The sequence below is a fragment of the Xenopus tropicalis genome, chromosome 3, assembly GCF_000004195.4.
Source record: "Xenopus tropicalis strain Nigerian chromosome 3, UCB_Xtro_10.0, whole genome shotgun sequence".
NCBI classification, from domain to species: Eukaryota; Metazoa; Chordata; class Amphibia; order Anura; family Pipidae; genus Xenopus; species Xenopus tropicalis.
Window position 1 is genome coordinate 102174077 of NC_030679.2, and position 72089 is coordinate 102246165.

The 72089-nt window shown below is 39.2% G+C and overlaps 1 protein-coding gene and 1 long non-coding RNA gene across 2 annotated transcripts; one reads left to right on the plus strand and one right to left on the minus strand.

Annotated features, from left to right (window-relative positions):
• Positions 1–3135: 3135 nt before the first annotated feature.
• Positions 3136–16633, minus strand: mapk6 (mitogen-activated protein kinase 6). Its single transcript, XM_002936339.5, has 6 exons — positions 16501–16633; positions 10634–11850; positions 8317–8461; positions 7056–7220; positions 6724–6925; positions 3136–5383 (listed from the first exon to the last, which is right to left on the minus strand). The coding sequence occupies exons 2-6, from the start codon at positions 11186–11188 to the stop codon at positions 4288–4290; spliced, it is 2163 nt and encodes a 720-aa protein (XP_002936385.1). The 5' UTR covers positions 11189–11850; positions 16501–16633; the 3' UTR covers positions 3136–4287.
• Positions 16634–16720: 87 nt separating this feature from the next.
• On the plus strand, positions 16721–20846 carry LOC116409769. The gene is made up of 2 exons (XR_004222038.1): positions 16721–16794; positions 20257–20846. It is a non-coding gene; the product is annotated as an uncharacterized LOC116409769 (long non-coding RNA).
• The last annotated feature ends 51243 nt before the right edge of the window (positions 20847–72089 follow it).

Genomic DNA, 72089 nt, shown 5'->3' on the forward strand with positions numbered 1-72089 from the left:
CACTTTCTGATGGAAAGCATTATAAAGACATGAATTTCTCTCTACAGTATATAGTGATACACTCCAATCTCTAAAGAATCAACCAATAAAATTTACCACAAAATAATACCTTTTTTATAGGGATGAATGTTAACAACAAAAACTAACATTAATTGCATTTGAAAATGACATAAGATGTTTGGGTGTTATTTATTAAAAGGACATGTAACCTACCCACCAAAAATTTCATCAGTAAACAGCCTCTTTGAAATCTTTAAAAATATGCTACAAAGGTTAATAGTAAGGCTGCCACATCCGCTTAATAATTTAGGAATCCTTTTCCTAAATTACTAAAGCCCCTTCCCTTGGGAATTTACTTTGGCTGTTGGCTACTGGGCATGCTCACTTCCAAGATAAGGCAGTAATGGGCTTATCTAATAAAAACACTGTTTGCCCAGGAGCAGTAGCCCATAGCAACCAATCAACAGGTATTTTCTGTCCACTTGTATTAAAACAAACATCTTATCAGTTGCTATGGGTTACTGCTCCTGGGAAAACTTAGTGCCTTTTATTACATATGGGGGTAAACCTTTTTAGTTTGGATTACTAAACACACCCTTTCCACTCTAGCCACCAATTAAGAGATGGCATTGCTGGTTCCCATAGATAGTCTGCTCTAGCTCTGATGTGTCAGAGATAAAATGGACACTGGGTGAAAGCTGCTATTTGTTTTAGAAGAATGTGACGATGCTGGCAAACGGAGGGGATATATGCAGTAAATATTACGCCATTTGGGTGGTGGAAATGTGCCCAACTTATATATGTGGTAAGAAAATGTAGCATGTACATGTTCTTTAGGGTGTGACACATGGGGAGATTAGTCGTTTCCTCTCAAGGCAACTTCAGCAACTTTGACAAATTGCAGTGCCGCGTATGCCATCCCACCGGCAATTTACATTCTAGTCTGCGGGATGGCATTTTGGGGAGATTAGTCGCCAGCGACAAGGAAGATTTGTTTCGCGCCGACTAATCTCCCTGTGTGTCAAGCAGATTGTAATTTGTATTAATTTGATTTAGTTGAGAGATTAAGTGTCACGCGGTAGGAGACACAGTAGGGAGGTCCCTGCACCATAGAGTCTGCATCCTTAGTGGGACAACGTTAAGCAAATTCTTGATAAAGTACAACCTAATGGAAATTGTACATAATAACCTTAGCTGTAGCAAGCAGTGCCACTCAGTATCAGGTGATATCATCAAGTTATTTTATATTTAAATAAGGTATTCTTTCCCTTTTACACAGCACTGGTAAGGCTTCATTCTAGAATATTCAGGGCAATTAAGGTCCCCAGTTCCCGAAGAGATATTACTGAAATCATTAAAAAAGTCAGAGAATAGCAGCAAGCTGATAAGGGCTTGGGAGGTCTTAGTTATGCAGAAAGGCTGGCGAAGTGTGGACTGTGTTCAACAGAGAAGATATGATCACTGTGTGCAACTATATAAGGCACTGATCCCCAACCACAGGCTTATGAGCAACACTGCAACAGGGGTTTATTTTTTAATTTCTGGCAGGAAGTTTTCAAAGCTTAAAGATACAAGTACTCAGCCTAACAGAGCTTCTTGCATTGTGACAGTACATACTCAGCTAGCAAATAACCAATTGCAATCTTTATGTAGCAACCCCTTGTGAGGTTCCCCAACACTTTATTTTGTAAGAAAAAAAGGCAAGGACGTGCAAAGCCGACAGAGCCATATCCACTTAGACTTAAACCTAGAATTTAGGGTATATATGTATGCAATCAGTTTCACTGTAATCCATTGAATCACTTTGCAAAATTCTGGTTTCCCACAAAGTAGTATTTGTTGACCATTGCAAAAAAAAAAAAAAAAAAATGTAAATTCACTGTAATTTCAAGTTCTTTGGACAATAAAACAAAAACATGGGTTAATTTTTTTAAGCACTATTTATGACTACTCCTAAAACACCCAGCTGACACCCGCCAACAAATGCAAGATTTTGCATTTGTTGGTGAATATTGGCGGTGTGTGCAGGCAGATTGGTAAAAGGTAGGCAATTTAAGTCACTTGGGGGTGCCTAACATTTTGGCACCCCCAAGTGACTTTACTTTTCTCCTTTAACTGCAGCCGTTATGAGATGTTTGTTATCGTTCAATGCTATACAAAACTGCTGACATTAGAGGGCGCCCTCTCCAGCAAGCCATATAGTACCATAGTCATTATGGTAATGATACAGCCATGTGAGAAGAGCTGGCAGCCTTACAGCTTGTTAAGTAAAGTCTACAGCCAAGGCCTTCTGAGTATGTGTGGGTCAAAACTTTATAACCGGTGATGAGAATAAATATTTTGCATCACTTTCATGGTCTGATTCTTGCTAAAATTGAGTAACCTGCATTTATGCTCTTCTGTCAAGGCCCTTTGCACAGAGTACACTTTTCCACCATTTCACTCGGATACTGAACCTAACTGCTGGGCAAAGGCGGATGAAATGGATGGTGATAATATTTTGTCTCAAGTAGAAGTCCAGGTTTCAAAAATGGAATTGAAAAAGGGAAGTTAAGTGAATGTTATACAGGTATGGGACCTGTTAACCAGAATGCTTGGGACCTGGGTTCTTTCCATAATTGAGATCCCCATACCGTGTCAACTTAAAAATAAATAAATACATTTAAAACATTAAATCGATCCAATAGGATTAGTTTGTCCCAAATATGAATTCATTAAATTTTAGTTGGGATCAAGTACAAGGTACAGTTTAATTATTACAGAGAAAAAGGACGTTTTGTAAAATGCAATTTCCTTAAAATGGAGTCTATAGGAGATAGTCTTCCTGTAATTCAGAGCTTTCTGGATACAGTGTTTCTGTATAATGGATCTCATACATGTATGTAAATACTTTTAGGACACCAGTGCATACTGCCATCTGTTGCATTACACCTGAAGACCATGTAAGTTTTGGGAAAAACAGACGGCAAATGGTCCTTTTGTCTTGGACATTTTTTTTTGCGGGGGGGAGGGGTAAATGCAAACTGTATAGTAGCAATTTACAGTTATAGAGAACTAGGTTTACAATATATATTTAAAGTCTAGAAAGTTTGTATAATTACAAACAAAAATAGAAGCCTGTAAATAACACAAATATTTCTTGCTGGCCATATTTTATTTATTTTTTTTTTAAATAAGGGGAACCAATAGTACATAAATAGTATGCAAAATTCAGAGGCAAAGCAAGTTTCTGGAGAAATGAGATACCACTACATGCTATATTCTTTTCATGCAGGTTTCAAACAAAATAAGTTCAGTAAAAACATATACAGTAAAATCCAAAATGGGAAAACATACACAAATCTTAATTTACAGTTCTGTTGTACCATAATTATTTCCATGCATGCGGTTTGTTTTTGCATTACAAAATTTGAAAAAAATTATAGTTTTTAGGAGTTTAATATTAAAGATGTTCCTATATTTTGCAGAAGTCAATCAAGCTTTTTGAAAATACGAATTCCTATACACAGTGAGCGCCTTCCTTGAAATGAAAACATAAAGGGTGGAGGGGGGGAAGCAAGCAGGAGGCAAAGTCTTAAATTTGCAACAACGTAGACAGTAAACCATAATTCTAAACAATTAGCTGTAAATGTGTTTCAGAAAATGATTTTAAATACAGGACATCTCTATGTGATCAAATAAATAAAATACTGCATATTAAACACTTCACTACATAGGATGCATCCCAGAACATTTATAAATATTTTGAAGTTCTCAGTTAATGAATATCTACTACAATAATGCTGGCTTAACAAAGGTGCATGATGAATAGCACTACTGGTGGCTACGGATTGGCCACATACTGCTGTTACCTTGAGGTAGATAACACATGCGTACCAATATATGCATTCTTCAGTTGCTGCTGGTATCATGTGCTTTAGAAATGGATATAAAAACTGAGTGTGCAAGCAGAAAATGGGGGGTAAGACACTGACATTTTCATGCAATAATGTAAAGTCTCACTGTGTTATCATCAAGGCAAGATCTTTTATTTCCAAAACATAGCAACTGATTTTGATATACTTCATTTAGTGCATTATTTCTGTTTCCACCTGCATTGCATTATTTTGAATCTTTATATTGTGTGCAAATGCCATGCCAGTTTAAAATTAATGTGAGAAAGTAAGACAAAGGTAAACAAAACTACATCCCTAAACACATACTAAAATTACAATTCAAGTAAAAAAAAATATAGAAAACTAAAGTAAAAAATAAAAAAGGATACAAAAAGAAAAAGGACTGAGTGTTTTAGTTCAGATGTTTCAGAATGCTGCTGTAGGTTTTGTGAGGAATTTGAGGGGAGGATTTCATGGTAGAGGGAGCCAACGTGGCTTGTATAGATTTTAGTGGGGAGCCAACAGGATTATGAAACTGAGGAATACCTATGCAATCCAGTTGCTTGTTAAGGATGAGGTCTCCATTAAAACTCAACAGGCCATCATCATAATCTTTAACACCGACCTTTCCATCTCCTGATATCTCTGTTTCTGTCACCTCTGTCTCTTCTTTTTTGCTAAAAAAATCATCTAAGTAACTTGTATAGCTGGTTTCCTTCTCAACATGATCATCTTTCCTTACATCACAACAAAACTGGTCTTTCAGAAAGCAGTCTTCCCCACTTACAATCTGGCTGTCCCAAGAATTCTGATTTCTGGCACCCAACTGTGCTAAGTTGGCCATTCCTTTCTCTTGTTTCTCCATGCTAACTGACTTTGAGATCAAATTCTTCAATTCAAGTTGTGTCACTGAGCTATTTAAGTCATTGAGTTTGTCTACACAAGAGGAATCATGCTGCAAACTAAGCTCAATAGTACCTGCAATAAATGAATCAAAGTCAAATTCTTTGTGCTTTTCCCTTTCCTTCTCAACCAGTTGCTGTGAAGCTTCTGCTAGCGCTAACTGAGCTTTTACTAAACCATTCCTTTCACATTTGGATTTCCCCTTCTTATCTGCCTTCTCCTTATTTTGTTCCTTCCAGTTAGAAAGATCAATGATAAGTTTTGGCTCATAATAATGGTTAACTTCACTCTCCTTCCATACTAAGTTATCTAAATAAGAGGAAGACCTCATTTTATAATTACATGTATGGCTACATTCCAGATCACAATATTTATTTTCATGGTGATCTAGATATTGCCAGCAAGGCTCAGTAGAAAAGTGGGGATCGAATGCAGGATCTTCAAGATACTTTTCCCGGTCTCCATCAAGGTATTTGCGGGGGTCCACTTGTACTTCTTCATCATCACTACCATCAGACAGTGCCCTAGGGTCACGCTGAACTTCATCAACTTCAAAATTATTATGTATAGGCCAATCATGGTCTGAAAAATCGCTTTCATGGTATCTGAAAATACAAGTGAATGATTGAGCACATATATATCTCCATACATTAGAGGACATCCATTTCATCAGCTAGTGTTAAATGTTAAAGCCCTCCTTTTTCTTTGGGTCCCCAGATGTTCCTGGATTACAGGTACCTGGACTCTTAACTCTAGAATAATTCTGAGAGTTGTAGTCCAGAAACATCTGATGATCTATGGTTCAGAAACAGGATGTTAAATGACACTGTCAAATGTCAAAAACATATGGATTTAGAAAACATGTTTTTGCTTATCTTTACAAGTACACTCCCAATTCAGTCCACAATAATCCAAGTAAATTTAAAGAGAAAAACTTTCTAAAAGATTGGTCTATAAAATCCTCACCTCATTCCCCATACTCTCTCTTCAGGTTTCCTGATCCCACTACCACTTTTTTTGCTCTGCTTTTCTCACTTTCTTTTCAGCACTTGCCGATCCCATTCCTACACTTTTATCCTCTAATCTTCCTCTTCTGCTAATTCTATATTCCGCTCTCTTGCACCTATTCACACTTATTTCCTCTCTTCTACCCGTAACATGTCCAGCATTTTCCTGCCTGCCCCTTGTAATTCAGTTATTCACTCAAGTTTGCTTGACCCTTCCTTTCCCACCTTTATCAACAACTTTAATTCCCGTTACAATCCCCCTGCCCCATAAAACCAAATGTCGGTGTGTAAAATTGTTCATGGTCCAGATAAAAGGCAAAAATTTAGGGTGAGCCTGAAGGACATACATTTTTCTTCATAGCGACACAAGTCCCAGTTACCTCATCCCACCACCCAGTGATGCTTGCTTTTCTTTCTCTGCTAAGATACATGAAGTCACAAGGATGCATTCTAGATTAAAACTTTGATGCATGCCCAATATACACCTTTGTTTCTGGCTCATTTCCTGCCTCCTTTGTTCTGTTGCAAGAGAGATTTTCTCTCACTTTACATGCAGACAGGAGATTCATCTTTGATATTCCTGCCCTCTTAGACCAATCAGAGCACTACAGTAATCCTACATGTACCTATACATGTTCCCTTGCTGAAAGGATAGTAGTGTTCCCTTAAATTACAATTCCACACGTGCTATGGCCATGTGTGCCACTTAGATGAAGTGTAATGGGATAGCAATTACTAATGAAGGAGACATGAAGTGCATTATAAATGTTCTGAGACAACAGTCAGAAGGGTATTGAGAGAGAGATGCACTGTGGGCTGGAGGGGTTAAACTTGAAGTTTTTTTTCTTTTCTTCTCCCCAAATTCATTATGTAAAACAACAGTGATTTCTCTGTAAAAGCAGGAACTTGCCCTTAATATAAGAGGTATTGTTAATTACCTTTCCCAGTTATACACTTGGCTGTGGCTGTCATCCATCAATAATATATCATCTACCTCATCCTCAATGTGAAAAGGATGGCTTGAAATTGGCTCATCCATTGGGAAAGAGTAAATGCTCATGTATGGGTGAGACAAAGCTTCTTCTGCTGTTAGTCTGTCCATGGGACTGAATGTTAATATTTGTTCCAGAAAATCCAGCGCTGTTCAGGGAGAAAAAAAGAGTAAATTAATCAGTTCGATATCAAATACTGTTCTCAAACACGTATAGAAAATAGTTCTGCAAGAAATTACTGAATAATTTTAAATGTATTAATTCAGGTATAGATTTACCCTCTGAGCTGATGCCTGGAAGCAGTTGTGTTAAAGGCTTATGCGGCTCTGACATATCATTTTTGATATACACTGGGATTACATTGAGGAGCTCTTGGCGGTCTTCTTCATGCACAACAGGTATTGATTCCAGGATCAGCTGCATCTGTTCAAGCTCATGTGCACCTTAAAGAATAAAATAATGAATTTTTAATTATGGTTTTTATTTTTATTGAAAGTTTACAGGGAGATGAAAAATCAAGAGATATTTGCACTATCAATGCACATTGCAATGAACATGTATTTTAACTGAGTTTGATTTTTTTTGGGGGGGGGGAATACAGATTTCTAAGTAGGCTCATCAAGATGGACTTTTGAGCTGTCAAGGATTCTTGCAATAAGCATTCATTATTTCTTAGTTGGGATCAAGTACAAGGTACTGTTTTATTATATTAGTTATTAACATAAAAATGGAAATAAGTTTTAAAAATTAGAATTAGTTGCTTATAATGGAGTCTATGGTAGATGCCCTTCCTGTAATTTAGAACTTTCTGGATAATGAGTTTCCGGATTACGGATCTCATACTAGCTCATACTGGCTGTTTAGGGAGCTTGACCAGAGCAAGCAGAAAAAAAGGAAGATGAAAACTCACACTTCAGGCACAAAGGGTTGTCTGAAGATATGGACAAACTAAATGCAATCCAGTCATACACTACTTTTCTTGATGCTCCCATACTATGTTAATGCAGCAAAACTAAACACTGCACAATTCAGTAGCATTTGTTCTGCAATATTCACAACGTGTCACATAGTTCTATCAAAGGAAACTACAACTAAAAAGACAGTCTTTCAGTTCTAGTATGGAAATATCTTGCAAGTCTCAAAAATATTATACTGTAAAATGTTTCAGTTACTATAAAGTAGGATTGCTGTCAGGGTTTCTGCAGCAGAAGAGATAAGATCTGTGCTCAAAATGGTGTATATCTTTACTATTCACTATCTAGATATCACTGGGAAGCATGTCTGGATATTTCTATAGCAACCAACTCTTTACAACATGAGACTCTTTTCAACATTTAACTGCTAAATCAAACCGAAATTACAGAAAGGCTTCTCAAATGGCAGCCCTTATATTGCTGGAAAACCTTTCCTGTTTAAATATCTGGTACCACACTGTATTTGCTTTGCCTTTAAGTAATTTTTTTAAATGCTTTACAACCAGAGAACTACAGTAAATGCTCAAATACACACAAAATAAATGTGTTATTAAATCATACTAACCTGCAAAAAGCGTTTTTCCAGTTAACATTTCTGCAAAGATGCATCCAGCAGCCCACATGTCAATTGCTTTAGTGTAATTGTTGGGAGAGAGAAGAAGTCGGGGAGATCTGTACCATTTTGTTACAAGTCCTTCAGATAGATGTCCCTAAAAAAAACAAAACAAAAAAAACAAAACATGTATTTGTCTATTTAATTTTCAAAACAATTTTGAAACCAATAGGAGGAACTTGTTTTTTAGGGGTTTTGGAATGGAGCCTTACAAATTAGAATCACTTTAACACATGGTCGCATATTTATAAAGGTAAAGGTTTTGAAAAGGTTAGGGAGAAAGCCCTTTCTTAAAACCTATCCTGCCTAACGACAGTTCAAGACCTATTTAAAATGAAATTCCATTCCATTTACAAGCAGAAATTTCACTATACAGGTATGGGATCCCTTATCCAGAAACCTGATATCCAGAAAGCTCCGAATTACGGAAAGCATGTCTCCCATAGACTCCATTATAAGCAAATAATTCAGATTTTAAAAACTGATTTCCTTTTTCTCTGTAAAAATAAAACAGTACCTGTACTTGATCCCAATTAAGATATAATTAATCCTTACTGGATGCAAAATAATCTTATTGAGTTTAATTAATGTTTTACTGATTTTTTAATAGACTTAAGGTATGGAGATCCAAATTACGGAAAGACCCCTTGTCCGGAATACCCCTGGTCCCGAGCATTCTGGATAACGGGTCCTATACCTGTATAATGAATTATATATTGTTTGTTACCCTAGTGGTTATAAAAAAATGTTGCTTTTGCTACTGTCTAACTGAAAATGTGTCAGTAAAGGCATGCAACATGGCTAGGGACATATACTAGAAAAAATGCAAATCTGCAGAAAAAGTAATGCTTTGTTCACAATACATAATGCCACTTCCTATTGAGGATACAAATAAAAGAAACAAATCACTGCCAAACCACCACACTATTACAAATGGTTAAAGTCAAGACATCTTACATATCTTGATTAACTGCAGATCAATATTTTTTTGTATCAATTTTCTTGCATTTTGTTCCCACTGTTTTCTCACCTAAATAACTCAGAAGCTCAATCCAATGGAACATTCCATTATTTCCTTTATGGAAGAATTCTATCAGTGGACTTACTCGAGAACTCTCGAGTTGGGTTAGTAAATCCATTCGATAGAAGGCTATGGGAATGTCACGTAACTTTAAAATTCACCTGAGAGAACGGATGTGAGAAATAGTAAAAGTGAGGAATTAGTGCTCAATGAAACAGCTAAAAAATACTGAGAGAAACAGTACTCAAGATTTGCATGCAAGATGAACAAAGGAAAAAAAAAAAAAAAAACAAGGTTCATCTTCCCCGAGATGTGCTTACTGCGGCGGTGCTCCAGAGTACTGTAAAACATGAACCACTATTTCCCACTGGCAGCCACTATCCAGTCATATGAATGTATTACAGCCCAGAAAAATTAAATGGTTTTGCAAAACTGACTATCCAGAGTAAAATTCTTATAGGGGGCTTTATTTCATTAAGTATGAAGACTGTCTTATTGTCTGTGTAACAAGGTTTTTAATGACAGTAAGGATATAGAACTTGCACAGACGCGGCATTTGGCGTATATTTTCGGCAAGTCAAAAATCGCTTGCCGAAAATAGTGCCATACGCCTCCTACCTGTGCCTGCACCCGAATGAATTCGCTCTGGTGCAGGCACACGTAGCTGATTGTAATAATCTTACCAGATATCCTGGGCTGGTGCTCCTGTTATCAAAAAACTGCCCCAACCCAGGGTATTTCTGCATAAGTTATTTGGCGGGATGTGTTCCCCTTCTCTTTTTGTCAGGCACGGGCATACACACTAGAGTGAAAAAGACGGTTCAGCTTTTACTCTACTGCGAGTGCACCAGCCCAAACCAGAACAAAAAGACCACAGAGGCATACAAAGAAGATGGCGAGGAGGATTTTCTGCAGAAATACCCAGAGCCAGTTCAGGTTTTAGCAAACAGGAGAACTTATCCAGGGTATCAGGTAAGCAATTTTAATTACTGGGAGGTGCTTAACATTTTGGTACCCCCCCAGTTATTTAACTTTAGTTCTCCTTTAAATTTTCATAGAGATAGTCTTCCAGCTAATGCTTAAGAAAACAAAAAAAACAGATAGTCAATAACCACCACTGGCCAATTTGGATTGGGCCAGTAAAGATGGGTGTGCAGTTCAATAGTGATCTTACTGTCAGTAGAATTACACAATATGATTAAAAATTAAAAGTTATTCAAACCACTGTTCATGGTAGATATTTCTCACCTTATGAGAATAATGGGGATCCATAATACGCGCAAGACCAAAATCTCCAATTTTTACCACTAGATCTTCTGTGTTTATGAAAAGGTTTGCTGGTTTAAGATCTCTGTGCAGCACATTAGCAGAATGGATATACTTAAGCCCACGTAGCAGCTGGTACATGAAGAGCCTTGCATGCTCTTCTCTTAAGGGGCCCTGCTCTAGCAGCTTCGCAAGATCAGTTTCCATGTAGTCTTGGACAATGTAAACGCAGTTCAACTCTGTTAAAGAGCTCACATCATCTGTTAACTGTCTTCCATTAGGACCGAGGATTTCAAAAACTTTCACAATGTTATCATGGTCAAGTCTCCGGATAATTTTGATCTCTCGCAGAGCATGTTTGACACTCTGAGGATCGGTCAGAACGATTTTCTTCACAGCCACCCGCTTATCACAGTCATTATCAACAGCAGAAAAAACTAAGCCATTCCCACCATAGCCAAGAGGTTTTAAGTCCATATATCTGGATCCCAAATCAAATCCATGAATGTTCATGAGGCTTTCAAACTTTTCTGCCATTTTGGTGACCACTCTTTCTTTGCTCTCAAGTTTAGTTTACACTAAATATTTGAGAATAAATCACTGCTGGTATCTTAATAAATTTAGACAGAATTGGGAAAAATACATTAAAGATCCCACAAAAATTAAAAAAACAAAACAAAAAAAAAAAAACACTCCTTATAGATGGATTCCACCAAATTTCATTGCATATCAGCCTTCCAGGCCTGGAATATTCCAAAAAAGACCCTAAAGCTCTGCAACTTTGAATGTAAAAAAATGCTAGTATTCATAGTTCATAAGAGATGCAGCATCCCAAAAGACAGCAAGGAAAACACTCAGAGGAACTAACGCGGAATGAAATGACATACTACGCATGTGGCTCTAGTGTGCAAAAAATTGACATTTAACAAAAGAGTAAATAAATATGAACGTAAAAGACTTTTTCAAACATCCTCCTCACAGTGCAGATACATTCAGTGTTAAACTGGTCCTGAGCAGCTTCATTCTATAATGCTAGTAAGCACTATAAATTATTTTATTTCGGTATTGGTATACAGTGCATTTGAAGAGGAAACCGTGGCAGAACTTAAATTACAGAAGAAGGCGTCTGTTAATGATCAGGTGGCTCCAGCTCACCACAATCACAATCAAAGCTGCCATCCATTTTATTTCCAGATAACCTAAAAGAAAGACACAAAGTTAGCAACAAACAGACAAAGTAACATTGTCATTTATTTGTAAACAAACAATTGAACTGGTTATTTTCTATAGAAATTGTATTTTCTGCCAAATTATTTTGTAATCTTGACACACACATCCTTTTCTCCATCAATGGAAAAACACATGAACCTGCCATCCCTTATTGTCCATAATGGAAATCCTTTTAATACCATGGGTACTGGCACATTTGTGCCCAAAAACTGTTTAAATGCAATTTTCAGCCCAAAATAAATCTTTACCAATGATGTCAGGAGGATTTTCATTACAGGCAGCAAACCTTGGTTTGGCTTTTTTTCTTCCAGTGGAACACCAGGTGCCATGGGCCTTAACATTACCACAAATAAATGAAGTCAATCAATGAACAGCATTGCAAACTTTACAAAAATCTACATAGTGGTGTTAGGCTGATGGCACCCTAGATGGGATTTCTTCTTCTGTGCATCCCAGTAAATAGATAAGCATTCTAAAATCTCCTGTTTGTTTGTTTGTATGTATGTATGTATGTATGTTTGTATGGATTAACAACTCCTGACAGCTCCATTACCGACTCTTTTTAGCAGAATCACCCACTTAAGCATGTTTGTACTGGCACTTTTAAGTGTAAAGATGCTCTAGTAAGCATTTTCAGGCTAAAAAGTATCTGCACTGTTTGTGTCAAGTGTTCCCTATGCAAGTGAAGGGGAAGCAGAAGGGTTGAATTTTGTAGGCTTTGGCACCAGCTAATGGTGAAAAAACAGCCTTAGCCTTGTGACATATATAACACTGACATGAAGGGTTATTTTATTTTAAAGCTTCCACCCAAAACGTTATAGCACAGATAATACAAAATTGTGACCTTGCTAGCACAGCAAAAGTTGATCAGGACACGAGTGTATATGCAGACAAATGCAGAACGCACTTGCACAGGTGTTCAGAAGAAAAATCCCTAAGCCAAGCATTACATTCCTGAACAAATTAAAGCAATATATGCACTTTAGGAATGCATTTAAAGACCTTTGGTTTGACAACATTAATACACACAGTACAGAGATTAAATCTCTAACACTAAAATACTAATGAAAAGGAAAGCTTAACATGCAGCTGTTAAAGAATCATGCAGTACGAAAATTACAAGAATTCCCCATCTCAAAAAAGTCACAAGAGACAAAATATTTTATGTAATAAAAGCATGGTTTTCCCATACTGCACATTAACAGCAAATGTTTTACATGGTTAATTTAGTTTCATAACAAATGTGTTTAAAGGGTTCTTGAAAAGAGGCTTCCTGCAGAAGCAGTGAGCACATGTAGCCCATGTAGCCAGGAAAAGCTGTTAGTAACCCTATGATCTGAGTAAAGCCTAAGTACAACACCAATTGTAGTTCCATAGAACCCCTTGTGAACAAAATAAAGCATCTACTTTTAACCAACTTTCTAATACTCATACTTAAGCATTTTTGATTACTTCATAAAGTGAAATTGCTTTTAAAACCAGTATCTGCCTGACCCTTGCTATTTGCTGCACTGCCAGTCCTGAATGCCCACTGAGTCAGCTCTTCTCTACTGAAGCCCAATTCCTAAAATGCCTACCAAACTTCTGCGATCTTTCTACTTCACAGACTTAGAGGGACAGACCAACTTTTAATATCACCCAAATGTATGGCCCCTGATTTAAATTTGGTTAAAAGATAATTACCTTTAAAAGTTACATTTGTAGCTCCCCATATATCCTCTATGGTCTGTATCTGTGTTAAAAATGTGTGATGGGAGTGTCCTAATGCTCAGCCCCCATAAGCACAGTAGGATGTGATTAGTCAACGAGAGCTTGGCCTTCATGCAGAAACATATATCCTGCAGCTCCCTGTCAGGTCCAACTGTCAACTAGCCAGAGATGTGTATTGTGTGGCACCCTACAATGCTAGTGCCAATAGAGATTACATTTAATAACAGCTTTAAACTATTGAAAAGCATTTAATTTATGTACATAGGAAAGTTGGTCAGAATTACTTTCGCTTTCATTACACACAAAAAAAAAAAAACTTATTTGGGTTGAGTTTCAATTTAAATTACAGCAATCCAATCCTTCAGGGAGAAAAAAGGGATTATGTATGTAGTTTAAGTAAATTGCTAGTTTAAAGTTGTCCAACTTATTCTGTGTTAAGTGCCACTTAGCCCAAGACACAACATGATCCAAGTTAATGTCCTACAACTTAGTCAATGAAACCAAAACAGCTTTCCAACATACTGGAAAAGCTCATGATGCCAGCCATGGATATGATCATAAAACAAGTCCTTTTCTAACAAATTTCCACACACCTATTCTTAATACAATGAATGTGCTGTGTTAGGATGATTAATGAAGAAAAAAATACTGCAGTACTGAAAGAATACTCTCCTCTATATGCTACTGGAGAAAATCAACACACTTGGCACATAATCTGACTTCAAAGGAACAGTAACACGTACAGTAGTTTATAGAAATGAAGCTGCTGTGTAGCCAAGGGGGCAGCCATTCATACTGAAAAAAGGAGAAAAGGCACAGGTTACACAGCAGATAACAGATAAGTTGCATAGATTCCTATTATATTCTACAGAGTTTCTGTTATCTGCTATGTAACTTGTGCCTTTTCTCCTTTTTTCCATCTTGAATGGCTGCCCCTGTGGCTAAATGGCAGCTTTGTTCCCATAAATTACAGCAGCGTTTCTGAAGCAAAACACACAACTTTAACAGAGCAGGGCAACAGTACATTATAGGTTACAACATTTTTATTTATAAGTGTTACTGTTCCTTTAATTTTTCTCATTTCAACACAGTTGCCACGGCTGCCTTTAACATCTCCGGTGGTGATGTAAGTTCTGTTTCAGAGAATCAGTGAGGAATTCCCTTAATACAGCACATGATTTCCCACTAAACAAATCTCTCCTTATTAACCCCTCAGTCTCCAGAGAATACCCAGCTCAGTCTCTAATACAGCTTGGGCTTTAATTCTAGACGCAGAACACATCTCCCTTATGCATCTAGCATTCTGAACACACCAATTCTAAAGCCCTCAAACCTAATCATCATTGCTCTGCTGCCTGTAACCCAACTGACCTCCATCATTAAAGGCTCCTAAATGTAATTCTAAATAAAAAGAAAAAAAGTATTTTATTCCTTTCTGTTCCTTGACTCTAGAAACCTAACAAGCAACTTCTTAAGTCTGTTAATTAGCTGGCTGCTGCTACTACATTTCTTTCGGGAGTCAGAACCAGCAGTGGAGAGATTATGAGCAGCTGGGCAGATACTGCTTTAATAGCGATTACATTAAAACAAAACCTTTAAAACTGTTTGAAGTTTGTACATAATGGATTGTGGCAACGTAAATAAAGTGCTACGGAACAGTCAGTGGGGGGTTATCTTGCGGCCCTCCAGCTGCTGAAATGCAAGTGTCCCTTGACAATTTACGGTTGAAGACAGCTGTTCAACTAGAACTCCCAGGATCCCCAAGGAATCAGCAGCTGCCACTGCTATGGGAAAATCAGCTGTGAGTCACACGGCAGCAGCCACACAAGCGGAAAGGAGATCCACACACACAACCCCACACACCGGCCACGTTGCAGCTGTGGACAATGTGAGTCATCACATGAGAAACTTTCCGCCTAGCGCCTCCCACTAGCAGTTCTACGGCTCACGCCACATCAAGCTGCCCCCAAGCACATGAATGAAACGTCTGAAGCGTCTAAGCGAGCAGACAGCAGCAGCGGCGACTAACGCAACCCCTTCATGCTACTAAATATAGAAAGACAGAATAGGCTCGGTTTATGGCAGCGGAACTAGTTCCCATCAATTTTTAACAACAGCTAAATAGAGATGGTCGCCAGTAATGTTCATCATGATATACTATTATGGGAGGTGTGGGAGGAAATCCCCTGATATCATTGGCTGAATGAAACAGAGCCACCCTCCCACCCATTTCGTTCTCGCCGGGGTATCACATTGGCCCTTCGTCATGTCAATCACCTTATTACTCTAAGGAGCCCCGAATTCCCCAACCTAGTTACGCTAAGGCATTTTTAGTCGACGAATGCCAGTTTACGCTGTTAGCGCCTACTTTTACTATCATCACCTCCGCTCAACGTCCAGCCAAACCATAAAGTGAACATTATTAATATGGAAAAAAGTAGTCATTAAAACCCAGAGCTAGTCCTATCAATGAACAGAATATGCAGCCCCATGGGCTAGGTTATACTTGCGAATTCAACGTAACGGGTCTAAGGGACCGACACTTAAAATGATAGGGACACTGTCCCCTCTGGCAAAGAGCCGACATTACCCGGTATAGGATGTGTAGGCAAAGCAAGTCGCGGTGCCGGCGAAATGACCCTACAGATCAGAAACTAGAAGCGCCTCTCTCTCTATCAGTACTACAAATAAACCGGCTACTGGTGCCAGGGATCACGGAGCCGTATTTGGCTACACGACGCGCCATTACTTGGGGTATTTCGTGAGAGAGAACGCCCGAGGTGGATAGAAAGGTCCGCTCCTTTGTCAGTCACACAATGGGAGAATCACCGGCACAATGCCGCCCGGCTCTCGAAAGAAACAAACGCAAGGGAAGCTGTAGGCACGCATAAAGGACGGAAGGTACTCACAGGCCCGGTCACATTCATATGGAGAACTAAAATGGCCCAGAAATGATGGTTACAGATCCGCTTTGCCTTTCCCCTCGCTCGCCCCAGTTCCTTGCCGCAGTCGCCATGTACTCCGACTGACTGCTAGAGGCGGAGAGGCAGGAAACGGAGAAGCCGCCTCCCGCGTCACCCGGCTCGCCCCTGCAGCCTTCGCGTCACCTGAGCGGGAGATTTCAAATGAGCAGGTTAGTGCCAAGCAAGTGTGGCTGCCTGGTACCAACCACCGACGAGAAAGTCACCGAATTCACCAGTCTGGTAAAAGAGACTTGTATATTTCATGGTTTACAAACGTGACTGTTAAAGGAACAGTAACAACAAAAAATTAAAGTGTATAAAAATAATTAATATACTATGTACTATTGCCCTGCACTGGTAAAAGTTGTGTGTTTGCTTCATAAACACTACTGCAGTTTATATAAATACCCTGTTGTGTAGACATGGGGGCAGCCATTTAAATTGAAAAAAGGAGAAAAGGCACAGGTTACTAAGCAGATAACAGATAAGTAGCAGATTCCCATTGTATTCTACACAGTTATCTGTTATCTTCTTATGTAACCTGTGCCTTTTCTCCTTTTTTCAATTTAAATGGCTGCCCCCATGGCTACACAACAGCTATTTCTATTAACTACAGTAGTCTTTCTGAAGCAAACACACAACTTTTACCAGTGCAGGGCAACAGTACATTATATTTTAATTATTTAAAAACATTTTTATTTTTTAGTGTTACTGTTCCTTTAAGAGACAGACCTTGTAATAACATGGCTGTTGTAAGACATCTTGGTTATGTATTTGGCTTCATCACATTCAGTATGGCGTGTACCTGTTGCCAAACATTAACCATAAGGGAAAGGACAGACAAAGCCCTGCAATTGTCTGTGTTCGATTTTGTGTTTTCCAGGCCGATTATGGCAACTGGGCAGTTGCCATAGCGTTAAGGCTGGCACACACAGGAGCGTATGGAAGCAGGCCCGCTTCTCAGCCTGGCAGAAAAGCACAGGGCTGAGGGAAGGATACACTTTTCATCGATCCTTGCCCTTAGGGCTAAACTTCACAGGATATTTTTATCAGATTGTATCTGATCTTGTCATGCAACAGCACAAGACTTGAAGGATTCTACAAAATCTGATCTCCACAGCTGCAATGTCTGATCAGGACTGGGCCAGCAGGACACCATGAAAAAACACGCTGGGCCCCACTGACCCAGTTACACTCACTCAGGGCCGCCATCAGAAATCACGGGGACCCTCACAACAAAATTTTCTGGGCCTACGCCCTGCCCCCCAATGGCCCCTCCCATCAGTACAAAGGACACACAGACATTGGTAGCCAGGGCCCCCTAAAACATTGGTAGCCAGGGCCCCCCTAAAACATTGGTAGATAGGTGTTAAGTTTTGCATTGGTGCCAGGGCAGGGACCCCCTAAATCATTGCTCCCTCACAGCGTCCTCCAGCTCCCCCCAGTATCCTCCCCAACATCCTCCAGCTCCCTCCCAGCATCCTTCAGCTCCCCCCTAGTATCCTCCAGCTCCCTCCCAGCATCTTCCAGGTCCCCCCTAGTATCCTCCAGCTCCCTCCCAGCATCCTCCCCATTATCCTACAGCTCCCTCCCGGGGGGTGGGGGGCCCGATTTACTCAGAAGATTATAGCGTGGCCGGGCCCCCTTTTGAAGCCAAAATTGGCCGGGCCCGGGACAACTGTCCCCGATGTGCCCCCCTGATGGCGGCCCTGCACTCACTGCTCGCTTTCTGACCCAGGTGATACTCTCTCATCCCCAATCATTGTATTTAAATGAGGCAAAAAAAAAGTCTGTCAGACACCATCAGATTTTATCTCGTCTGATAAAAAACGCACCATGCAGCGTTCACTTCCAATAGGTGTGTTGTGTTGGAATCCTTTCATGTACTTAACACATCAGATTTATGCAGCAGTTACATTATATTTTAACCCACACAACTGCATCTGACTTGTAGGATGCTTTCTGTCGATCTGACACCATCCTGCAGATCTCCCATGGAGTTTAGCCCTAACTTTCTAGAGCAGGAATTATGTCCTATGCATCTAATATTATCTTATCAGCCAATCATCCTGCACCTGCAGCAACTCCAATTATAAATGAGTGAGGTGGCAACCTTAACCTTGGAACTATAGCAATAAAGGGAAGGTTGCGCACATCACTACACCGGAAACCATTTGCTTGGGGCACAAAATCTAGTAGTGAGCACAACTTTATCCTTTTATGCTATAGTTTATACAGGAGCAGTGCCCTGCTCCATGTTGTAGCTCCCACTATTCCAAGCTACAATCAGGTGATCCCAGTGGTGGCCAATAATAGGGCTAGCATTTGGGAGTTTTAACCTTGAAAGCAAGCAAGTTACAGGTAATTTAAAAAATGTATAATGAAGCAGAATTCTTAATGAATCAGATAAAAATGAGAGTAGGACTGGCTAGACTGTGGAAGACTGACCTAGTTGGCCAGCTTGAATATTTTGCAATATATGGACAAACAATCCTTGCTTTGGTTAAAGGGGAGGGCATGTCTTAGTAGCTTAATGCATAGAATGTCTTATATATATTATGTGGCATAGGACCGCTTGGCCTAACCTTGGTACTTGCCTTATCTAGTAAAAAAGTACTGGTACAAACACAGAACAAACCCAAAAGAAATACTATTATCTGCAAAATAAAGACTGACTAATATATAAAGATCCTCCTTGCAGAGGGTCCTCAGTCAATGACATACTGTCTTTCTTCTCCCCATGGGATGATCTGCTCAGTATCACAATTTGTCACAGTCCCAATACTTTACAGCAGTTTTTGGCTAATAAAAGTTCAGCACCCAGAGTAATCATGTGTCTACTGGTACTTAAATATAGAGAAAGTACCTGTGGCTGCTAGGGGGCCCAGAAACATGATGGCCAAGAAGTTGTTTCAATGAAAGTTAATGATAAATGTCTAATCTGCACAGTTTATGGTGCCCTAGTATTATTATTATGCTTTAGGGTCCAATAACCTCTAGTTATGCCACCGAATGCTCAGGGGATTCTTCTGTGGAAATTCTATAATACAAGAGTTCCTGTACCTTTTATTCTTAAAGGAATACTGTCATGAGAAACCATGGTTTTTTTTTTTTTTCAAAACGCATCTATTAATAGAGCTTCTCCAGCAGAATCCTGCATTGAAATCCATTTTTTAAAAATGCAAGACTTTTTTTTTATATTTAATTTTGAAATTCGCATGGGGCTAGCCATATTCTTCAATTCCTAGGGTGCCATAGCCATGTGACCTGTGCTCTGATAAACTTCAGTCACACTTTACTGCTAAGCTGCAAGTTGGAGTGATATCACCCTCCTCACAGCAGCCGATCAGCAGAACAATGGGAAGGTAGCAAGATAGCAGCTCCCAGTAGATATCAGAAAAGCACTCATTAGTAAGATATCCAAGTCAGGCTTGGGACTCCTCCAATCACATGGGCGTATTAGAAACAATAAGTTACCTGAAAGCAGTTCTAATGTGTAGCACTGGATCCTTCTGAAAGCTCAGAATCCTACACACCAATATTACAACAACAAAAAAATACATTTTTTGGTTCGGTTCAAGAATAAAATTTTAAATGGTAGAGTAAATTATTTGCTATGTAAACAATGTAATTTCTAAATCAAAAGTATACCATAAAATCATGACAATATCCCCGTTAAGAAACCCTCCATTTGTCATGCAGGCTCCCCAATTCTGTCTCACACTGTTGCTTCAGCCTTGGCCAAGGTGTATCTTAGGCAACTTGTACCTGCTGTGCACTTCCCAAGGGCACCATGCTTAATGATTCTTCCCAGAAGAATGCTTCTTACGACTCAAGATGACAAGGCCCACCAGAAGGGTGTTCTACATCAGTAAGACATGGACTGTTGGTGGTGACTGTAGGAGGCTTCTGTCACCTATTTTAGTTATATCCAGAATGTTTCTGGCGCATTGCTTAAAGGCCTATTCTCTTCTGTGTTTGCAACTTTGAAGCAGTTAGGACATTAGACCTTAGAAACCAAAGTGATGTTTAAATTGCAAACCAAATACCCAAAGAACAACAAAGTAGTATAATAAAAAAAAAATGCCTAAAGAACTTGCCCCTGCCGTTTATTGTTAGGTGGCCTAGATACCTACAACTGTTTCTTGAGCTGAATAGTATGGGTTTAAAATATGTCAGTACCTGCAGTTTAATACATTCTTAAAGCATAATTAAAGGGGTTATTTCCAAACATCTTTGTCAATACATATATTTTCAGATTGTTCACCAGAAATAAAGACTTCTTCAGTTGCTTTCTGTTTTTTATTTTTGACATTTTCAAGGCTGATCTTTTATGTTCCTCTTTCTGGTATTTCTGGCTAGTGTCTCGGTAATCCAGGATCAGACTCTGAACTGTTACAATTTACTACATTAGTTGATAAATTTCCTCAGCAGTATCTGGAATGTTAGTAACTATTGTTTCAATTTTAACAGTTTACTCAGGGATTATGTAGCAAATTCTATTTTAAAGAGTTAGTGCCCCCCACCACCCTTCCAAACCTGCTCCAGAAAGACAAGAGAAAGTGAAATATGAAACCATAAGATGCAATATTAGAAAAATATTTAAAAATAGCTAGCAACTGGTGTACTATCTTAAAACAACAGAACTAAAAAAGTGAACAACCCCCTCAACATACACTATTACAAGGCAACACCATGGAAACATACAGCTGATTAATCACTTTACCCCATTGCCAACCTTTAGCACTGATATACAGTATTATGGAAATCTCTTACAGAGAATGTTTTATAAAGTCCTTTGCCAATCAGGGTTTGCATGAACTAGACAGTTCATCAGGAAAGATTGTAGTATCTTTGTCAGACTGGGCTGCTGGGGCACTGGGAAAGAACCCGGCGGGCCCCCGGTGGCTCAGACCCGATCCCCGAAGGGTGCTTCCCTGATCCGCCAGTCTTCCTCCCCTGACATGCTTCAGGTAAGTTTCATTTAGTCGTGTGTGGGGGAGGGGGTCGGACAGGTGTTGGGGGCCCCTGCAGCGGGGGCCATTGGGGGGTGCAGGGGCCCCTGAGGCAGAAGCCCCCGGTGGGCCCTCCACCCCCCAGTCCGACCCTGGTTGCACTCATGCAAACTCCAGTTATATCACCAGACCTCCTAATTAGCTGGCCTTAATTATTTGCTCCATCTTAGAAGTACCTTCACAGAATCTTTGGAGAAATAAAACAAATGGAAATAACTATTCAGAATTAGGCATCAGCCACTTCCTCAAAAGCAATAAAGAAGTGGCTCATGGCATGAGATGCAAACCAGGTGGTAGCTCCAGGGTTCCCAGTATGGCCTTGCATGCCCATCTAGGTAGCACAGTTGTGCCAAAAGTATCAGGCGATCACATCACTCTCATGGCAAACGCTAGAAATGACACTAACCCGCAAAGTGTGATTGTGCATCTGTGTCAATTGTTAGGCATGGGCCACAAATGTATCAGGTATACCTCCCCTACACAACTACAATTATGCTGCAATCATGGGAGAAAACGCTACATTGTTGTAAAAAAACATGGCAGTGGCCTCTGAAACTGCACTTTGCACATTGTGGTGTGGTAAATTACACCTACTGAAATGCAAGATGCTTGTTTGTCTATCAGTTTTGGCATTATTTTTATCTGCGAACTATCTAGATTAGAATTCAATTTTATTTATTTTTTATATTTTTTTTAATTATTTTCTGTGTGGACATATCCAGGTAATTGTTAACAAAACTTGAAATTCTAAATCCAACAACTGCAACTTTTTTGTAGAAATGTATTGCCCTTAACAACATACATACTATTGCTATGCTTGTTGGTTTGTAGCTAACTTGAAATGACAGCAGTGATCTTCATCTGCTGCCCCCACATTTCTATGCTTTACTAATATCCCTGTCATTAAACCATCCGTATTAAATAATTCCCCACTGCTCTCTATTAACCCTAGCAGCTGCTGTCCCTAATAGATCCTTATTAACCCCTGCTGCTATCATGAGGCATTTAATGCTTAAATGAAGTTTTGTTAGCTAGTAATTCTGCAAACTTATAATAGACATATAACGCTGAAATGGCCACATGTGACATTAACATTAACAACAACAACACATAATCCATTAGAGGTGTTGAACAATTTACATACCATGTGGAGGGCAGCATTGATTTTTTTTTTTCAATAAAATTTCCCAGGTTCATGGGATTTATTCCAGCTGAGGCTGCAATAGCATTGCGACACTTGTCAAGCTCTTTTGTTTTTGTGGGAAATAATGTGAATGTTTGTCATTGCATATACAAATACTGTGTTACTGTAGTGGCATCTATGTTTTGTTTGATCGTTGTAGATTATCAACAATAGTTGACATTTCTTCTGAGATCAACCCCAATGAAAATTAATTTCTAGCACTGATCAAGTTTTTGCTATTTCTAAAATTTTCTCAGGTTTTCTCACCAACATTTTCTCCCTTAAAATTTAAGGAGCTCATAGGTCCTGAGATCCATTTATACCAATGGGAACATCAAGATGGGTTTGACTTTTTGGATGTATTTAAAATTTTGGTCCATATAGGAGAACTGATGGAAGAAATGATCGATGGGAGAAAGTAACACACAGCGAAATATAACCACAGAATTTGTTAAATGGTGACATTAGTCACCTGTACTTGTAAGTACAAAGCCAAAGTACTTAAACCCTTTTCACCCCTAGCTTGCATATTCTGAATTCCAGGGGACCCATGTGTACCACCCACCTTCTGTCCTTTTCTATTCTAGGAGCACTAAAGGCAATGGCATGTGGATTTGTCACCTGTGGTAAAAATGTCCTATCGTGGGTGACAAATCTCCCCAAAATGCCATTGCCTATGGTTGAATCGCTGTAAGTAAATTATACTACTAGTGTTGATTCGACTTAATTGTGGACAACAGAAATGTATTTCCCAGCAATTAAGTCAAATTGCCATGAGTAATGTAATTTACTTTCACTGATTCAAATGTTAGTAAAGGGGATGGCATTTTCGGAAGATTAGTCACCTGTGGTAACACATTTTTACCCCATCCGCTTCTCTCCAACTGTGTTTTATAAGCAGGCCAAGAGAAGCGGATCCACTCTCATCTATAGCTCCATGTAACTGCACTGACAGGCACAGCTTCAGCTTGAGTGCAGCGGTAATTGGCCTAAAATATGCATGCCTTCATATTTTTTGGGCTCATTTCTCTCTCATCAACTGTGTAGTTGCACTCAGTTGCACTATGTAGTTGTGCCTGTCAGTGCTACTACATGAAGCTGCAGATAATAGCTGATCCGCTTCTTTCTGCTTGCGTTTTGTAGGTGAAGCAAACAGCACTCCACATGTGGCCTTGTGTTGTGCCTCATGGTAGGAAGCTCTTTGGGCTTGTTTTTTTGTACTTTGCACCTACTGTAGTTAAGTTTAATTCATTGTTTCAGATGATAACTCTTAATGAATTGATTAATGCGTTTAGTAAAGCTGACCCTAGGTATCTCAGAAGACTGCATAGTTAAAGTTAGTCATTAAGACTAATATTGGAACTGGTGAGCCTACGATTAATTCACGCAAAGCAGGATAAATAAAAGGATATGAAGCAGTGTTTTTATGTATTTCTGAAAAACCTGTGGCTTTTGAATATTCTACAAACAAACACATGCTCATTGGTACATTCTCAAGGGCTGTCACTTTTTAGGTGTAGCCCTACCTCTTTCTAGTGTAGCTTCCAGTACAATCTTTGTCCATGGGTAAAATAAAAAATGTTAGGACTGGTGCTTTTCAATTTATGTATTGATTTGCCTAACATTATAAATTAACAGAAGCAGAAATGAAATTTGCAGATGCTGAGCAAAATATCAGAGAAATCTTGGTATTTTTAGAAGCTTTTTTTTTTTGCAGCAGCAGCAGCAGAGGAACACTAGTAAAATATTGTGTGATTAAAAAAAATGTGATAAACTGCAAATTGAACAGTAATAGCACCAATAGCTGCACAAAACTGCATACTCAAGCAGTCCTGTGCTGAAATCTGCTACATGTGCCTGCTCCCAGGCCACGCAATGGCTCCAGGTGCAGGAACATAAAAAATCTTAAGTGTAGGGGTGGATTCTCGGCCTGCATTAATTGCCCACGCATGGCAGTAACTTAAGAAATTGTAAAGGTGGCCATACACTTTAAGATCCGCTCTCTTGGCGAGGTCGCCAAGCGAGCGGATCTTCTCCCGATATCCCCACCTATGGGTGGGTGATATCGGGCGAATGTAGGCTAATTCGGTCGAATTATAGCGGCGCTAATAGGCACAATCGATCCAAGAAAATTTTTTAACCTGTCAAATATTGGTCGGGCATGCCCCTTGTTGCTGCCCCTACACGGGCCGATAAGCTGCCGAATCGGTCTAAGGGACCGATATCGGCAGCTACAATCGGCCCGTGTATGGCCACCTTAAGTCTAGGTGAATCTTTGTTTACAATGTGATGGCTCTGCTGTTAAATAACTTGTCCCGATTAGCCATAGCTCTCCTACCAGAAAGTAGGTGTCTCTTCACTTCATTGCTTCAGTCACCATCTACAGAGAGCCCATAAGAATAACATTTGGCACTGCTTCAGCTTGAGAATGGCCAAGACAGGACAAGAGCTAGTGCTTGCGTTTTCAGACAATTCTCCTAAGGGGCAGTGGTAGGCAATTTTGCTACTACAATACGTGTTGAGAAGAATCCCATAAATATACTTGTGTAGAATTGCCTTTACCACACTTGCAAGTATCTGCAGAAGATTGTTACAAACACAAAATCTCTTTATTAGAGATAGTAGATGTATCTATAGTATCTGGGATCTATAGTAGATGTCATTGTTTCTATGTATTTAAGCTCTTAGACTGTATAAAGTGTATAAAGTATAGTTTAGAAGTAATGCAGGAGTAATAAAAATTGGTAAAACTGTTTAAATGTATGAATATAGCAGTTTACAAAATAGTTTGATGTTGTTCAAAGATAAATAGTTTTAGTTAATAAGAAACATACTCTATATTTTATTTGGTAATTAAGACATGAATGAGTTATTTGGCAGTGCTTACCAGTACTGGGGTCCAATTTGCTAGCTTCAGTTCGGCACCACACAAGATATTCCATTCTTGGGCAATAATCAAGTCAAAAGCTTATCCAAAACCACCTGTAAAAATATTTTATTTATTACTGATAAAGGCTATATTTTCTAATACGAGCTATTACATTATATCACTATCAGTGTCTTAGGATCAGATTTATGAACTATTGTGCTTTTTCACCAACCAGTATGAGGGTTAAGAAAACAAAAATTGGCCGACCCATAGACGTGCACTGCATTAAAATTAACACAATGCTTGCTTTTTTTTAAGTGTTCTCAATTATTTAGCTACTTAGCTATAACACCCCATAGGAATGAATTCAAGTTTGACAGGTTTTAGCAAGTGATTTAATTGTGGTGAAATGAAACATTTGTTAAATGTCCTAGTTCATTAAAGCACTTTCCTGTATGTCAGGACCATTTTATGACAGTTATTAACTGTGAAGTGTTACTAGTTGGGAATCCATCACTGCTGTCCAGCCAGAATCTTCCTAAATCTGACCCTTAGGGGGCCATTTACTAATGCTCAGATTTTTTTAAATAGAAAAAAATTAGAAATTTAAGAATTTAGTGTTCGTTTCAATTTTTTTGCATGCCCCTAAGCAGATCTGTCATTCCTTCAAACTTTCCACCAAACCTAAACTCTCCGTAAGCCCCCTGTCAGTAAGCAAGGGCTGGATTCCTGTCAGGAACTCAACTAAATGGCTGGGGGTCTGTTCTGCTATAAAAAGAATTAAGTTTGGGCAGAGGTTGGGTAGATTAGGGAGGAGTTTTTTGGAGTCAGGGGTGTGACTATGCCAGTTCATGAGGCTCCTCTACAGCAACCCTGCTGTCATTGAAAGTATTTACATACAGTAGAGCTCATCTAATTATCACTAACTAAGCTAACATAAGGGTACAACCGGAATTGAAATCCGACTAACATGAATGCAAATGAAACACATATTGAGGTTCTTGTGTTGAAATGCTCTCCTTGCACGTCCGCTTATTTGCATTGAGCAAAAAAAAAAACCACGCTTGTGCATGTCATGTCCTTTGTGATGTACATGGGCTGTTGTGGCAGCTTCCTGCAAAGCCGCAATTACTCTGCAATCCTTGGGGAAAAAAACACTGCACTGCTGGGAAAAAAACATTTCATCTAAAAATTGCACTTTGCATATGGTAACTAAATGCCCCATTCATGCAACAGTTTGAATTATGAATCTGCCCTGATGTAGTTCTACTAACACAAAATTACATGAATTTCCTTTTTGTTGGTATCTATTCAATGAAAAAAAATTAACATGGTTAATTGGTTGGATAGAGAAGTATTATTAAACCAAAGTACCATTGCTAATCACTCCAGAGTGGCTCAGTGGGCTGAGGCAATGGAATCAGAGACTGGTAAGAACCATGGAACCTTGGGAGAGATGAACTTTACATGCCTGAAGTAATAGGCACCAGGGACCAGCAAATAGACTATAAAGAAGATGGGAGCCATGCTTGCAAAAGGTTCTGTCAAAATGGTATCAAGGCTGTTGCTTTGGAATGTTAAACTTTACAATTTTAGTATGTCTGTTCTGTGAGCTCTGTAAGAACATTTAGCTCCTGTAAACAAAACTGCTAAGCACTAGTACATGACAATAAATATTATAAATACTCAAGGGTTCTTCACTTGATTAGATTATCCAGTTTGGTGACAGACACCAGACGTGCCACATCAGCCTGAACAGCCAACTGTGCACAGCCAGTTAAAATGAAGTGAGTAAAGCCAGCCATACATGCACAGAAAATTATTTTGACCAATTATTTGTATGTGTATGCTGTATTGTAGGGGTAGTACTGTAGCATTTGTTATAGGGCTATTACTAAGGATATGGTCTCCCATACCTGAAAACACATTATCCAGATAACCTAAATCACAGGAAGGCTATATCCCACAGTCAATTTTAAGTAAATAATTCTAATTTTAAATATGATTTCCATTATCTCTGTAATAATAAAACAGTACCTTGTACTTGTACATATCTGTGTCAAAACAATCATAATTTTTTTAGCAACCTTAGGGGGGCCATTTACTAAATGTTGGATATTTTTTCCAATTCAGAATTCAGAGCTAAAAGTTGCAGAAAAAAATGACTTTTTCCAGATTTACAATGCAACAAAACAGCTAAAAAATCAGAATCAAATAATTCACCAGCTGAAACTTGCCAAGGTCATGTTGAAATCAATGACAGATGTCCCTTCCCTTCCCTAGAGGATACTTTTTTCCTTAAACTTTAGAGGTTTTTGGATCTTTTATGCTTTTTTTTGTGCGACAATTTGAAAAAGTCACACTTTTCTGCGACTTTTTCCCACACATACTTTTTCAGTTCAGACTTTTTAGTAAATGTCAGCCATTTGTGGAAGTGAGTTTATTAGAATTTTTAAAATGAGAAAAGTTAGACTTTTAGTAAATCTGCCCCTTAATGTATGGTGATGCAAATTATGGAATAATCCCTTCTCTGCAAAACCACAGGTCCCAAGCATTCCACAAAATATATACTTGTTTTTGACTTCTATTGATTATTGTGGGCATTTTACTTTTTGCTTGCGTTTTCATTTACAGTCCTCCCGTCTTATTTAATTCTTTAAAAGTAACCCTATAACATCACTGCAGCACATCTTGGAAAGGCCCTTTCCTAGTAGACGAAAAGACCATACGCTTGCTGCAAATGGCGATGGAAGAGCATGCATGCTGACTGATCCTTCTTAAAGCACATAATCAATAAGGAAATTTGATACATGAAGCAGATACAAATCCCACAGAAAGGTTAGTGATAACTATGCAAATCCCTACCCTAGTTTAATTCTACAAGACATTAGAAAATATTAGAGTTACAGTATAGTGGGGTCAATATAAACATAAACCGATATTATCATATTATATCAGATATTATACTACTAAATTCCAAATCATTTGGAACCAGCATTGTACGTAAAAATGTTATAGATATCTGTGATTGTAAAGGGTTTTTAAATGTGTGAATACATTAAGGTAGTATTGAAAACCATTAATGTAATGCAATGTTTTCACACAAAATAAATTAGTATTGAGTATGTAACTTGAGCTGCTCATAAACATGCACATTTAGACTCATAGTTAAGGCCTGTGCATGAGCCCAAAACTATTCACTCCCCAGTCAATATATGGCACGTATTGAATTTAAACTTCTTCTAACCACACAAGAATGTAAATAGAGGTGAGCTAAGCAGATACATTTGGAAATCATTTGCCTAAGCCCACATGCACACTGCATGACTGTAACATGATTCAGCTAGTCCAAGGATATGCAAACTATAGTGCTCTCTATATTGCAGAATTACCTTTCCCAGAATTCCTTTATTATTATTTTTGACAGTCTCTGTCATTTTTGTACAGTATTAAACATAGCTCAACTTTCATACTTTGTTATTTGGGGACATTTGAGATGTTTCATCTTTAGGCACTGTAGCAATAGGTACTTGAGTTGTGGTGACTTACATAGATCCTAATACAATGGGCAGTAGGTCCAGTGCCTACAATGATAAACAGACCATGGTCAAAGTGCAGCTGCAGAACAAATCTGGCCCCTGTGCCTGATACACGTATAATGCCCTTAGTACTAACTGCTTGTCCATTTAAGCAGAATTACCACAAATGGAATCTGATATGCAAACAGGTACAGTTTTTTTTACCTGTTAAAGGAGAAGGAAAGTTAAAAACTAATTAAGCTTTATCAGAAATGTCTATGTAAATACAGCCATAAGCACTAACATAAACGCTACACTGAGTCCTCAATCAAAAGAAACACATGATTTCTTGTCTCCTTTTTTGTAAACATGTTCTTCAGTATCAGACTTCCTCTCTTTTAGGGCTCCTTCAGGTTTGGGGCTTGAGTTTGCTTATTCTCTCCTCTCACCCCCTCCCTTCTCCTGCTCCCCCCTCCCATAAGAATGCATAAGAACTCACTTACTCCACCCTTAGCAATGTGTGATCTGAGCTTCCAACGGCTATAACTGCAACAGGAAGCTACCAAAACCAAGCTAAAATGGCAGCTGTTATCAGAGGGAGCTTCTAGAGCTCTTTACTCAGGTATAGTAAAGCTTTCTGCTGAATAAATATTACGTTCTAGGTGGCACTAATGTGGCGAATCTATTGGCAGTAAAATGCCAAAATGACTTTCCTTCTCCTTTAAATATCAACACATAAGCTAAAACTTAATTATATTGTTATTTAACCCCATTTTCCAGAGGTATATTGTATAAACAAATGTTTATGCTTACAAAACATGTAAAAGAAAAAAAAAGAAATGAATCTGACCTTCCCACGAGAGCTCACAACATCAGGATATTTTCACAGAGCTTGTTGTTCTTGAAGAATGCATGTCATGACTAACAAGTGGTATGTAATGATCTATATTCAGTAACAATCAGTTGGTTTGAAAATTGCAGTCTATTGTTTGTGAAGGTGCATTTAACACACCAGTTTCACACTGTCTATCATTTACTTTAACAGCTCGCAAAGTTGTTTACTTCCCCATTATAAACATGCCTCTATAAGTAGCAATTGTTTCTATTGCTAGAGTTATGTAAATGTTCAAGGAGAAAAGTCACCAGAAGTATACAGAGACACAATTCGAAAAACAAACTTAAAGGGGAAAAACATAAATAACTGCAATTTTCTGTACTATATACAGTACATTATAGCTTTCTATACTTTTACATGAATAGGAGGAACAGCACTTGCGTTACATACATTGCCTTGTTATCCTAAATGATTACCAATAAAACTGGCAACTACACACAGTTCTGTCATTTACATATTTGCAAATTTAGGTTTGTTCCTGCTGCAGTCGAGCCTAATCTTTTTCAGGAATATTAAGATATCAGATGTATGTTTAAAGCAACTATCTAAAACTAATATTCAGATTGAAATTGTAGACCACTGTGAGAACCTGGGAGCTAGCACCACCTGCACCAATAGAATCACACTGTACATGATTCACAAGGGGGGTAGGACAGACTGATTGGGACTGAATGCAACTACCCGGAAGTACAAATACAGCCTTTAGATGCAAATACCTTCTATGAATGGTGTATATTCACGCAATGACTGGGGCTAACTTTGCGCAACAGCAGCTATTCTTAGTAGTTGTAATTAAGCTCTAAAGTCTGGAGAATATTGATTCCCTCATAAAGTATATGCAAATGGAAAAACTTCCATAGTAAAGGTATAATTCAAACTGATATACATGACTTTTCACCTGAATTACTGGATATCCCTCACTCTATTCTTGGTATACCACATTTCAGCAACTGACACACAGTATACAGATATATCTAATAACGTGTAAGTTCAAGTTTTATTTAGAGCACATTATATCAAGTTAACAACTCTTTTAGAAAACAGTCCTTTTTAGTAATTTTCAAGATTTGGTTAAATTATAATCCTCCTAGTTCTGTAACATTCTGTTAATACTGTCAATTTGGCCACTCTTTTGTTGTTCCTTCCCTTATACCCGTGTTAGTATCCAACAGGCCAGTACTTTGTCATGGTAACTAGATTAACTTACTTAGTTAACTTACTTAGTTACTGTTTGTGAATAAGGTATTGTAGAAAATTCAATTCAAGTATTACAGACATTAAATATTCCCTTTTTATAGGATTTATGTTGGTAAACAGGGCACTTAATATGACCCTATGGCACTGGAGCACCAGATAAACCCCAATATGTAAAAAAAAGACTTTACGTTTACCCAGTAGCAGTAACCAATATAATGTTTGTTGTTAAACAGATACATTCTACCTGCTGATTGGTTGATATTGGTTAGTGCTCTTAGTGCCTTTTATTACATAACCCCATTTGACCAATACAATGTTTGTTGTTAAACAGATACATTCTACCTGCTAATTGGTTGATATTGGTTAGTGCTCTTAGTGCCTTTTATTACATAACCCCATTTGAATCCAAAACTTTGTACAAAGTGCAAGTGATTTCCACTCCAGCACTCGGTGCAGAGGACATCCAAACACTGATTGCAAGTAAATAACCTTTAATAGCTTAAAAAAGAACTTCGGTAGCATCCCATAAAGGCAATTTTTGGTTAGCCAAAATGTTTTTGTTTAAACACAAGGCATCAAAGCACCCCATTGAATTGCGCAAGAATCATCTGCAAGCACATCGGGCAGTAGCTACATGGTAACTGTACCTGTGCCTGACAAGCATGTCCAGTTGATTGCCATGTAAGCAGATGGTGGTGCTTTGGTACCACATTTTTGGTTTATTTAAAAATGCAATGTGCTGAAAAACTCAACATTGCCCAGATTAGGGGTCCCCCACTCTTTCTACCTGGAAGCCACATTCAAAAAAGAGTTGGGGAGCAACGCCAGCAAGAAAAAAAGTTGGGGTGCCAAATATGAGCTATAATTGGCTATTTGGTAGCCTCTATGTGGACTGGCAACCTACAAGAGGCTCTGTGGCTCTGTTTGGCAGTACCCCTGGTGCCCCTTTTTATGCTACCAGAACTTGAGAATGTCCTTATGAATATCTTATTCTAATTAAATGCCAATTTTTAAAAATCAGATCAGTGTTTGTAACTAATTCATTGTATTTTATGCACGTTTGAGGACTGATATACAGTAAAATAAAGGTTTTATATATGTTTTAGGACTGATATACAGTGAAATAATGTTAGACTGTATATGTCAGCTTCAATCTTAAGCAGGCATTTTTTGTTAGTGTATCAAACAAAGAAGCTAAATTGCTTATTTAAGGACTGGAAACAGGGCCTATATTTCACAAACGTATGGGCCAGAGAACTGCTAGTTAGCCTTCTTTTATTATTAACATTTATTTATAAAGCACCAACATATTCCGCAGCGCTGTTCAATAAGTGGGTTTCCCTCACGTCCCTTGGCAGCACTTACTAGAGAGATGACTTCCACCTGGTAGGAAAACACCACACCCCCCAATTAATTACTCCACCCCCTCATCTCCTATAAGTCCCTCTGCTTCCCTCTAGCCCTCAGTGTTTTTTTCCTACCCAAGGGATTACACCATGTATTTTTTTTTTATACCTGGGCACCTTTCAGATGACTGGCCTCCAGAAATGCGTATGACCAGGGCGCCTTACAGATGTTTGTGCCCCCTGTGTGGTGGTGGACTTACCCTTACGCATTCCCTGTGGAAATCAGGGCTGTTACCAGGTCGCCTATCAAATGATTGTGCCTCCTGTGTATTGTAACCGGCGGCCGCTGCACTCCTCTGTGTTCGGCAGGTGAGAGCGCGATGTGATGACGTCATCAGCGGCGCCGGTGGAACGCATGCAGGCGTTGGAACGCAAACGTCATATCCGGGAAAGGAATGCCGTTTTAAACCAGCAAGCATGGCGGATCATTGCCGCTCCCAGGGGTACTGCTGTTGGCCCGTGCTGGTCCTGTGCATAGCGTTCCAACTCTGCCAGTAAGTAAGCATCCATAGATGCTTTTTTTCTCCTTAAAGCTGTTTTTTGTTCTGCTTATGACACGGGGCCGTTTTGTGCTTATGTTGTTTCAGCAATGGCTGACACTGCTTTAGAAAAGGAGAAGGGAAAGTCTAAAGAGAAGGCTAAAACTAAAGAAAATTTATCTGAATCTCCTAAAGGGAAGAAAGAGATAAAGAAACCAGCCTCCATATCTTGTTTTGGGTGTGATATAAAATTTAACCCTGTGGAAGGTGAAAAGTTATGCAATACATGTAAAGGGAAACTAAAAAATCCTGTCAATTCCCCAGAAGGGACTGAGGGACTAGTGTCCTGGATGAAAGGAGCTATGATGCAGGCTTTTGAATCTTTTAAGCAGAAGCCAAATAAAGAGGTATTGCAAGCTGACAGTCCATTTAATGAGGATTTTTCATCTGATACATCATTTGGGGAAGGTACCTCTAAGTTTAAATATGAATCTGAGTCAGAGGAAGGAGAAATTTCAGAATCTGAAGATTTTTTTCCTGTTGATGATATAGGGGCCCTAATTGCGGCTGTCAGAGATACAATGGGGTTAGAAGAGTCTTCTGAGCCCCCTAAAAAATCAAGTAAATTGTTTGCAAACATAAGTAAGCGTAAACCATCTTTTCCAGTGGATGAAGCTATTAAGAACAAAATTAAAAGTCAGTGGTCTGTCTTAGATAAGAAATGGGCTCTGCAAAAGAAGTTTTATCTCTTTTTCCTTTTGAGATTGAGGACACAAAATTCTGGGATGTACCTCCAAAATTGGATCCTCCAGTAGCCCAAACTATCAAAAGAACAACTTTACCATTAGAAGACAGTACTGGTCTCAGGGACGCCATGGATAGGAAAGCAGAGGGGGCCCTAAGAAAAACCTATCTGGCAGCAGCAGCAGGTTTCAAGCCAGCAATAGCGGCGGCTTCAGTGGCAAGATCTCTTAAGGTCTGGATCCTGCAACTAGAGAAAGCCTTAAAGAAGGGAGTACCAAGAGAAAATCTTTTAGCAGATTTGCCTATGGTGATCTCGGCCTCTGATTTTTTAACTGAAGCTGCTTTATCTTCAGTGGATATATTGGCTAAAACTACAGCATTTGCTACCTCAGCCAGAAGAGCTCTATGGCTCAAACCCTGGGTGGCAGATATAGCCTCCAAAAACCGTCTGCTTAATCTTCCATTTGAGGGAGAAAAACTTTTTGGATCCCAGCTGGAACTTCTAGTGGAAAAGAAGTCTGATGATAAAGTGAGAAGCTTACCTCAAGACAAGAAATTATACAAGCGACCTTCCTTTCGGGGTTTCAGAACCTCTTACAAGTATAGACAAGACTGCAGGAGTGGTAAAACATCAGGGGATAGAAATTATACCCAATCTAGAGGAAGATCTTCAAGAGGAAGGGGCCGTCCAAATTTCAATCAAAAACCTTTCTCAGCATGACGCCTTGCCAGTTGGAGGAAGATTGAAGGGGTTCGTTCAGGAATGGGAAAAAATCACCTCAGACAAATGGGTGTTACAAACAATAAGCCTAGGATATTCAATAGAATTCTATGGTCTTCCTCCAACAAGATTTATAGAAACACGCTTACCAAAACAAAGGGTTGCAAAACAAGCCATGGAATTAGCAATCCAAGAATTCAAAGAAATGAAAGTATTGATTCAGGTACCCCAAAAAGAAAAATTCAGGGGGGTCTACTCCCCAATCTTCCTTGTACCAAAACCAAACGGGAAATACAGAACCATCATAGATCTAAGATATTTAAATCAATTTATATTCAAGAAGAAGTTCAAAATGGAATCAATAAGATCCACCCTGTTAGCGCTTCGCGAAGGGGATGTGATGTGTACTATAGATCTAAAAGACGCCTACCTTCATATTCCCATAAGGGAATGTCACCAAAAATTCTTAAGAGTAGCCATAAGGGGACCTGCAGGAACAGAACACCTTCAATTCGCAGCCCTGCCGTTTGGAATATCGAGTGCACCAAGAGTCTTTACAAAGGTAATAATAGTAGTCGCAGCATACTTAAGAACTCAAGGTATTGCTATCATTCCTTATCTGGACGATTGTCTACTAAAAGCAGAAACCGATTTAGGGTTACAAAGGAACCTATTCAAAGCAATAGAGGTTTTCCAGTCATTGGGCTGGTTAATAAATTGGGAAAAATCCAATCTAAATCCTACAAAAGAGATAAAGTTTTTGGGAATGATCTGGAACACAGAAGAAGGAAGAATTTTCCTTCCTCCAGGAAAAAGGGAAAAAATCAGAGACAGAGTGCGCAAGTTTCAAAACAAAAAATTTTCTTCAATAAAGCAGGGTTTAGAAATTTTGGGTCTTTTTTCAGCAGTATTAGAAGCAGTTCCATGGGGTCGTGCCCATATGAAGGACCTGCAAAAATATATGAACTCAGTTTGGGATCATCAGAAGGCATCACTCAGAAAGAAACTCTATGTTCCACCGGAAATAAAGAAATCTCTTACTTGGTGGTTACACCCAGGGAATCTTTCAAAAGGTTCATCCCTATTTCCAATTCCTCCCTTAGTCATCACAACAGACGCAAGTGGCAAAGGTTGGGGAGCACATTTAGGAAACCTGGTAGAGCAAGGTATCTGGGAAAAAGGTATTGGTCATCAGGCAGCAAACTCCTTAGAGTTGGAAGCAGTATGGAGAGCTCTGCTTGCCTTCAAAACTATTGTAAAAGACCAAAATGTTCTAATACATACAGACAATGTGGCAACAGCCTACTATATAAATCACCAAGGAGGTTCCAGAAGCAAAGATCTGGGAATGAGAATAAAAAAGATCATGGGCTGGGGAGAAAAAAATCTAAAAAGTATTCTAGCCCGCCATATCTCTGGGCACAGCAATATCAGAGCAGACTTTTTAAGTCGCAGGTTGATACTCCCCGGGGAGTGGAGTCTAGATCCAGAAACATTTCTTCAGATTTGCAAGGTCTGGGGTTCTCCAGAAATAGACCTCATGGCCTCAAAGTACAATGCAAAGCATCAAAGATATTTTTCCCTTACAGCAGGCCAAGGTGAGGAAGCAGTGGATGCTCTAGCCCAATCATGGGATTTCAGCCTAGCATATGTCTTTCCGCCTATCCCTATGTTAGCAAGAGTGATCAAGAAAATTGCACTTTGCTCAACAGAAGTGATTCTAATAGCTCCTGCCTGGCCCAGAAGGAGTTGGTACTCCAGTCTCCTCCAACTTTCTGTCAGTCCTCCTTGGCTCCTTCCAGTGAAGGAAAATCTCCTACACCAGGGACCAATTTTGCATCCAAACCCTGCAGCTCTTCAGCTCACAGCATGGAGACTGAAAGGGATGTTATGAGAGCACAAGGGATATCTTCACCAGTCATTGAAGTTCTGTTACAGAGCAGGAAAGAAATTACAAATAAAATTTATCAAAGAATTTGGTCTTGTTTCAGGAAGTGGTGCTCAAATAAGAAACTAACTCCAGAAGATGTTCCAGTGTCAATCATATTAGATTTTCTACATGATGGATTTAAGAAGAAATTAGCTCCAAATACACTTAAGGTGCACATTGCGGCCTTATCAGCTTTCAAGAACATATCCTTGGCGGAGCATCCATTGATCAAAAGATTTGTCAGGGCTGTTCAAAATATTAGACCTAAGACAAATAACCTAACTCCAAATTGGGACTTAGACATTGTGTTAAGAGCCTTACAAAATGTTCCTTTTGAACCCTTGGAAGAAGTTTCCCTGTATCATCTGTCCATTAAAACAGTATTTTTAGTGGCAGTTTGTTCAGCCAGACGCGTAGGAGAACTGCAAGCTTTATCATGTAAAAATTCGTGTCTACAAGTTTTTCCAGACAGGATCATTCTCAAAGCAGATCCTTTGTTCAGACCTAAAGTCTCATCTAATTTTCATAGAAACTTTGAAGTCATTCTTCCAACTTTTTTTGCAGAACCAAGGAATAAAGTGGAGGAAAAGCTACACTTACTGGATGCCAAAAGATGTGTTTTGTTCTATTTAAACAAGGTAAAACCTTTTCGTATATCTCATAACCTTTTCGTTTCCTTTTGGGGAAAGAACAAGGGGAAGCGTGCCTCAAAAACTTCCATTTCCAGACGGATAAAACAGGCAATTTCCTTAGCCTATTCTGCTTCAGGGAAATCAATACCTCCAAACCTCAAGGCACATTCTACCAGAGCAGTGTCAGCCTCACAGGCAGAAGTTGGAGGCGTGTCAGTGGACCAGATATGTAGAACAGCTTCGTGGGCAAGTTTCAGAACATTTGCAAAGCATTACCGTCTGAACGTAGGTACCCCTGGGGAAGTGGCGTTCGCAAATACGGTACTTTATTCAAATTGTAAAAAAAAACCCCCTTGACGTACTGCTACTCAACTCTCTCTAGTAAGTGCTGCCAAGGGACGTGAGGGAAATAACGGATTTATACTTACGTAAATTCCTTTTCCCTCAGTCCCGAAGGCAGCACAATATCCCTCCCTTACAGTAAATATTCTATCAGCATTGTGTATGTGTCTTATTGCTTGAGAAAATCACTGAGGGCTAGAGGGAAGCAGAGGGACTTATAGGAGATGAGGGGGTGGAGTAATTAATTGGGGGGTGTGGTGTTTTCCTACCAGGTGGAAGTCATCTCTCTAGTAAGTGCTGCCTTCGGGACTGAGGGAAAAGGAATTTACGTAAGTATAAATCCGTTATTTCATACACTGGACATACAGAGTAACATATAAAGCAATCAATAACCGATACAAGAGGTGAAGAGAGCTTTCTTTAAAGGAGACATATTAGATAAATGGGGAAAACCCTAATTTTGTAGGCAATTATGAATAATATACGGTGCTGGTTTCACTTTGTGCTAAACATTAATCTTATCTGTAAAAATGGTCCCTTTATTGGAGCTCCCTATAGATCCTATCACTTCTCTGTCCGTGTGAAATGAAGAGTGGGCGTGTCCTAACGGTCCCTGCCAGAAGCACAGTAGGAGGGGGAGAGCCAATCACAGCCCTGCACTCACACAAGCACAGACAGGCTTCAGTTCCCTATCAGGTCAGCCTAGCTGCTGATTGGTTCCTATCCTACAGTGCAGTGTACTGTCGGCCGCCGGCTCCCCTGCACATCCAGAGAATTCAGCCAGCAGGAAGTGGAACAGATGGGTGCGGCTAGTGAGGTTTTGGTGGAATTTCGAATCAGTTTGAAACACAACATTTTTAAGATCAATCCTTTTATATCTAGAGGAGTATAATTCACTGGCACATTCATAATTTTTATAGGATATGTCTCCTTTAAGGATGTCTTAATGGGCAAGTGTAATGTTTACAATCTGGAGTGGGTTTTGCTAGTCTCATTGAGACTTCTGTTGTATATTTTTTCTCACATTACATTTTACAAGTCTTGGCTCACCTGCCAGGGTGTTATGCACCGTACACTGTTTCATTTTCTTGGATGATCATGACCTAAGTGAAGTTGTTTGCCAAAACATGATTGGATGAGAAATGGAAAATGTTTATAATACTGTAAATCACTAAAGTCTCAAAGTTGCGGTGATAGATTTTTCTGTACAGGCAGCAACATAGGCTACATATGTGCAAAACCAGACTTATTAACTGACCCTCCAACCTTACCAACAGTGGCATAAGAGCCTGCGATATGAGATAACTATTCAATGCTGTAATATAATGTTTGTCATTCTTCCCTTCGGGGTGGGTGCTAGGAGTTTAAACTTGCAAAACAGGTCAGGATCTTTGGATTAACAGATGATTAGTACTTTTGGAAATACTCCAACTTTTTTTCTTCAATGTACAATCTTAAAAGAAAGTATTTTAATTATACCTTTCCAATACACAAAATCCATGAATATCCTGTAAAATGTGTATTTATAAACAGTGCTTAGCCATATCATTAGCTATAATCAGTTTGGTAAAATAATCACAATCCCTCTACTGTAAAATATAGGGATATTAAATATAACCTCAGAGTTTCATCACCTGTCTTAAAGGAGAAGAAAAGGTAAAAACTAAGTAAGCTTTATCAGAAAGGTCTATGTAAATACAGCCATAAGCGCTTACAGAAACAATGAGTTCTCTTTCAAAAGATACAGGATTTCCTATCTGTTTGTTTTCCTGTGCCAGAGACACGCAGCTCTCTCCTCTCCCCCTCTCCTGCTCCCCCCTCCCTCAAGAATGCTAAAAACTCACTCCCCCCCTTAGGAATGTGTGCTCTGAGCCAATCAGCAGGAAGCTGACTCATAGGGGCTGATTTACTAACCCACAAATCCGAATGGGAAAAATTCAGATTGGAAAACGAACATTTTGCGACTTTTTCATATTTTTTGCGATTTTTTTGTCGTCATTACGACTTTTACGTAAATTGTTGCGACTTTTTCATAGCCATTACGACTTGCGCGAATTGTCGCAACTTTTTCGTAGCCGTTACGATTTGCTCATATCTTGTTGCGACTTTTTCGTATTGAGCGCTCGTAAACTGCGGGCAAAACTTTCAGACTTAGCATGATTTTGGAAGCCTCCCATAGGACTCAATGGCACTCTGCAGCTCCAACCTGGCCCAAGAAAAGCCTCCCATAGGACTCAATGGCACTCTGCAGCTCCAACCTGGCCCAAGGAAAGTCACGATACCAAAGCTTGAATGAACCTGAAACTTTTGTACTCGGCGCGATGGCTACGAAAAAGTCGCGACAATTCGCGCAAATCGTAACACTACGAGAAAGTCGCGACAATTTCTGAAAAAGTCGTAACAGCTGCGAAAAAGTTGCGACAATTTCCGAAAAAATCGCAAAATACCAATCATTACGAAAAAAACGCATCCGGACGCTTTTCGGACATTCATGGATTAGTAAATGTGCCCCATAGTCTTACAAACTGAGCATGTACACCGGTCTTGGTCTTGGTGCAGGAGCAAGGCATTATGGGAACTTTCTTTACAGAGCTCAGCTTTTTTCTCCTATGAGGCTTCTGATCATCTGAACGGGAGAAATATGCGGAGACTTAAGGGCACTATTGAGAGAACTGAAGGTATGCCTGCAGCTTGAGATTAACTCTTTATTAGCCTTTCCTTCTCCTTTAATAGCACTTGGCCTTATGATTTATATGATCATAGAACTCTTAAATGACTTCTCTTAGCCTTATATTTTACAATATAGGGGTAAATTCCTCTGGTGAGTCTCTTCAGAACTAAACTCGAAAACTCGAACTATGTGCACTCACATAGTACCTCAACTGGGAACTAGCACATATACTGCAATGTCAACCACTGTAACCTGCATCACTTGGTATCCTCCTATTAGTGTGTGTAAGTTACCCACCCACATGGATTGTTAGCTCTATGGAGCAGGGATCTCCTTTCTCTTGTCCCTTTAACACTTAGCTCTTAATATTCTATGTAACTGTACTTTGTATTTATTGTTGTAGCAACCTCTGATTATTTATTGTTCTGCTGTATAGCACTGTGCACATAAGTAGTACTATATACAGTAAATTAAAATATACATACATACATGTACATACAGTATACATTATTCCTTATCTAGTGGTTTAATATAATATATTTATTAGTGGTTTTTGTTGAAACTTTAAGTATTTTTTGGATTTCTATTATTTTTAAACCTAATCACAAAGTATTTTTTTTGTATTTTATATGGGTAGTTATGAATTCCAGCATGAAGCATATAACTAGATAGAGTAGATCAAAAAACTTAACCAGACAATTAAACAGAAACTTTTGAGACCTCTTATGTTTTAGCCCCAAGCTCAGTCAGTATTTGGCCAGAGCCACGCTCATACAAGGTTACTTAAAAACAAAACCTTTTTAGAAACTGTCACGCTGATATTGTTCCAGGCATATCCAAAACAGCAAATATTTTCCCCACCAATTCTCTTCCAGTTTGCCGGTACATGCCCTGTCACCTATTAATATTTATGTGAATTGCGGCCGAAATGGCTGATAAAAGCTGTCAGAGAACACGGCCTGTGTTCCATAGCCCTTAAAGCTGCTTTCTGTTATACTATTGTACCACATATCAACAATAATATTGATTTTGTAGTCCAGAGATAATTTTTTAGTATATCATATTTCCTATATCAAAACCCTGTATACATTCTCACGAAAGAAATATGAAATCTAAAAAAATTATTCTTTACTGCTTTTAGGTCAGCCAGTGCAATGCACATCAAAGATGGACGCACATGGGCCAATCTCATAATCTTATTAACATGCTTGACAAGTAGTTAAAGTGGCTGCAAATGTGTGCGGCCAAGTGGACCTACAGACAAAAATGGCCGAACTAGTGCATAATGTTTGGTCAGTAGAAGTATGCTGTTGGCTGATTCTAAATCTTTAATCTATAATTTAATGCACAAATGACAATAGTTGCTGTTTTTGCTAGAATGGCAAACAAGCAACAGAAAATATCTTCACCATGCAAGCAAAACTGAATTAACATTTTCAAAAAAAGTAAATGAATTGACTCCAATATAGTGATGTATTACACAACAGTACATGTGGCCCACAGCACAGATAGACAATTTTGACAGCAGAAGCCCTTGACTTAAACTAGGTCACCATGACTTGGCAATAAGATTCAATCTAGGGTCTTCATCTCCAATTCTAGTATCAGAGGCAGATGAGTGCTAAACCTGTAAGCCATCAAATATGCACGGATGTAAGTTTTTATGCATATTTATAGGATAATAAAGTAAAAGCAGCCAGTATCTATATAGTATGTTTTTACTTTCATTAGTCTTTATTTGTAATATTTAAAATTTCTGATCTGCCCATTTAAGCACATTTAGTGTTATTCACACTGACTGAAGTATATATAACTATAATGTTACTGTCACATAAGCACCTAAGCTGCAATTATACATTCCTATTACCAGTGTACATGATGGTTTGTGCTTGTTTTTCTGTAGTTTTATTTTCCTTTGAGCATTTATTTGTGCATGTTAATTACACCACCCTACTGGTCATTCTTTACCTAGTATAATGAACAGTTTGCAGGCCTCCCATTGTATATTCATTTCACAATGAACTTTAATAGCAACACTTACCTTGTTACTATAGTCCTGTCAGCTCTCAGTTATTTGAAAAAAATCACTAAGAGATTTCAAATCCAAGCAAGGAAAAGGAAAGGTCAAGCAGACGTCTGCTAGGCAGAAATAGAAGTGAGCTAATGAGAAGGAAAGGCGATGAAGCTATGATATGGGTACTGTGTACAGCTGTCACCAGAGTAATAATTCAGCTTATGAATATTTAATTAGTGTCACAGGGGTCATGGAAAGGAGTCTATGTTCCTATATGAACCTGTTAAATATTCTGCTTTCAACCTCAAAGGTTATTTGCTTTAAACAGTTTGTTTCTCAGGTTTAGTTTTACAAAGAAATCTAGCTTGAGTATGAAAAACATTGAGGGAAAATGTAAATTAATTTACTAATAATTGTCTTTCTATTTGCTTCATCACATACACCACAGCTCTTTATTTCTACTGACCTCTTTTTTACATTTTTAAATATTACTTTCATTGAAGGTTGGAGTGCTGTACACTGCAGGACTATTGACTAGGTACATATTATAGGGAGTGCTTCTCTCTTGGTGTTTTTATCTATTACTACAGATATTTATAATATCCAAGACTATTTGTATCATTCAAGTCAGGCAGGAACCAGGTAGCTGGACCACTAGCAGATGTCTGACTCTTTCGTAAAGTAGGGGATACCCAACCAGTCCCAGTTTTCACTGTCCCTTTTGGGGCCCTGGACTGCTGCGGTACTGGCTGGGAACCTACTAACTTCAGAGTTCAGGCAACCAAAATACAATGTACAGACAAAGATGAGATGAAAATGTAGCCAAATTCAGGCTAATGTCATGGCGGGCAGCAAGTATCGTAGTCCAGAAGAACAGGCAGAGGTCAAAACCAGAAAACACACAAGAACAAGGCTTAGCAGGATCTAAGACAACTAGAAGCCAGTTTGGGCAAAGAAGGAATGAAAGCAGAGGTTTAAAAAGTGAGTTTTGGTGCCAAAACATAGAAGGAAGTAAGAAAAAAGGAAGTAAACAGAAAACCAAGATGGCACTAAAGCTTCAAAACATACAATCTCGCATGATGACATTACCATGCCTGCACAAACACGCTGTGATGCTTCTCTGTGCATGTAAATGCCAGCAGAGGATGCACCTGCCGGCCGCTGAGGTAGGGGAACATGCCGGACCAATAGTGCATCTTACACTATTGCTATAGCCTTGGATATTGTGCTTTTCCAAGAATTTATCCAAACCATTTTTAAATGCATTAACACAATGTTTGGAGCAATGGCAGTGGAGCTCAACCAGTTCAGTTAGGGTAATATTTGGGGTGAATATGTATTTGCCGTCCTAGATATTTTTGAAACCATGACTGATATATATATATATATATATATATAAAATTCTCCTATATCTATATTAATTTCATGAGCTTTTGGGGTGCAGACCAAAGGTTGTTGTTTTGACTTTTAAGGGAGGGTTCAACTGAAAAAGTTTAGTTTGACAACCACAGCAATAAGTTATTTGCCTATTCTTCATGCATGTACTGCCACAACACTTCTAAGACCACCACCAAACTTTGCATCTTTTGTATCTGCCACAAATCACAACAATTAATTATAGCAAGTACAATACTTAGGAGTAAGCCAACTGAATTAACCCTGAATCTTTTAATGAGTTTACGACTTAAAAACGACTACAGCATTTAATGCCATGGTCATGTAGGCAATTTATAGCAGAGGCATTTCTTACCAGCCTGAAGTCGTTTGGGGATAAGCGTACCATTGATATGCAGCCAAGCTTTGAAGAGCGGTATAGTCATCTTGCAATATGATTAAACTGTGCAAATGAAATATCCCGGCACATAATCTGCTCCAAGTAACAACCTCAGTGGATTATAAACTCTTTTTCTTTTTTCCTCCAGAGTAAACTCCACTTTTGATTGTCTGTGTATTCATGTATAATGAATCTGTCACTGGAAAGTCAAATAAGCTTGGAATACATATGGATGCAAATTTTTTCAAATCTGACCTGTGAGACTGTATCTCAAGTACTTTTGAATATGGTATTTGATACATGGCTCGTGGCACTTATAGAATTTTTAGCTGCTACAGTTCTCCTTGACTGGTCCTTGGCAGCCAGTGTGGATGGCCCTAAAGGAGCATACATTTGACTAATATAATATACAATATTTTCTTCTTTGCTGCAATAAGAATACACATATAACAGTTATGCATACCTTAGTAATTTGTTTGTGGCTATGGCTGCAGAGTTGGCAGAAAGCTAAACCTTGTTACAGCTTGGTCTGTTATATTATAATGAGATTTTTAATTGCAATTTCATTTACAAATAATTTGAAAAGTACTAAAACAAATGTTTAATTAATATTAATGCAAAGTTGCTTAGAATAGTATTTTCTATCATATTTTTCCTGTACAGAATCATCACCATTCCATATTGGTGTTTTAATTGGATTTTCTCTACAAAATCTGTAAATTTGCAAACAGTTTTTAATATGATAATCATCAACAAAACTTCCATTGTTGATTCTGGAGGCAGGGCCAAATGCTGTTGACTGTTGTTAGCTGCCGTTGTTGGGATGCCTATGGATATAAATACTGCTTCACTTGTCACTTAAATGTTTTATATACAAAACACTGTTCTTCCCCCTCCCATTAGCATTGAGCTAAGGTAACATAAGGTTATTTGATGTAACAGAATGTTTAAGGCAGCTGGATTGTAAACACTGCTCAACTAGTAGAGAATGCATCCTAATAAACCTGTAGCCAGGTTACATTTTCTAATTATCAACAATGTTGATCATAACCAAAACCAAACTGATTTGTAAGTAAAGAATTGCAAGTAAAGAATTTTACAGTTTATAGAACAAAGTGTAACTGGGAAGTCAATAGTGGCTTAGCTCACTTCAGTTAGTATGCATGTTTTTATTTGGCCTCGTTTAATTGTTGGCATACTTATAGTTAGCATATGGGTGTTTTACTCAATTATGTTATAAATCACTTTGTCCTTTTTGTCACTGTGTACCTAATAAATCAGCTCCTCCCATTAATCTCTTATATAAAAGGTCAAATAACCTTCTCTCTCTTCTTTGTCATAGGGCTATGACAAATGGGAGAGTTTCAAGAACTTCGATCCCCCTGTTTTTATGTAGCCCATAACGGCCAAAATCTACCCTAATGATTTCTAAAGCCATTGGCTGCAAGTGCTTTCCAGGCAACTTTCCCCTTTGAAACATGACAGTTCACATTTATAAGGGTGAAGAGCTACTAGTAGCAGCTACTTGTTGTGGCTCCTAAAATAAACAATGCTGATCATTTACTGATAATTGTCTCTACTTGTGTTTTAGCACAGGCAATTCTCAGTATTGTCTATGGCAGGGTATTTTCTTGTGTTTAGGGCTCTGGCACACGGGGGAGATTAGTCGCCCGCGATTAACTCCCTGTTCGCGGGCGACTAATCTCCCCGAGTTGCCTACCCCTGCCATCCCGCCGGCGACTTACATGTTCGCGGGCGACTAATCTCCCCCGTGTGCCAGAGCCCTTAGTAGCTGTCAAAAAGTAGCTGCCACTATTACTTCAGTTCAGTGTTCACCCTTAGAGACATAGCTTACCCTTAATGGAAAGATTAATTTATCTAGTGAGCAGATCATTGCCACTTTGTAGTAAAACTAATTTGGCACCATTCCACAATATCTGATTTCTTCCCCTTGCTGTTCGAAACTACGTGCTTTGCAGGCAACTAGGCTAGGCTCTAACAACTCTCCACATTGCTGTAGATCTTCATCTGCCTTGCTTGAAATGCCCACTAAAATAACACCATTCTCACCTCTTTACATCCACGTTTTCTCTCTAAATTGACTAATTTATTTCTTGTAATATCCTCAAATGACACTAGTGGGTATTAATTTAAAAAATTAGTTTTTTTGTGATAAAGGAACAAAACCTCTATTTCCTTGCCAGTTGCACTGATTTTTGTGATCAGTTTTTTCTCATTGTAAATAATAATGTATTATTGCATTTATGTGTTGTTGGTGCCAGTTAACTGAATCCAGGGAAGCTGCTAGAAATGCTTGCAAGTTCATATTACAAACATTTTAATTATTTCTGGCAAACAGACGTAGGCCCATGTGGTGTTTTGCAATCAAATGCATGCGCTGGTAAACTGAAATCTAAACAGCTTGAACACAGTCCAGAGGTTTTAAATATAAAACCGTTGCTCTTATTTTAGCCACGTTTCCCACTGACTCTTCTTTTGATTTTGTGAATAACAGAGCCTATGGGTTCTTCTCTCACACTGTGGGAAAATTCTAATTATTATAATAAAAATATCCATTGGCCATGGTACATCTTGGAATAAAGCCACATTTTTTATGCTATCCCTAAGCTGAACTGCTGCAAGTACCACATTAATTGTACCCTAATTAAGCCCTTTAATTCCTTTATGTTGGAAAACTAAAAACTGTAATTTTTACAACTTTAAAAAACAACAGGACATGGTAGGGTTCTGTTTAAAGGGGTGGTTTTCCTTTAAGTTAACTTTTATTATCTTGTAGAATGGCCAATTCTAATCAACTTCTCAATTGGTCTTCAGTATTTATTTCTTATAGTTTTTTGCCTTCCTTTTCTAACTCTTTGCAGCTTTCAAATGGAGGTCACTGACCCAAGCAGCCAAAAACCATTGCACTGTAAACCTAAATTTTTATTGTTATTGTTACATTGTATAGCTAATTTTCTATTCAGGTCCTTCCCTATTCATATACCAGTCTCTCATTCAAACCCTGGTTGCTAAAGTAATTTGGGCCCTAGCAACCAGATAGCTGCTGAAACTATAAGCTAAAGAGCTGCTAAACAAAAAGTTAAATAACAAAAAATGAAGATCATTAGCGAATTGTCTCAGAATATTACTCTCTACATCATACTAAAAATAACTCAAAGGTGAACAATCCCTTTAAAGTAGTCGGTAAAAAGGAAAAATTAAGTAGACAGCCTTTGGAAAAGAGTGCGCTGGGCAGCAATATGGTTATTAAAAGCCCATTAGCCATGGAGCAAGAATTGGATTTAACCTCATCTGTATTGATACAAAGAACCTTATTTTATCACTTTACTTTTGCTACTTTTTTATTTAAATGTTAAACATTAAGCTGTATATTTTTCCTCTCTGTTTACTTTCTGTTTTCACCTCAAATTTGAAAACAAAGAATTAACCCCGGCCTTATTTCCACCACCTTAAAATATGTGCACCATGTCATTGGCAGTGTGCCAGAATCTTAAAGCCATAGTGGAAAAAGCAAGACACTGGCATATAATGGCAGGCTTTATGATAATATCAGTGTGCCAGGTATGTTGGTTGCAATGGCATACAGTTGAGACAAAAGAGCATGAGTTTTATAACTTAACATTGTGGAATACTAATATACTAATGAATATATTCTGGCATTATCATTTATTGGAGCAGCAAGGTAATTGTATAAAATTGCATTCTCCATCCTTGTTTCTGCCAGAAACAGAAGCTTTTGCAGAACAGTATGTCTTGATGAACTTAATATCTTGAAATAATAGGAGTCCTTCCCTTTCCTGAGTCTACACAGCAATGTCTGGGTGGAAAGGGGTAGAGGCATCATTCATCATAGTACAAAGTTAGAGACATGGCAGAGACATGGGCACAGTCTCAATAGCAATCACTACTCCATGGTACCTGTAGTTATGCCACTGGCTGACACCCAAACACAAAATATATTTCAATAAGTTAATTTATACAGAACTGATAAAAACTATGCCCATCTGTAGATGATATTCTGTATATAGCAAACTAAGGTTTGATATACATTAGTTTTAGAAGCAATTCAAGGTCCCAGCTACTTTTGCAAATGGAGGAGGCTTCAAAATTGGGTCAAGTTGTTGTTATGGGGGACTTTAATTATCCGGACATTGACTGGAGTAATGGGGTGGCTAAGTCAGAAAAAGCTAGTAGGTTTGTAAACATGCTAAATGACAACTTTTTATTTCAGGTGGTTCAAGAACCTTCTAGGAATGATTCTATTTTGGACCTGGTAATATCTAATAATACTGAACTCATCGCTAACATTTGTGTGGGTGAGCATTTGGGGAACAGTGATCACAACATGGTCTCCTTTGAGATAATGCTACAGAGACAGCTCTATAAGGGAGTAACTAAAACGCTCAATTTTAGACGTGCAGACTTTGCCAGTATAAGGGCATCTCTGCATTGTGTCAACTGGGAAAGGCTTTTCATGGGGTTAGACACAGAAGGAAAATGGAACATCTTTAAAACATTGCTTTGCAGGTATACACAACAGTATATTCCCCTTGTAAGTAAGGAGAGGCATCGCAAAGCAAAACCTTTATGGCTGAATAAAAGAGTTAGGGTCGAGGTTAGTAATAAAAAACGTGCTTTTAAAGCATTCAAGTTAGCTGGGACAGCGGAAACTTTCATCAGGTACAAGGAAGCAAATAAAGCATGCAAAAAAGCTATCAGACAATCTAAAATAGAGATGGAAAGGGATATTGCAGCTAGGAGTAAAAAGAATCCAAAATTATTTTTTAATTATGTGAATAGTAAAAAAATGAAGCAAGAAGGGGTGGGAACTTTATTATCACGGGGGGGTACGTTGGTTGATGAGAACGGGGAAAAAGCTGAAATTTTGAACTCTTATTTTTCATCTGTCTATACATCTGAGGAGCCAGCTAATGAAGGCTTTCCTTTTAATATACCCAGTTCTAGTAATTTAGCTACTGACGCGTGGGTCACTCAGGAGGGAATTCAAAAGAGACTTGAACATGTAAAGGTAAACAAAGGTCCAGGACCGGATGGGATTCATCCCAGGGTATTAAATGAGCTGAGCGCTGTGATTGCCAAGCCTCTTCACATAATTTTTCAGGATTCGTTGAGGTTTGGCATGGTGCCGAGAGACTGGCGAATTGCTAATGTGGTGCCGTTATTTAAAAAGGGATCTCGTTCTCAACATGAAAACTATAGGCCTGTTAGTCTGACATCCGTAGTAGGAAAGCTTCTGGAAGGGGTAATAAGGGATAGGATAGTTGAATACATTGCAGTTCACAATACTATTAGTTTGTGCCAGCATGGTTTTATGCGTAACAGATCTTGCCAGACTAATTTAGTCGCCTTTTATGAGGAGGTGAGCAGGAACCTTGATGCTGGAATGGCAGTTGATGTCATCTACTTAGATTTTGCTAAAGCGTTTGATCATTAACCTTCTGTGAGGTACTGTATCAAATTGAGGAATATTGGCCTAGAACATAATATTTGTAATTGGATAGAGAACTGGCTGAAGGATAGATTACAAAGAGTGGTGGTAAATGGAACATTTTCTAATTGGGCCAGTGTGGTTAGTGGAGTACCGCAGGGGTCAGTCCTTGGTCCTTTGCTTTTTAACTTGTTTATTAATGACCTGGAGGAGGGCATAGAGAGTACTGTTTCTATTTTTGCTGATGACACTAAATTGTGCAAAACTATAAGTTCCATGCAGGATGCTGCCGCTTTGCAGAGCGATTTGACAAAATTGGAAAACTGGGCAGCAAAATGGAAAATGAGGTTCAATGTTGACAAGTGCAAAGTTATGCACTTTGGTAGAAATAATATAAACGCGAACTATCTACTGAATGGTAGTGTGTTGGGGGCATCCTTAATGGAGAAGGATCTAGGGGTTTTTGTAGATCACAAGTTGTCTAATTCCAGGCAGTGTCATTCTGTGGCTACTACAGCAAATAAAGTGCTGTCTTGTATAAAAAAGGGCATTGACTCAAGGGATGAGAACATATTTTTGCCTCTTTATAGGTCCCTGGTAAGGCCTCACCTTGAGTATGCAGTGCAGTTTTGGGCTCCAGTCCTTAAGAAGGATATTAATGAGCTGGAGAGAGTGCAGAGACGCAACTAAACTGGTAAAGGGGATGGAAGATTTAAGCTATGAGGTTAGACTGTCGAGGTTGGGGTTGTTTTCTCTGGAAAAGAGGCGCTTGCGAGGGGACATGATTACTCTGTACAAGTACATTAGAGGGGATTATAGGCAGATGGGGGATGTTCTTTTTTCCCATAAAAACAATCAACGCACCAGAGGTCACCCCTATAGATTAGAGGAACAGAGCTTCCATTTGAAGCAGCGTAGGTGGTTTTTCACGTTGAGGGCAGTGAGGCTGTGGAATGCCCTTCCTAGTGATGTGGTAATGGCAGACTCTGTTAATGCCTTTAAGAGGGGCCTGGAGGAGTTTTTGAACAAGCAGAATATCCAAGGCTATTGTGATACTAATATCTACAGTTAGTATTAATGTTTGTATATATAGTTTATGTATGTGAGTGTATAGATTGGTAAGTATAGGTTGTGTGCTGGGTTTACTGGGATGGGTTGAACTTGATGGACAATGGTCTTTTTTCAACCCTATGTAACTATGTAACTAAGTTCAGATATTTGCACCCAGCCCTACACTGCATCAGTAAAACATAGCATATCCCTATTTATAAATCTTCCATGCTACAAACACTGAGGTTGTAACCTATATTTGCAAAACTATTGTTATTGCATATATTTCAGTAACTCCCTTGTTTAGAACCAGGAACTTTAGGTGTACAAGCCATTGCTCCTGAGTCACAGGAGTCACAGGAGGCATTGTAGTTTAGGTCTGATAGTTACATCAATTACTTTTCCCCTCTGCCTCTGTATTCCCTGGCTCACACTAAGGGGCTGATTTACTAACCCACAAATCCGAACCCGAATTGGAAAAATTCCGATTGGAAAACGAACATTTTGCGACTTTTTTGTATTTTTTGCGATTTTTCCGTCGCCGTTACGACTTTTCATAAATTGTCGCGACTTTTATGTAACCATTACGATTCACTCGTATCTTGTCGCGACTTTTTCGTATTGAGCGGCGGGTGAAACTTTCAGACTTAGCATGATTTTGGAAGTCTCCCATAGGACTCAATGGCACTCTGCAGCTCCAACCTGGCCCAAGAAAAGTCTCCATACTGAAGCTTGAATGAATCCGAAACTTTCGTACTCGGCGCGAAAGCTGCGAAAAAGTCGCGACATTTTGCGAAACAGTCGTAATGGCTACGAAAAAGTCGCGACAATTTCTGAAAAAATCGCAAAATACCGATCATTACGAAAAAAACGCATTTGACCGCTTTTCGGACGTTCGTGGATTAGTAAATGTGCCCCTAATTGTGATCCAGCTGCAAGCAATAGCCCAATTAGGGGGCTATTTAAGCCTGCCTCTCACAACAGCTTGTGCTGGATTATTGGCCCATTCCACCTTGTCCAAGCCTCATGTTCCTTTGCCTGAGTTCCTATCCTGTAAGTCAGTTCCTGCCCTTGTCTTCTTATTCTAACTCCCAGGTTCTTGACTTTTGGTCTGTTATTTAGATTATTGCTTGTCTGTGCCTACCTCGACCCTGTGTCTATTCTAGAAATCTGTATGATTGATGCCTGCCCAGACCTTTGCCTGGGCATAAAGTCATATTAGGTGTATTAGGATCTGGGTGGCCCAGACCCGTTCCCAGGATCTCCAGCTGGCTGCTGTTCTCCTTCCCCCAGGAAACCCGAAAGTGAGGGGGTTGGACAGTCAGTGGGGGGGCTGCTTGAGGGGTGTTGGGGGACACAATGAGGGCCCCTTTGGGGGGTGTGGGGACCCTTGGGGTGGCAGCTCCGGTGGGCCCTGCAACTTCCTGTCCGACCTTGATTAGGATTTGTTTGCTTCTTTACATTTCTGCTAAGGTCTCTATGGTACCATTTTTTATGGTATTGAACCTTTTCTTCAAAAGCAGTTCATGTCAAGTATTGGAATGTGTGGTAATAGTTTCTCAGGACACTGTTCTGTTAATTCAGTGGGTAATTCTGAGAATATATCTCCCTTTAATAATGAATAAACTATATAGTTGAATTTCTACAATCATTTGCACAAACAATTTTTGCACAGCATCACACAAATTTATACATAGTGCCAAAGTAGTCCTTGCCACAGATAAGGCTAAGCTTCTTACTCCAATCTGCATCTTACTGCTTATATACAGGCAGCTCTGGCAACTAGGGGAGATGTATTCAATTTGTGAAAACAGCAACTCAAATTTTCGGGAACATGGGATTTTCATTTATGAGGATTTTAAAACATGTTGGGCCTGATTCACTAAAGGGCGATAAAAATTATCGCACGCTTTTTCGCATTAAAAAACGCAAAATAATTTGCGCGCGATTCACCATAGTATTATCGCGTGTGAAAAATCGCCATTTTTGCATGGGTTATTTCTCGCACTAGTTTTACCGTTTTGCGTTAATTTCCGCGCTGAAAAGAATACGATCGCATGATTCACTATAACTTTTGCGCGCTAAATATCGCATTCGGCTATGCGAAAATTAACACCTACTACAGGCAGGCGAAAAATTATACAAGAGTACAGTAAATGATTTTTTGCAATAAAATATGGACTTACAGTGTTATTTATTCAAGTATGTGTTTCCCCTAGAGTGACGCAGCCGCTAGTTTGCAGCGAAATGTTCATTTTTAATACAGTAATTTTCTGCAAGTATTGGCGTGTATGGCTAACATGGCGTGCATTCATTTGCGCGACTATTTCTATTTGGCTACATGTGATGAAATGTTTCGCCAGGCATGGATTCGCAGCAATTTTTGGACGTGCGTTGAATTTTTTTCGCGGTGGATTGAAATGTTGTGTGGGCAAAAAAATTGTTGCTGTGACTATTATTTTTTGACGCTTGTATAAATTTTTGGATGTGCGGTGAATTTTTGCGTGGCAAATTTTTTCATGCGTTTTGCCATTGGCGGATTGTTTTGAGAAACGCATGAAAAAATTTGCCACGCAAAAATTCACCGCACATCCAAAAATTTATACAAGCGTCAAAAAATAATAGTCACAGCAACAATTTTTTTGCCCACACAACATTTTTGCCGTTTCGTGGATCTTTCGAAAGATTTGCTAATTTTTCACTAAAGATAACCAGAACACATTTGCTCATCACTAGTGGCTACTATTTAGCGCATGTACCGGCAAATACCGCATTGGAATAGTCTTTTCGCGAGTTAAATAACGCATGCAATATCGCGCGTAAAAAAGCGCGAGTATGCTTATAGTGAATCGTGCGAAAAATCGCCAAAATTAAGACGCAGTAAAAATTTTAGCGCACAATAAAAATAGCGCACGTTTTATCGCCCTTTAGTGAATCAGGCCTGTTATTACCTAAATTGAGTCTTAGTTGCTTTTTTCCATGATCAGATGCCCAACCCATTGACTGTTATGGATTCTCTGCAGGCGGAGTTGTCTATTTGAATTTTTGCAGTTGTTTAATTTGAAGTTATCACAATTACATTGCAAGCTATTAAAAATAAACCATTGGAGGACTTTGTGTGCATATCACTGTACAAAAATTATGTATCACATATTGGTCATATGCATAATATATATTTCACGTTTTGTTCTTTCTAATCAACTCTATCAGTATTTGCTGTAGCTTTGTGCAGGCAGGAATGGATAGCATAACAATGGATTAAAATACTTATTTATTCACAGGGCTGTTGATAATAATACAGTTATTTGCCAGGCATAGTAAATTGTATTATATGGTATATCAAGCTGCCAAACATAATGCTGCTTTTGAAAATAGCATAAATGCTTTTTATTCTACATAATTTTCCTGCAGGCATTCTAAGTTACAAGCATATATTTTACAAATGATTTCTTTTCTTTAATTCCTTACTATTCTTAATGTTTTCACAGTACACTTGTTATGTAGTGTATTTGTCAGATTGGCGAGAGTGAATTTTAGGGTTCAAGCTCTTTTGAGATATTGGTCCAACGTGTTGTGAGAATGGGGCAGTGCTCTATAGAGAGGCTGTGTGATATCCATCAACATCTTTTCTCATTTGTAGATTGTGTGACCCTTTTGAATTCTTTTTTTCCTTCCAGGTACCATTTTCACATTTGTTACATCTTCTTATTTGTTGACTAATTATTTATCATACTTTTCTGACTACAAACATTTTGTGCTGTTTTACCATGTTCTGGGAGTACTGCATGGACTTTCGTAACAGAATTACTTGACTTACTTACAGAATTGACTCTTAAAAGATGTCTTTTGGAGAAACCATAAATTTAAACTGCTGGCTTGGTTCTGTTGAGTTACCAGCCACAATCTGCCCATGCATGACCATCTTAAGGCAGAATGAGGGTACAAAGGTGAAGACAATAGATAACTGTTTTACTAACCTTAAATCCATTTATGTACATAAACCTGTGAGTTCACTATGACCAGTTATAACACAGAAAAATCTCTCAGTTCTCCACACCGATATTCAGGGCTGCCATCAGAAATCACGGGGCCACGTACAACAAAATTATCAGGGCCCCCAGAGGCCTAATGGGTAAAAACCAGAACACATATTGGTGGCCATGGGTACCGTGTAACCAACAAGAGGGAGACGTGACAACAGCAGTGCTAATAGTTATGGCACAAGGGGAGACTGGGGGAACTGTTGGCTACGTGGGCGACAAATCTTACGAAAATACCTCTCCCTTCTTACACATATTTCAGCATTTATGCTGAATTGCAACAAGTAAGGTGTTTTATATGCTGTGATGTGAATGTTAGTGAAGGTAGTGGTATTTTCAGAAGATCTATCGCTTGCACATAGCAACAAATCTCGTCAGCCAATTTCCCTAACACAAAAAAACTCAAACTGCAGATGATAAAAAATGTACACTTATACTGCTGCGCCACTGCTGCCTTGCTATGTATACAAGCAACATAAGGCTTGGATATATAAAAAATGTGCAAGCACAAAATTCTGCTTACTTTCTCTTTTTTATTTTGCTGTTCTCTGATTTCTGCTTTGTTTTTCTGTCCTGCTTTCTTACACTTTCCTATGTTTTTTCTTCTTCCAGCATTTCAGCTCTTATACTACTTTTCGTCTCTTTTAAACTTTTTGTCCATACTCTCCACATACTCTCCCTATCTGTTTCTCTCAATCTCTTCACTCTCCCATTCACCATATTTTTCTGCCAAACACTTTTTCTTACACATTCCTTGTTTTCCCATGCTTTTCTCTATGGGGGAGGGCAGGGCCAATCCAGGCTACGGAGTGCTGGGCAATCCGGGCTGGGGGTGGACTGGGCCAATCCGGGCTGCTGCTGGCTGGGCCAATCGGGTTGGGGGCGGGCTGCGCCAATCCGGGCTGGGCCAATCGGGTTGGGCCGGGCAAGCAGTGCTGGGGGCGGGCAGTGCAACGATCTTGGGTAAAGGAAGGTTTAGCTGCTGACAGCAGGGGGGCCTGGCTAATAAAGGTGAGTGCAGCCCCCCCTTAAGAGCAAAAACTCACGGGGCCGGGATGATTGTCCCCCCTGTACCCCCCTGATGGTGGCCCTGCCGATATTTATATTACAGATATGCCCCCACCCCCAGCAATGAATGTCAGTGTTCTTGTAATGTCCCTGAAATGTCTCTCCCTCAACATGAAGTAATCTCTCTAGATATAATAGGTACAGGCCCAAAGAGGCTCCTGATACAGGAAGAATAGTGAAGGACAGAACAGCAGCCATGGCTAGTTACCAGGTTTAGTCACAGAATTCACAACCAAGTGACAATCACAAAGACTCACTGACAGCAGTACCATGTCACTCACACATCACAGGTACCTTGCTCACAACGGCAGGTATATCAAATATACACATTAAAACTGCAGGCAGTGAAGAATAGCTGTGACTTCACTTGCCAACATGGTGCAGCTGATACACTCGGCCAGGTGATGTAGTGGATACTCTCCAGCATCTCAGGCTGAACAGATGAACATGGTACGAATGGACAAACACGTGTACGGCCACCTTCCTATTCTGTTATTTTAAGATGACATGCCAATTGACTGGGTCTGCAGGAGGTGAAAAGTAGCTGTGGCTCCTCTTCACTTCCTTATCAATCTATTAAAGGTATGGGGTCCCTTATACGGAAACCCGTTATCCAGAAAGCTCGAATCACAGAAAGCTCCTATAGACTCCATTTTAATCAAATAATTTCGAATTTTTAAACTGATTTCCTTTTTCTCTGTAATAATAAAACAGTACCTTGTAATTGATCCCAACTAAGATATAAATAATTCTTATTGGATGCAAAACAATCCTATTGGGTTTAATTAATGTTTTATTGATTTTTTAGTAGACTTAAGGTATGGATATCCAAATTACGGAAAGACCCCTTATCCAGAATACCCTTGGTCCCAAGCATTCTGGATAACGGGTCCTATACCTGTACCAATACACTATATACTTGTCAACCTGGTGCATCAGCAGATGACATTTTTAAACATGTCTGATCATTATGCCATCCTAGAAGGGGCATTGGCAGATTAACTTTTCAGTTTTGAAAGACCAACTACAATCCAATTTCAGCGCCATATCACTGCCATATTTGACGAGGTGGTCAGCCAATATAGTTGCCAAACTGCCTGATGAAACCTATGCATATATGGCTACCTTTAGTATTTATTTATGTTTACCCTGAATTTCATCATTCAGAACTTTGAAGGTAATTGTTCTTCTTCCATAATGACTTGTTAATGCAACACTCCTCCAGCAAAAATACCATAGTGCATACTATAGTTCTGTACTTCTCTTACCTTATGTATTTGCTCACTTTTGCAGATACAGTGGCTTGCAAAAGTATTCGGCCCCCTTGAACTTTTCCACATTTTGTCACATTACAGCCACAAACATGAATCTATTTTATTGGAATTCCACGTGAAAGACCAATACAAAGTGGTGTACACGTGAGAAGTGGAAGGAAAATCATACATGATTCCAAACATTTTTTACAAATAAATAACTGCAAAGTGGGGTGTGCGTAATTATTCAGCCCCCTGAGTCAATACTTTGTAGAACCACCTTTTGCTGCAATTACAGCTGCCAGGCTTTTAGGGTATGTCTCTACCAGCTTTGCACATCTAGAGACTGAAATCCTTGCCCATTCTTCTTTGCAAAACAGCTCCAGCTCAGTCAGATTAGATGGACAGCGTTTGTGAACAGCAGTTTTCAGATCTTGCCACAGATTCTCGATTGGATTTAGATCTGGACTTTGACTGGGCCATTCTAACACATGGATATGTTTTGTTTTAAACCATTCCATTGTTGCCCTGGCTTTATGTTTAGGGTCGTTGTCCTGCTGGAAGGTGAACCTCCGCCCCAGTCTCAAGTCTTTTGCAGACTCCAAGAGGTTTTCTTCCAAGATTGCCCTGTATTTGGCTCCATCCATCTTCCCATCAACTCTGACCAGCTTCCCTGTCCCTGCTGAAGAGAAGCACCCCCAGAGCATGATGCTGCCACCACCATATTTGACAGTGGGGATGGTGTGTTCAGAGTGATGTGCAGTGTTAGTTTTGCGCCACACATAGCGTTTTGCATTTTGGCCAAAAAGTTCCATTTTGGTCTCATCTGACCAGAGCACCTTCTTCCACATGTTTGCTGTGTCCCCCACATGGCTTGTGGCAAACTGCAAACGGGACTTTTTATGGTTTTCTGTTAACAATGGCTTTCTTCTTCCCACTCTTCCATAAAGGCCAACTTTGTGCAGTGCACGACTAATAGTTGTCCTATGGACAGATTCCCCCACCTGAGCTGTAGATCTCTGCAGCTCCCCCAGAGTCACCATGGGCCTCTTGGCTGCATTTCTGATCAGCACTCTCCTTGTTCGGCCTGTGAGTTTAGGTGGACGGCCTTGTCTTGGTAGGTTTACAGTTGTGACATACTCCTTCCATTTCTGAATGATCGCTTGAACAGTGCTCCGTGGGATGTTCAAGGCTTTGGAAATCTTTTTGTAGCCTAAGCCTGCTTTAAATTTCTCAATAACTTTATCCCTGACCTGTCTGGTGTGTTCTTTGGACTTCATGGTGTTGTTGCTCCCAATATTCTCTTAGACAACCTCTGAGTCTGTCACAGAGCAGCTGTATTTGTACTGACATTAGATTACACACAGGTGCACTCTATTTAGTCTTTAGCACTCATCAGGCAATGTCTATGGGCAACTGACTGCACTCAGACCAAAGGGGGCTGAATAATTTCGCACACCCCACTTTGCAGTTATTTATTTGTAAAAAATGTTTGGAATCATGTATGATTTTCGTTCCACTTCTCACATGTACACCACTTTGTATTGGTCTTTCACGTGGAATTCCAATAAAATTGATTCATGTTTGTGGCTGTAATGTGACAAAATGTGGAAAAGTTCAAGGGGGCTGAATACTTTTGCAAGCCACTGTATCCCACCAGTTACTAGCAGTCACAGTGGATTAAAAAAACGCTGCCAAGTTTTAAAAATGTAGCACCTCCACAGGTGTCTTCCATACCATGTGGAAAATCCGAGTGTGCCTGTAGCACATTTACTAGGCAGAGAAAGGAAAATATGATCCCTTTTCTATTCTTTTCAGGCACTCTCTCTTTCCTTTTGTTTCAAAACATATTTTTATGCTGTGTATGGGTGCTTCTCTCACTTTTCTTTTTCTGCATTGTAGATTGACACTCACTGCTGTGTGACATTTCACTCATTTATCCATCTGCTGGAAATGACTTTGTTTCGTGGAGGTTTCCCAATTAAGCTTGTGGCTTTACTCATCTCTGGTAGGAAGAAACTCTTTCCTTAAAGGACAATGAAAGGTTAATATAAATTAAAAGTAAGTCTAAAGGCATTCTTTTTAAGTACTTACTGCATATCTAAATTCCCAGATCCCTGCTTGCTTCTCTGAGATATGGTGCTGGCAGCCTACAGCAGTGTGAAGACTACAGTGACATCACTGAAATCTCTCTTCCCTTCCTGTAGGTGCCAGCGGCAGCCTTCCTATTCTCTGAGCATGTGTGTAACTTGATCCTGTCTCCTGTTCTGAGCTACACATGCCCACCAGCCAATCAGAAGCGGATCTGGCAGAGGGGAGGGGGGGGGAGGGAATGAAACACATGTGCAGTATGAAGCAAGGAGGGAAAGGAAGGGAGAATACCTTTTTAGAGATGGCTGCCTGTTCTAGAAAATGTGAAGTAAGTGTGACTGAGTAAATATTTGATTAGGTGAGCTAAAAGTGTGGCGTTTTTACTAAACAATAGGGGGACTATTGGGCAGTATGCTTTTTAAATTTTGACTTGCATTCTTCTTTAAAGGAACAGTAAAATCAAAAAATTAAAGTGTTTTAAAGTAATTAAAATATAATGTGCTGTTGCTCTGCAAAAAACTGGTGTTTTTGCTACATAAAAGCTACTATATAAATAAGCTGCTGTGTAGCCATGGGGGCAGCCATTCAAGCTGCAAAAAAGGAGAAAAGGCACAGGTTACATACCAGATAACTAGTAGATAAGCCCCATATAATGGGGATTTATCTGTTATCTGCTTTGTAACCTGTGCCTTTTCTCCTTTGAATGGCTGCCCCCATGGCTACACATCAGCTTTGTTTATATAAACTATAGTAGTCTTTCTGAGGCAAACACACCAATTGTAGCAATGCAGGGCAGCAGTACATTATATTGTCATTACTTTTATACACTTTAATTTTTTGGTGTTACTGTTCCTTTAAAGGAGGTTTCCTTGGGCTATGGGCTGCGATGGTTTGTCTGCATCACCTGTTTACCCATCTGAGAATTTCTAAAGGCACTTACACTAAAATTAAACCTTTAACTCTCTGCTGTTCCCTCCTCCGCCCCCTCCGCGTGCTTCAGTCACTGCTCAAGCTATATTGCAGAGCACTTTAAAAATAAAATTGACACCATCCGAAGTGACATTGCACAACTTAATCTCCATAACCATTCACCTGCCTCCCTACATGCTCCCCAGTCTCTTCTTGGCTCCTTCTCCCCAGTGACTGAAGAGGAAGTCTCAAAACTGTTGTCTTCCTCTCACCTTACTACCTGCCCACTTTATCCCATTCCTACCAAACTTCTACGTAATGCCAACCCCTGTCTTATCAAAGCCTTAACTCATCTATTCAATCTCTCGCTCTCTACTGGAATCTTTCCCTCCCAACTGAAACATGCACTTATAACCCCTATTCTGAAAAAACCCTCCCTTGATCCCTCCAATCCTACTAACCTCCGACCTATCTCTCTGCTCCCATTCATCTCCAAACTGCTTGAGCGCCTAGTATACAACCGACTGACGCTATTCCTCTCTGACAATAACCTGCTGGATCCCCTACAATCTGGTTTTAGACAACAACACTCCACAGAAACTGCTCTAACCCGACTAACAAATGACCTCCTATTGGCTAAAGCCAAAAAATACTACTCGCTACTAATACTTCTCGATCTCTCTGCTGCTTTTGACACTGTGGATCACCCTCTTCTCCTCCAGACTCTCCGCTCTATTGGCCTTTGTGACACTGCCTTATCCTGGTCTTCATCTTATCTCTCAGATTGATCCTTCAGTGTCTCTTACAATGGGGAATCATCTTCTCCCCTGCCTCTTTCTGTCGGAGTTCCCCAAGGCTCTGTCCTGGGCCCCTTACTATTTTCTTTCTATACCTCCTCACTTGGCAAACTAATCAATTCTTTTGGCTTTCAGTACCACCTCTATGCTGACGATACTCAGATCTATCTTTCCTCTCCTGATCTCAACCCAGAGCTTCCTACTCGCGTCTCTTCCTGCCTGTCTGCTATCTCCACTTGGATGTCCCAACGTTACCTTAAATTAAACCTCTCTAAAACTGAACTGGTTCTCTTTCCCCCATCCAACGCCCACATTGTTCCCGAGGTATCTATACAGGTTAACAATTCTACCATCACCCCATCTTCCCTGGCCCGGTGCCTTGGGGTTATCCTTGAATCTGCCCTATCCTTCACTCCTCATATCCAATCATGTCACTTTCACCTAAGAAATATCTCCAAAATACGATCATTTATCACCCATGATGCTGCCAAAATTCTTATTCACTCTCTTATAATATATCGCCTGGACTACTGTAACTCCCTAGTAATTGGCCTTCCCCTCCAAAGACTGTCCCCTCTCCAGTCCATAATGAATACTGCTGCCAGGCTCATACACCTCTCCAACCGCTCCTCCTCTGCCATGCCGCTCTGCCAATCTCTGCACTGGCTTCCACTACCATCCTGGATAAAGTTCAAACTCCTGACTCTTACATTCAAAGCAGTTCATAACTCTGCCCCACCCTACATCTCTGAACTCATCTCTAGGTACCATCCAACCCGCTTGTTACGCTCCTCTACTGACCTTCTCCTCAACTCCTCTCTCATTCCCTCCTCACATGCTCATATTCAAGACTTTGCAAGGGCTTCCCCCCTTCTCTGGAATTCGCTCCCACAAACTATCAGACTTTCTCCTAATCTCTCTGCCTTCAAGAGATCTCTAAAAACACATTTATTTAGAGAAGCTTACCCTAATCTAGTTTAGCAACACCCTGTGCCACACCTTTCACAACTCTGGTCATGCCCATTCCCACACCTTGTGTCTCAACCCTTTCTCCTTGTAGATTGTAAGCTCTTTTGGGCAGGGCCCTCTTCACCTCTTGTATCGGTTATTGATTGCTTTATATATTACTCTGTATGTCCAATGTATGAAACCCACTTATTGTACAGCGCTGCGGAATATGTTGGCGCTTTATAAATAAATGTTAATAATAATAATAATAATTAAACATACCCTGAATGCCAATTGTATATGTATAAGTGACCAGGTAATGTAAATGGATAAAACATTTGTTGGCTATTATTGAATAATATGTTCCCTATGGTATATGACATTTACTGGAATTAAACCGCGTTGATGATTTGCAAGTCAGCGCTCTGTGTCTACAACAACAGCTTTATTTGTGAGCTACAGTAGATGTTGGTGCTATTTGGGGATTGTGAGCCTCTGGGACATTCTGTTAATTAGCTATACCTGAGGGCAATCTAGCAAACACCTGGCTACATTTATGGAATTGTCTGCTTTTATAATTACCCACTTCCTGTTCCTGTTTACTACTTAGTGTACCTTTCTCACTAGGAATGGTCCCTGGTGCATTCTGATCTTCACTCTTCAGCATGTTTGCTCTTCTAGATATTTCTAACTATTGTTCACCATTGTATGTATGTATGTATGTATATCTTTATTTATAAAGCGCTACTTATGTACGCAGCGCTGTACAGTAGAATTCATTAATACAGACAGGGGGGTTAAAGATAATGGATAAATACAAAGTACAACAATAAATACAAAGTGCAGTTGCAATAAGAGTCAGAAACACAAGATGAAGGAGGTCCCTGCCCCGTAGAGCTTACAATCTCTGGGTATATATGTTCAATAAATATCCATGCCTATAACTAGTGTCACGCCTGGTATCTTGTCACTGTGACTTTGCTGAGACTTGGCCATTAGACATAATGCTTAAAAATGCAACAAAAGACCTTAGTAAACTTTTTTTGTAAGAGAAAAAACAATACAAGTTTATAAACTTGTTGCATGACAACTTTGTCACAGGTTGTTGACAAGCCAACCGGAAACCATGCTGTACTGGATCTAGTGATCTCTAATGACCCAGAACGTATAGCAAACGTACTAGTGGTTAAACTCCTGAGATATTGTGACCATAATATTATAACATCCATTTTTTTTATATTCAGATTGCTTTATTGAGAAATAAACAATACATTTTTCAATTTGTTAATATTATACCATTTAATGCATGGTGCAAAAAACAAATACTGTATACACAGGGGCACAAAGACCCTGAATTTCAGAAAAGCTCATTTTAACTCCATAAGGACTGTCCTTCAGAGCATAGATTGGGGCATTAGGTGTTCTGATAAAAACAAAGAGCAGAAATGGTTGTTATAAAATAATATAAAATCATTACTGTTTTTAATTTATTTCCTTAAAGTGGATCTGTCACCCAGACATAAAAAGCTGTATAATAAAAGCCCTTTTCAAATTAAACAAGAAACCCAAAATCATTTTTTTATTACCACATCCATACCTATTATAAAAGCATTTAAAAATCCCAGTTATATATTGCCTGCCCCGCCTCTATGCCTTAGGCATAGAGGTGTGGCAGACAGTTACTTTCACTTTCAATTCAGAACTTCTTAGATGTTGCTGCCCTCCTCACATTCCCCCTCCCTCCTCACCATGTAATTTTGTAACCAGTGCATGGACATGGGCATCAGGTCCCCCCCATACTGGCACAGAAACAAGATTTTGGCAGGATGCAATGACTGCTTTGATAACAGTGCCACAAAATGGCGCCTGCCTGCTTGCTGCAATTGTAAATTCCAAGGCTGAAGAAACTAAGATTAAAATAATTTATATAGTGTAAGTAAAGTTTATTTTGCTTGAAAACCACAATAGAAAACATTTTGGAATTATTTCTTAAGGTGACAGGTCCGCTTTAAGAAGTACATGTAGAGACATTAAGAACCAACCTAAGTGGCTTAAGTCAGAAGTAAAGAAGTTAACAGGGAAAAAAAGGAAAGCGTTTAAGCAATACAAATTAGAGGGGACAGATGCTAAATTAAATTAATATAAACAATATTCTAATTGTTGGAACTTTTCGTATTGACCACAATAATATTGTTAAAATAGTACGACTTTTTTGTGGTTTTCGTTAAATTCCACGTAAAGTCGTATTTTTCGCAAAGACTACGACCATTTCAGAATTCATTCAAGCTTTGGTATTGTGACTTTCTTTTGGCTTTGAAGTTTCAAAGCCAGAAAGGTTTTCACACCGTTTACGATCGTTTACAAAAGTTGTGGGTTGAAAGTGTCGCTCCATTGAATTATGGTAACAGTATGGTAACTGATATAGAAAAGGCATATGTACTAAATCCGTTATGTTCTTCAGGAGCCAGATTTCCATTTTGTGATCTCTGACCCTCACTTACTAATCCATAGGGTTTAGTGTATTTACATTTGATACAACATGCAAGGCCATTTTATAAAATGGGCAAATGATGCATTTGTTCAGGGCAAAAGCTGGTATTTGTAATTACAATTTTGCCTGCTCCCATGGCTGTTGGCTTAGGGTGGGGTATCTTGACCTCATGTCTACTTCAGTAAGCATAGACTATTTATTTCTCATCTCTCTTCGATTCATGTTCATCTGCTGGAGACATGCCCTATTGAACATTTCTTCTGGCTAGTGTAAGGGCCTGCCTATCACAGCTTTGCCCTGGCCCCACCGGTCCCTTAAAGGGCCCTGGATGCATGTCTGTAAGGTATACTCTTCTTAATGTGCCAGTAACTAGGATAGACTTTGTGTCTAACCTATAGTGTATACCACTATATACCACTGTATACCACTATATTCATTATATAGTGTTGCACTTTCATATTGCCTTAAGTGAGTTCCATTTGGTCTCTTGTGGCATGTCTTGAAGTTTGTATAAGTCTTGGGATGTAATCTTTTTCCAATTATTAAATGGCAAGGAAAGTTTCAGTGATAACTCAACATTTTTATTTTCTGGGTTTTAGAGATCTTTGAGACGACAAACAAACTCATTTCCACTAAAACCATGAATGTCTAGTCATTTATTGAAAAATCCAAATTGAAAAAGCACCAACAAATTAAAGGAGAAGGAAAGGTAAAAACTAAGTAAGCTAAGCACTCACAGAAAAGCTGCACTGATTCCTTTATCAAAAGAAACATAGGATTTCTTGTCTCCTTTTTGTAAACATGTTCTTTGGTGTCTGACTTCCTCTCTCAGAAAAATCCTTCATTCCTGGGGCCAGAGTCTGTGTAGCTCTTTCCTCTCTCCCTTCTCCTTCTCCCCCCTCCCATAAGAATTTATAAAACTCACTCCCCCCTCCCTTAGGAATGTGTGTTCTGAGCTACCAACAGCTAGAGCTACAGCAGTAAGCTACAAAGACCAAGCTAAAATGGCAGCTGCAATCTTAAACAAACTGAGGGAGCTTCTAGGGTTCATTACTCAGGTATAGTAAAGCTTTTGCAGAATAAATATCGCGTTCTAGGTGGCACTAATGTGGTGAATCTATTGGCAGTAAAATGCCAAAATGACTTTCCTTCTCCTTTAAAGTGTAGAGTAAAACCAACACAAAAACCATCAATTTTTCTTGGTTTTTACATTTGTACATTTTTTACATACATTCTTTGTGGACTTTGCCTAGGACAACTCCCATAATAATTATGATCATTTTAGTTTCAATGGAGCTGTATTTCTGTAGAGTGCTTGTCACTGGTTGCGACTCTTGCCAAAAAATGGTTTCTATTATATTACTACAATTAGTGCAATAATGTTTTGCTCAAGTAATTATTTCTCACTGTTTTTGGAGCATATATATATATATATATATATATATATATATTTTAGGGAATATATTTTCTGTGTGTCCTCATTTTGTGTGCAAGCCAACCTCTAAGCACAACGCGAGTCACTAAATGCAAAGCTACAGACAATGGCTGCATTGTGTTTCAGGATCAGACAGCTTAGAAGTGGATCTAGAGAGCTTAGCTTTGTCCTTTATCATATAATTGTGTGAAACATTCTTTGTCCTAAACACGTTTAAAACACAAAGAGTTTCGCAGTATTCCAACTTCTATCACATTATCCAATTCAGCAATGTGTTGGTTAAATGTATTACATTGCAGTATATGTAGGTGCTAAATTATTCAGGAAAATGTCCGTTCAGCTGATAGCCAGACAATAGATTCCACCTTTCAGTCATTCCAGGCAGTTCTTGGTAAGCCTGTCACTCAATGCACAAATGCATTTGGGCTCTTACATACGGATGAAAAAACACATTTATTGTATATATATATATATATATATATATATATATATATATATATATATATATATATATATATACATTTTTTTAAACACAACTGTGCTTTTGTGACAATGTAATAAAACAAAACTGAAAGTTCAAGAATACATCCAGGGAGAATTTCAAACCTGTGTCTCAAATGCACAAGAATATGCCCATGCGTGAAAGTGGCCATAAGCTGCCTATTAAGGTCCTTCAGACTGATATTGCAGCTTATCTGCCCCTGACAGGCCTGCCTGACTTATATCTGGTCTAAAATTGGTATTGGATCATTGATGCTGTCCTTGCTCCATTGGGTCCTATTCCCATCATTGCGGCCAAACGATCAGGTTACTTTGATATCAATTTGGCGATCTCACCAAACGGGTAGATTTTATCTGAGAGCCCGTACAGTGTCTCATCTGTTGAGGTAAAGTGGGAGTTACAGTCCACAATAGAGAGAGGGCTGCAGAATGGACATAATAAGTGCATCTAAGATATGGTCAAAAAAAAATTCTGAGAATTTGCAAAATGAAGATGCAACGGACCTTAAGTTACTGACACAGAATTGGCCACATGTATATTTTTATATTTCAATATATATAAAATAATTCTGTAATGAAGGCCCAAAAACAAATTATTTACCCAGGTACAGATATACCCATATAGTAGGGACAGGAACACTATTGGAAATAATTGAAATAATTAATTGTCGACAATATTGTCAAATGTTTTATTCACGATACATTATTATAAATTATAAGCTCCATGAGTGCTCCTGTCTTTACTATATGGATATATAAGCCCTAAAAGTCACCCCAATAAATGTGCCAAAGATAAAGCATGTAAACAATACCTTCTTCACCTGTGGAGGTCTTTGCATATTTACATGAAACTCTCTATGGCAGCGGTTCTCAACCTGTGGGTCGGGACCCCTTTGGGGGTCGAACAACCCTTTCACAGGGGTCGCCTAAGACCGTAGGAGAACACATATTTCCAAAGGTCTTAGGAATAATTTTATGGTTGGGGGTCACCACAACATGAGGAGCTGTATTAAAGGGTCGCGGCATTAGAAAGGTTGAGAACCACTGCTCTATGGTATGAAACTTGGGAAAAGGTAAAGAAGTAGAAACCTACATTAAGAGATTGAATTTCATAAGACATACCAGGTTATGTAATTTCAGCTATCTGTTTTGAAACGTGATAAATCATACCTGGCTGATCTAATGTAGAGCTTCCCAAGCTTTATCAGTATCCACCCCCAAACATAGAAGGGCTCATTTGTGAAGCAAAACACAGTGTACAAATTAAAAAACCAAAAGGCTGCAAATTGATCATTTTTTTTGCAATTTACATGCTGCTTTCAGGTCTGTGCTAATATTTGTTAATAAGCACTGTCTTAGTGAGGGGTGAGCGGGGGGAAGGCGTGTAAGGCAGGCAGTAAGAACAGGGCTGAGCTGCATGTCTTGACTCTTCATTGAGGATACCACCTCAGGTCCAAAGTAATAGGAAGCAGCTGAATTTTCATGACCAATTTCTGATTAGTAAATCTGTGCTCCTTGAAACTGCAAATGGTAGATCCACAAAGGCTTGTTAGACTGGTGGTTTTGGTACAGCCTTACACATTTTTTTGTTCAGATAAATAAAGCGTGTCTTTCATTGAAAAGCAGGAAAACATTATTCCCTGTAAATAATGGAACACTGCCTGTATGAGAAAGCAAGAGCTCTACATTTTCTGCAGGAACATTACATATCTCAAGTGGCAGAGACTGCTGTAGCGAGCATTTTCAAGCTGAAAAGCATCTGAACAAGTGCTGGTATCCCATGTGCCATCAGCCTTAGAAGTGCTCGAGTAATGGAAAGTCTGTGTAATAATGATCATAATATATTCTCATTTGTGATGTGGTTCAGAGAGCAAATGCATGCTACATAAGAGGAGAGCACTTTTCTTTTCTACTCTACTTCAGCTCCCAGAGTAGTAGCATTTTGTTCTGTTAAATAAAATAATATTAATAAGTTACATAATCAACAAAACTGGTGGAAAAAAATGATGGCTAGAACAAAAACTTCACTCATCAAAACACTTTCTGTTTGGGGCTGGATACTGATGATAAGGCTCGTCTTCTGCAGGTTAGAGGATACACCCAGATACACCAAATAATACGCTCAGGGTACAGCCCCCTCACATTGTGGTCAAAAATATAAAAAAACACAAGGGGTGCGTTACATTACATCAGATAATACCATGTTATTATTACAATTACAATTATTTTTAAAGGCTAATTTTACATATAAAAGAAGATCAGTTTATCATCTGACTATGCCAAGACAAGAGCTGACTACATGCATTGGATGTATCTTTTACTGACTGGCCTCCATATGTACCTGTATTTTATACCTCTATCAATGTTATTGGATTCACTTATTGGAGTGCTGACCTAGTGTAAAGGAATCATGTTACAATTCAGAGAAAGGCTGTTCAAACTTGCTCACCTAAGAAATTCTTATCTATCTAAATGTTTAACACCATTACCTCTTAAAACTGTATGATGAAAATCATTTTCTTTTTTTATTAAAGGAAAAGTAACACTAAAATTTTTTAAGTAAAAAATCTATTCTACCATGTCCCAATAATTGCCCTATCCTGCACACCATTTATTATTTTGAATGCTTTATTAGAAAATACCTGCTAAAACTTGGCTTCCGGTCATTTGAAATAGGGCGATATGGTGATGCAGGGCTCGATCCACTATGCGATGATCGATTGATCAAGCCTAGCCTGACTCCTTCTATACAGAAGAAAGGCTAGGCTTGATCAATCTATCTTCGCATAGTGGATTCTTCCCTGCATCGCCGTATCGCCTTATTTCAAATGACCGGAAGCCAAGTTATACCTGTTATAAAAATTCAGCTGTCAGTCATATATTAGAGGTCAATTACATCTGTGAGTGCAGTGAGCAAAGTGCAATTTCAAGCACAATCCCCATGTTTTTTCCACAATGCAGCATTTTATCCAAATTTCCACTGCGATTGTGCTGCACCTGACACAATGGTGTCTGATTCACAAATGCACCCTGTTACACAACTGCAGACACATTTCATTGTGCATACGATGCAATTTCATGGAAGTCTATCTGGCATAATTTTCTGTGTATAGCATGCAAATGACTCCTGCCCCTATTGAAGCTGCATGGGAAGGGAACCATTACCCCACCAGCTGGTGAGCAGGTGGCAGTAGCTACAGGGTTTTCCTCTGTCAATAAGCTCCGGAATGGAAGGCAAGAGGGACTGAGTGGTGTCAAGTGCAACTAAATGGAAGTGCAAGGAGCACATTTTGATGCAAATACCTTTAATGAAAGGGGTTTTAATGCACAACTAACTGCGGAAAATTGCATCAACTATAATTGTATAACATGGGCATCAGGTATCCTATTCTAGTGCTTACACAGGCTTTTGGGATGATGCCTAGCTTGTACAAAAAAAATGGCTGCAGCCTGCTTGCTATAACATGACTGAAATAATTTATATAGTGTATGTAATGTTTTAGTTTACATGCTTAACATGATGGATTTGGAGAGAGGTGAGAGGTCCCATTTTTGCAGTATCATGGGATTGCCATTGGATGCTTAGTAGCACCTTCCAATTAGTGGTGTAACTATTTAGGAAGCAGACCCCACGGACAAGGGTACAGGGGGCCTTGTGGGTGTCTGCCTCATCGGTAGTTGTCTGTAATTTTGTGCTGAGGGGTCATGGGTAACTCATGATTTTGGCTTCTGTTGTGGGTCACCCACGATTATGTGCACAGGGAGCTCAGGCATCTGAAGTTATGCCCCTGCTTTCAATGAACAGGATGTGCAGTCATAAGAGGCCGGTGAGTCAGTAAATGAGGTACCAGAGGATCCAGGTCAGATTCGGGTCCGGGCAGGCAGCACAGAGTTGTATATGTAAATACAGGTAGGAGTCAGGGCAGGCAGAGTTCAAGAGACGTAAGAAGCTGGGTCACACTAGAAGGTCAAGTAGAACAATATGTTACACTTGGATTCTTAGGAGAGACTCAGATAAGCTAACAACTTGCTGGAAGGTCAGACATCCATAAATAGACTAAGAGCCAAAACACACATGCATATTGATGGATGCAAGGAAAATCCATATACTGTGACAATGGGGCTAACATGTATACAAGATAGGATGCCAAAACAAGTGCATATACAAAAATGTGCACAAATGCAAATGGGAACATGCTTATCTGCATGCCGGCGAACAGAAGAGTATTCAGTTGCACTTTTTCCTGTGCCATTTGAAATGATACAGTATATTTGCTGCACTGATTAATTGTTCTCTCTGACGCCTTTTTTGGACTGAGCCATTTATCTGTACATGCACAAACAGAGCTGCAAAAACAGCAGCAAAAAAAAAAGCAGAATAAACATCATTGTTTTCTGTAGGACAGATAACAAAGACATTAGGCTAGCGGTGCTGCAATCCTTTACTGTAAAATCAAGTCTGTTTGCTTTTGGGAATCTATTTGTGCATTGTCAGACACCTGGCTCAAAGATCAGGTGCATATTTTCATTTCATGGTATGAGTGGAGTATTGCATAACTACATAGATGAGACAATTCAGATCAATATACCTGCGTATATGACGCAACAGAACTATGCAGAACAATACAGTACAAATAGACATACCATCTTTGCAGGGGACAACCGATAAACTGAGGGTGGAGGATGTAGAAATGCATTTAGATAATGAACTTCCCTGTAGCTAGCGATGTCAGTCTTCTGCCAGGTCAATACCACTAATGTAACTGTCAGAGATACGGCTTGTGCAACAGGATGGCTGGGAGACAGGAGACCATGTATGTGTGTTTCTAAGAGAGTTGCAGTTTCAGGGAGCAACCTGGGCCAATATGCCTGTAGTACTCCAGTGGTCAATTTGCTCTTTTTAAAACTCTTTGCTCTTTATATATATATATATATATATATATACTGTATATATATATACTGTATATATATATATATATATATATATATATATGTCAACATTTCAGAGTCAGAAATACAGTATGTAATTTCTGTGCTTGGCACCAAATTTTCTGTGCATGACTCTTTAGACACAAGTGTGCTGTGTATATTGACACAGCCTGCTGTGGGAACCCTGGGTCAATAAATGCACTAGCAAGCAATCTGTTTGGGCATCAGTTCCTGCAACAGCTGCATCCATTTTGGTTTAACATGAACACAACACAGAAATTAGATCTGAAGCCTAAAATTCCTAAAATTTCAATGCTTTCTAAAATCAGTAATAGTTCCTCGTGATTTGCTGCTGTCTGAGCAATGGAGGTGGTGTAGCCATGTGGAGCTAAGGCACAATAAGGCAACCCCTGAATAAATTATCCCTTCAATCAAGGATGTGTAACCCCTATTTGTCTATAAAATAGTCAAAAACCAGGCTAGTGTGGTTTAGAGCATGGGGTACATGCAAATCTCTTATACAGGATGGGCCTTCGCTATATGGAAGAGACCTGTGGAGCGGGGTGTAGTGAAACTACAACTCACTGTAGCTGTGTGCAGTGCAGATTAGCAAAGATGGACACCAGAAAGTTCTTGCAGTTGAACTATAGCACAAGTTTATTGTCAAAGACAATCAAATCAGCATGGTTATACTCAAAATGCAGATACAGATGTTAAATGATAGTAGTACTCAGAGGACAACAAGAGAGGATCCACACCTGTTTATCCCACCTCTTTTGGGAGTCTGGGCAGGGTAAATGCACCTGGTCAGCTTAGCACCCCTTTGGAAGTAGTCAGGATAGATACCTCAGTCCTCATGTTGATAACCCTTAGCTTGAGAGTCCTACAGCCGACTGTGGAACAGGGTTTAGGTACTGCCTGTCTCCTATGTCTTAAACCGTTGCCCTATGGTTAGGCAACATTGCCTGTTTGGAAGGATACTTCCTTTTCTATTTTCTTTGGTGGAGCTGAGCTGCTCTTGCTTCCTACCCTCTCTATCTCACTCTCCTAGAGAGTGCTCTTACAAGAGTAACTATCTAACTGGTCCTCGTTCATGGGGTCCCTGTCCCCGACTTCACTAGAGTATAGGATGGGTACTCTATGGCAATAAGGCTTTACTGGGG

Excerpts from the sequence above, each read along its gene's own strand:
- mapk6 (XM_002936339.5), bottom strand. The coding sequence starts at position 11,188 with ATGGCAGAAAAGTTTGAAAGCCTCATGAACATTCATGGATTTGATTTG. Across the intron at positions 8,462-10,633 it reads ATCCCCATTATTCTCATAAG|GGACATCTATCTGAAGGACT; the intron begins GTGAGAAATATC and ends TGTTTTTTTTAG. Across the intron at positions 5,384-6,723 it reads CAAGTGTATAACTGGGAAAG|ATACCATGAAAGCGATTTTT; the intron begins GTAATTAACAAT and ends TTGTATTTTCAG.